The sequence below is a fragment of the Oreochromis aureus genome, linkage group 13 (genome assembly GCF_013358895.1).
Source record: "Oreochromis aureus strain Israel breed Guangdong linkage group 13, ZZ_aureus, whole genome shotgun sequence".
Classification (NCBI taxonomy): domain Eukaryota; kingdom Metazoa; phylum Chordata; class Actinopteri; order Cichliformes; family Cichlidae; genus Oreochromis; species Oreochromis aureus.
The window spans coordinates 20,520,397-20,592,485 of record NC_052954.1 but is presented as its reverse complement, the minus strand read 5'-3'; the positions used below and the strand labels follow the sequence as shown (position 1 = coordinate 20,592,485).

At 38.9% G+C, this 72,089-nt stretch overlaps 2 protein-coding genes across 2 annotated transcripts; one reads left to right on the top strand and one right to left on the bottom strand.

Moving 5' to 3' along the window:
- The first annotated feature begins 18,855 nt into the window (after positions 1-18,855).
- Positions 18,856-28,627, top strand: LOC116333556 (filensin). Its single transcript, XM_039622118.1, has 8 exons — positions 18,856-19,220; positions 20,096-20,156; positions 20,603-20,698; positions 22,355-22,447; positions 24,268-24,381; positions 25,605-25,825; positions 26,782-26,873; positions 27,092-28,627. The coding sequence occupies exons 1-8, from the start codon at positions 18,856-18,858 to the stop codon at positions 28,093-28,095; spliced, it is 2,046 nt and encodes a 681-aa protein (XP_039478052.1). The 3' UTR covers positions 28,096-28,627.
- Positions 28,628-29,896: 1,269 nt separating this feature from the next.
- Positions 29,897-60,252, bottom strand: pcsk2 (proprotein convertase subtilisin/kexin type 2). Its single transcript, XM_031756989.2, has 12 exons — positions 59,748-60,252; positions 57,806-57,910; positions 53,543-53,656; positions 52,997-53,105; positions 52,287-52,324; positions 43,734-43,810; positions 42,701-42,789; positions 41,949-42,124; positions 38,213-38,428; positions 36,463-36,563; positions 34,873-35,100; positions 29,897-30,897 (listed from the first exon to the last, which is right to left on the bottom strand). Exons 1-12 carry the CDS (start codon positions 59,928-59,930, stop codon positions 30,408-30,410), a joined length of 1,926 nt encoding a protein of 641 aa, XP_031612849.1. The 5' UTR covers positions 59,931-60,252; the 3' UTR covers positions 29,897-30,407.
- Positions 60,253-72,089: the final 11,837 nt, after the last annotated feature.

The window sequence follows — 72,089 nt, the reverse complement described above, 5'->3', positions numbered from 1 at the left end:
TTCTTTTCTGGCTGGCAGGGTTTTAGGCACACAAGTCAGTGACACTGCACAGAATAGAGCCATTATATTAAATAAAGAGAGTAGCTATGTGGTTTTCTGCTCAGGGGTTTGGCTTTGACCCTATGCTGACCTTTTGAAAGCGAAGCACACCACCTTTGACACTTATACCCCACAGCAAATTTATATATTTATTTATTTGGTTATGAAAATGCTCCTTCCCAAGTCTCGGGTGTGGTGGCATCATGTCTACTTATCTTCAAATCGCATCACCAATTTATAACATTGTGGCAAGCTGCATTTTAATTTGCTTGTATTGCAATAGAGACGAAGAACAGAGAAAAGAAGGGATTCCAGAAAATAAAATAATGATGCTTCACTTTGCAGAAAGGATTTAAATTCAGCTAACCTAAAGTTTAGCTAAAGACTAGCCTACAGCCTTTTTTTGTCAGTTTTTCAACAACATATTGCAAATTTATGCTGTGCACCACACTCGCTGGGTCTTACTTGCAACAGTGTAAATTTAAAGCTTGATTTAAAGTAGCTGCTTCACTTCTGGTTAACCTTATATTAGTATATTACAATATACTGGTTAATACTAAGTTGCTCCATAAAATGTAATAAGCTGTCATTGTCTGTCTTTCTCAGAATGCTAATGCAATACCTAGTATTCTTCCAGTGTAGAGCTACGCTGTGTTCTCATTTCCATAGTTCTTTCATCCACACAGCTGGTCCAGTATTAATTTTTCTTTTCTGCATTTCAGTAAAAGTAACTTGTTCAAGATTAAATAGCCCATAGTCTATCATAATTAGTTCAATTTTACTTGTGATGGCAGCACAATGCACAAATCATACACAAGCACAAATAAACTCTATGATGCTTCCCATTATGGTGAAGGCTCTGTAGGTATGCAGTGCAGGACCAAAAACTTCCATACAGAATGGAAAAAAAAATAATGTTGCTAATCTCTTAACTCCAAGAATTAGACAACTCTAGTGTGCTGGCAGTTAGTATTGCTCATCAAATGTTCACAAGTCCCACCATTATTCTGATGCATGGTATTGTCTTTGTGATATAGCAGAACCTAGAAAAATTCACTGAAAGCACTTTTGAAATATTCTAATTAGTCTATTTATTAATAACAAGTACACAAATGAGTCAGGGTATCTGTAATAGTAGTACGTTTTGGTTTTGTGTCATTGCTTTGCTGCTTGGGTTAAAGACCATGTAGTGCTGTCAAATTTTTTGAGGGGTCGGGAGAACCTATAAATATGATTCTAACCTTATATAAACAGTCTGATCAGACTGTATGACTTTTCTGATTATTCTATGTATGATCTGCTTTGTAGAATATTAATACCTGAAAACGTTCACTGAACACACTATTCAGCTATCTGATTGATGAAATTCTGGCTTCTTCTGTGCAGTTCTGTGCACACACACACCTACAAACACAATTCATGTTTTGCACTCAATCACATGTTTACTATTGACAATAACGACATGGTACAGTTTAGGAAATTAACGAGCGTCACACAAACAGACAAACAATACTTTGAGCACTGTTTGTCTGTGATCAGCCATCCTGAACTCAGATGAATACACACAGACAGCAGCACTGATGACTTTTAAGGCTCAAGTCTGCTGTTGCTTATAATACCTCTGACAATCATGTTTCAGTAGCCTCAAAATGCCTTTTTGTATCCTCTCCCACTGAACGTAGCCAGTTGGCAAGTACGAGTACATTTTAAACCTAAGAATGGATAACAAAAGACACAAGTGAAACAGCAGACAACTACTCCTGTTATAGACTTTTCTTTTTTTGAACAACACTACATCTACACTCCTGTTCACCTGAGATGAAAGAACTGTCTTTGCATGTTCCTATTAGTTTTTATTACCCTCTAAATATTAGCCACTTGCTCAGCTTGCTGTGTAACCCAGGAGGCTTGACCAGCAGGATAAACACCAAGCTTTCATTTCCAGCTAAGGGCAGCTCTATAATCTCACCCAGGCCCCAGATTTATTGCTTCTTGTAACCAGAGAATATAGATAGAAAAGAGAACAAGGAGAACCTGCTTTTCTCTCCTCAGCCATGAATAATATGCACAAGACCTTTAATCTGTGGTTTTTGCATGTAGGTGGACGGATTGGAATCTTTATTGGTTACAATGTTTTCAGGGAATAGACAGCAAATGAAGCAGAATCCATATAAATATATTTCAGGGGTTTTGAATTGGAACAGTTAAAAATGTTGGTTCTGTCAAGGACAATGTTACACATTTACAAGTCCATTTGTTGGTCTGGCATAGGTAGTTTTCTGTTTCCTTATAAGTCATTCATTATCTCTATGTGTGTAAACAAGTTATTAGATGTCCAGTTGTCTTTCTTTGCTTATGCAGGACACAGGTTGTATTGATCTGCTAGTAGGAGTCCCTCTTACAACGCCGGTTGTAGGAAAGAAACAAACTTTCTAAATGAGGTCTAAATGAGCTTTGTTTAACAGGCAACATGTTAGGGTGCCCTTTAATGTCAGTGAACATTTGTTCCCAGTGCTACAGTTCAGTATGTAGAAAAGGATTTCAAGACAATTTCACAATCAAATCTCAGTGACTTTTGTTTGAAAGAGAAAATATATATATATTTATATATGTTGACATATGCAATGGTCTTTTTTTTACATTATGTAGTGATGTAATGTAAAAAAAATAAATGAAAAGGAAATTGCTTTAAAAAACATTTCTTTGAAACGCTGCCTACAGATAAAGATGGTATATTAAAACAGATCATACATAAAACTGACATACTGTAGTCATGTTTATCATGTCAAATTTTATTTAGTGAAATAAAACCCCTGGAGTCTAAGGGAGTGGCAGATATTGAAATAAGTCACCCTATTGTCAATCATTTGATGCAAACAATAAATCTCTAAGAACACTGCAAGTATCTCTTGCAGCACAAATTGCACAAATTTAACTTCCAAGAGAAATGTGCCAGGCAAAGCTTCTGCTGTCCAAAAGAAAGCCAGAGGAAAACTAATGTGTTCAAGTGAACATAAAAGCAAACACTATGCCTTCAAGAAACATTTATTCTGGACATCTGAATCCTTTTATTGCTTGCTTATAGTAGCAGTAGACATGGTTGACTAAAGACTGCTTCCCAAGAGAACTCACAGCAAGTTTGAAATATGGTGGCTGAAGTTTTCCGACTTTAGTCTTTGGTTGAGGTTACTCTCAGCCTAAACCGCTCAGCTACATGGAAGCTTCCAGAGTGCTTGGCGTATGCTTGTTGTAAATATATGTGTGTTAAGGTTATTACAAGGGACTGGGAAATTTTCTGCATTGTGTTTGACAATAAAATAACACTGTCTTTTTAGCTAGAGTTATACCTTTCAGCAGGATGGTGATCCTAAACACATGGCTGAAATTTATGGGAGACAGATGCCAGCATGCTAGGATGGTGTACTATGAAGCAAAGGTGAAATGGCTAGGCTTTCTTTGTGTTAGTCAGCTTGACAAAACCAAAAAACAACCACTGGTGATAATAGGTATTACAACAGTGATTATCAACTGTCTTTGCTGACCAAAACTTTCTGCTTGAGGCCAAAATGATGAATTTTCTGCTTCATTTGACTTGTTTTTTGGTCAAAATTGATCAGTTGAGTGCCACCTGCTACTGCTAGAGACAATATGAGAAACAGGTGTTAGAGACACATAAAGAATATAAAAAATATAACAAAAGGCAACCATTGTTGTTGCAAATATGGAATGGGAGAACTGCATCACAAAATCATCAGTCTTGTGAATTCATACATTAATATATTGATTTATCCGCTCAGTAAGCTCTTAGCTCTGCCATTCATTTCTAACACGACAGCTGCACATTACTTTAATGACAGATGTGCAAAATGCTTTTTTTCTTTTTGTTCAAATCAAACTGGTGTTATCTTTTGTGTTGCTCTAATTTTACTGCGACGCTTCTCTCACCCATACTAATGAGATCCAGCTCAACGGATTGTATATATTCATGCACTGAGCTGAGACCGTGTATCAAACTTTGAATGGCATCAGAATGTTTAAAGTGGTGCTTACAGGTGATTTTATAACCCCTGAAAAAATGGATAGAACACAATTTTTTTATTAAACCTTTATGAGGAAAGCTATTTAAGTTTTTACTTTTTTAGTAAATAAAAAAACAGATATGACACAAAAACTGTGAAAAGATTTTGTTTATTATTCAAATATGCTTTGCTTGTGATTGTGTAAACTCTGAATGACGATTCACCCTGATAAACATGAAGCCTTGCCTATGCTTATCAAATGCCTGTGAAGACAAGTTCCTGTGTAAAGAAGAACGGAAAATGCCACTTAAGCAGACGTTTAGTATAGTACGGACAGAATGTTTAGTAAGATATGCATTTGTCAGTTAAGCAATCTATATTCTGAGAACAGGCGGAGACTGCCTCCGTCTGCTGTGTAACCTACATGCCTATATAACCTGCAATAAAGAAGAGTACTGGGTGACTGTCTCTTGAGACGCTCACCCCATGTACATGTGATTGATTATATTGTCTCACTGTGTCTCTGTTTTACTTTGGCAGCCTTCTATTTGGGAGATTTCCTCCAACATTTCTTGGTCCTTGAGCCGGATGAGACAGCCTATTTAAAGCAGCTCTCACAGAAAGCACCTCACCAGGTCCCGTCGGTGCGAGAAGCCCACGTTGAAGTCTGCCGGCAGCTCACGCACTAGGTGTGTGATAAAACCCAAGAGCGTGAATTCGGGTCTTGGTCAACGTTTTACAAGTGGTCCGCACCGTCGGGGGCTGATCAGGTGCATCTGAAGAAACCAGCGCCAAGGTAAGACAGACTACTTTGAGATAATAAAGGTTTGCGCAAAAACGAAAACGAAACTTAAGACTCGTCCAAGACAGACTGGAAGCATTAAGCTCGTCTTGAGGACTGGTAGTCAGCTCGCCCGCAGAGGGTTGGAAGCACTAAAATAAATATTGAGCTCGTCATAAGTGATTGGTAGCTCCCCGAAAGGGTAAAATAGGCCTAGCTCGCCCACAGTGGCTGGAAGCACTACGCCGCTTTAAGAGGCTGGTAGCGTGAACGCGTTAAAACTGTCTGTCTTTTATTGTCTTTTTTGGTGGAATAAGTTGATTTCTACAGCACAATAAGGAGGCTGAACTATTCCACTGATTTGTTTACTGTCGGTTGCTGAAGTACTGGTGAATCGAGAGGAAGGTCGTGTTTTATCACATAAAGTTGACACCGCTTTTGAGAATAGCTCAAAAGTAGAGAAGGCGTGTCAGCCACCTCTCTGTTCTCGTGCCAGTGAAAGCGCCCGCAGGTGTGTGTGTGTGTATTACTAAGCGCTAAATACATAAAGAAAGAAATAAAATAAGTAGAAATAAACATATAAAACAAATAAGAAAATGGGAAATAGAGCAACAAAACTCACTGCTGACGAGCAGTGGCTAGAAAAGAAATGTCCAGGTGCCGGACAAATTAGTGCATATAGATGGAGAAATCCAAAGAAAACTAAATGTCCCACGTGGGAGGAAAATGCATTAACTAAATTATAAGAAACCCTCCAAGCAGAAATAAATACTGAAAAGGAAGCTAAAAAGAAATCAAAGCATACACAAGAGTTGTAATATTTTAAAGCATGGAAAGAGGAATGAAGTGGAATAAACAAAAGGTTAAATTAAGGTTAACTTAAATTAAAGCAATGAAACAAAATTGGGAAGACAACCAAGCTGAATGAATAGAATGCGTGAAACCAGATAATTCACACAAAATATATCAAATAAAAAGAGAGATGCATAAGGCATATTAAGGCTGTGTCATTGTTCAGCCAAGGAAAATGTCTCCAGCTTGGGAAGGTGTGAAGCTGCAGGTTCACACAGACCCGTGATGGATACATAATAAAATATAAACTAATATACTATTGTATATTAGTAGTAAAGTAGTGTATTGTGATATACTATTGCTGTTATAAAAAGGAAAAACAATACAATGATAACATTAATAATGACATACTATTAATAGGAAGAGGCACCTCAGTCAGTTATGATGTGAGGTGGAAGATTGTTAAAAGTAGTCTGATTCAAGCTTAAGGTTTGCTCAAAGTCAGTACAATGATATAGGAGATGAAGAAAATAAGGAAATAACTACACTAATCAGGTGCATAGAGACACTTGACCTGCTTGTAAACCTGTCATCTTAGATGAGACTTTGTTAAGGTGAAGAGCAAACCTATACTAACAACTAATAAGCCAAACCCTGTATACAACAGCGAAAGCTACAGGTTTGAGAAGCTGAATAAAATGAATTAAATATGTGGACACTACCAAGCTGATGAGCAAGTTACACATTTTTTTATTTTTATTTGTTTTTAGAGCAGAAGCTGCATATTAAAGGTCACACATGCAGCTGTCTGTGAGCTCAGTTTTTTCCTCACACTTCTGCTCTGTTTCTGGCAGCAGCTTTTTCTTTTTCTTTTTGTGTCCTTGATGATGATAAAGTCCAGCGCCAGCTGAGAGCTGGGTTATCTGTTTTGTTTTATGTGACAAGGCTGAGAAATTAAAACTTAGTTTCTTGTTTTGAAAAAAAAGAAGAAAAAAAAAAGAGGTTTTGTGTTTCTCAGTCAAGAACAACTACAATTTCATTTTCTGTTTTGAGACAGGATAATAATAATAATAATAATAATAATAAAACAAAGAGTGATGTTTTGTTTAAGTGTTGAAGCAGGCTAATACTGCAACATATCGTCTAGTGCATGATCTGCGAGCAATATATGAAATCATCTCATTTATCTTTAAATAAACTCCAATTATGGAGACCTGAAGTCACATGCTTAGGGCACACCCTCAGGTGAAGGCAGAAAGCTACTAAACAAAGAAAAGAAGCCATACAAAATGCGCCACAGCCACAAAACTAAGTATTCACATTCTTTCTGACTCTTTGTGAGCCTGAGTTATGACCTTGGCTCCCTGTTTTTCTGCTTCCACCAAGGGTGGGGTGACGCTCCCGTGGCTCTTTACTATCACAAAAAAAAAAAAAAAAAAAGACAGGCCTCTGCTCTCTGAACACAATACTCTTTTTAACTCAGCGGTATGAAATGTCATGAAACAGTGTAACTCACAGTAAATCAGCAGTATAGGATAATACAAACCTATCTAATAAATCTAATGATTTTCACATTCTTTTAACTAAGAAGTGTGATGCAAACTAAAACTACATACTGATTACACAAGAAGTATGATGTGGCCTACAGCAGTATCATGATTCACTCATTTTGATTACAGGTATAATGTAATATATGACAGCATAATAATCTCACAACTGCTACAAGCACATTTGCCTTTCTTAACACGCGAGTGAAAGGCAACTGTTAAGAAAATGCCCTTTTGGGTGAGACAGGCCCAGAGGCCCTGCATGCAAGCGTACTAACACACATACATGCAATGAAGAGCAGCTTACACTAGAGCACACACTATATGTGCGCCTCTATATCTCACATTGGTGTTAAAACAGGAAAAACTTAATAGTTTTGTTATCAACTGCTGAATTTACCCACTACTGACATTTAACTCTCCAGCTTGCAGGACAATAGGTGAAACGTTTGTGAAAACAGAGAAGGAAAAATAAAGACACAGAGAGAGTCTGGTATGACCAAGCAGTGACCAGACAATAAATTTAGTTGGTAATACAATAAATTGTGAGATGCTTTCTGCTTGATTGATGCAACACAAGTAATTTACATGGGAGGAAACTCCTCATGTGATGCGACATTTAGCAGTTTGCAAGTGTGCAGCACATCAGAAGAATGACTATGAAATTACAAAGGAAACAATTTTACTGACAAAGGATGAACAAAAAGCAGCTCCCACAGCTGAGCAAAGGAAATGGCTGAAATGTGGAGCGCAACTAAGAGATGACTTGATGATTTGTGAAGGAAAACCAATACTTCTAAAATCTCTACACAAAACAGCAGTTTTAGTGACACATGGAGTTACTCTCCATGCGTCAACAGGAGGGATAGGAGATATAATCTCCAAAACACTTTTACACTCTAAATTTCGAAACTTCAGCAAAAGAATTTGTCAGAACATGCATGATTTGTCAAAAACACAATGTACAAGGGAATCTTAGACCAAAGAGAGGTCATTTTCCCACACCACCTCATCCTTTCCACACAATCCACATGGATTTTATTGAACTAAATGAATGCCAAGGCTCAAAATACGCTCTAGTGATCATAGACGTATTCTCAAAATGGCCAGAAATCTATCCAGTAAAGAAAGCAGATGCCATTTCAGTAGCAAAATGCTTATGTAACCATTTTATTCCAACATATGGCATCCCCACTCTGATAAGATCAGATAATGGGACACACTTTGTCAATGAGGTAATCAGCAAAGTCTCTGAAGCACTAGGGTTTAACATCAAATATCACTGTGCATATCATCCTCAAAGTGCCGGCCTAGTAGAAAGGACAAACGGCACAATAAAACAGAGGCTTAGAAAATGTATGGAAGAAACAGGAAGGCCGTGGCCAGAGTGCATAGGCCTAGTAAAAATGTGGATGAGATTAACACAAGGTTCACAAAAACTTACACCTTTTGAAATCATTCATGGCAGACCATTTCCACTGCCAATCACAAGTGAACCTTTAGATAAATCAATCAGAGAAACTACACTAGCAGAATGGATGTCGAAGCTACTAGAAAACAAAGATATTGTTTTGAACAATAAACTGCCTTCTGAATCTTCTCCAGTATCTTGCAGGTTGAAGCCAGGTGATTGGGTCCTGATTCGAGTTCTCCATAGAAAGAATTGGAGCTCGCCCCGTTGGGAAGGCCCATACCAAGTGCTTATCACCACACCAACTGCCTGTAAGATAGCAGAAAGACCATCTTGGATTCACCAAAGCCACTGCAAGAAAGTGAGTGACAGCCCAGACTCATAGGCGCCGGCACCCCTACCTTCAGGTGATCTGACTGGTGAAGGGAGGGCTGATCGGGTATATCCCGCCCTCTGCTTCTTGCCAGTAGTCTACTCACCTGAGGACCTAGGTGTGTTTGGTCGCCATGAAGACTCCTGTTGTCCTCGTGGCTGTCCTCCTACTCTCAGCAGGACTCCTCATGTTTCTAGAGGATGGTACAGAAAACGAACAGCACCATCTACGGACGAGATGGACGCATGACAATTCACACCTCCGTGACATGACACAAGACCACATTCACCCATGGATGAATAACGCATGGTACCGCTACGTACATGACAGGACTAAGGGAGAGCCTAATAACACTGCATGTTACGTCTGCTCCCACATGCCATGCACTTGAACACATCCCACTTTTTATGGAAACTACATGAATAAAACACAAGCCAAGTGCGCTGCCAGCTTCACGGGCATTGGCTATCAACATAAGAAAATCATCATTGATGAGACAAGCTCTGTCATCTATGCGCTTAACCTTCTTTAGTATGTTTCAGGGACCACCCCAATACGAGGTAATCACCGTCGAAAACGCTGGATTTGACAACGGAACGTGTGACCAGCTCTTCTGGATCAACTTCAACGTGACGAATCGGAACACGTCCGTTCACTTCCCAGTGTTCTTGGACCAAACCCCAGGGAAGAACCACTCCATGTGCTACCGACAAGACAACGGTAACAGACCCCTAGGCGACACCACCAACTGTAACCAAACCACAGCCAACGGAGAGGGCGCACCTGTAAACACGTCTGCGCCCAGCAACGGCACCTACTGGGTGCAGGGAATGGCCTGGCTGTGTGGACAACGTGCCTACTTCATACTGCCACCCGGATGGACGGGCACCTGTGCCCCAATCTTCATTTCAGACCACACCTTCAGGATGTCAGCTGTAAATAGCTCTCAGACTACAAGACAACGACGAGACGTCTCCACACTACAACCACATGATCCCATCTATGGCAGTGATGTGCCAGAGGAATTTAAGCTTTGGACCACCGGACAAAAGGTCCTCCACTCACTGTTTCCATGGGTGGGCACCGGAAAGAACATGTTAAGAATTGAAACTTTGGATTACCGCTTTGGACTGTTCCTGAATGCCTCATGCAAAATCAACAATCAACAAAATGAAGAGATTGATGCCCTGCGATAACTGTGATGCAACACCGAGTCGCACTGGACATGATTCTGGCTGAGAAAGGAGGACTCTGTATACTCTTTAACAACACATGCTGTACGTACATTCCAGATAATGTTCACTCTTCCAACATGACCGACGCCTTACGCACGCTGAAACAACTCAGGGACGCTCAGCAACAGGACTATGTCACAAACACTGAGGATTGGCTTACCTGGCTGTTGAGTGGTTCCTGGAAATCTCTTTTAATAAAAGGACTGGTTTTTGTAGGAGTTCTTCTACTCCTACTCTGTTGTTTTACTTCTTGTATTTTGCCATGTGTACAATCAATGATTAATAAAGTTGTTGCAGTTCATGTGCAGGCATACCTGACACTGCCCATGGACAAAGATGATGATAATCCACCTGACACTGAAATGCTGTGATACACCAATGTATGACGTGTTGATTAAAAATGCGCTGCAAGAAATCATGCACAGATAATAAACCAAAGGTGTTTTAACTAGTGTGAAAGTTAAACAACAGGAGGAAATGTGAAAAGATTTTGTTTATTATTCAAATATGCTTTGCTTGTGATTGTGTAAACTCTGAATGACGATTCACCCTGATAAACATGAAGCCTTGCCTATGCTTATCAAATGCCTGTGAAGACAAGTTCCTGTGTAAAGAAGAACGGAAAATGCCACTTAAGCAGACGTTTAGTATAGTACGGACAGAATGTTTAGTAAGATATGCATTTGTCAGTTAAGCAATCTATATTCTGAGAACAGGCGGAGACTGCCTCCGTCTGCTGTGTAACCTACATGCCTATATAACCTGCAATAAAGAAGAGTACTGGGTGACTGTCTCTTGAGACGCTCACCCCATGTACATGTGATTGATTATATTGTCTCACTGTGTCTCTGTTTTACTTTGGCAGCCTTCTATTTGGGAGATTTCCTCCAACAAAAACTAATTCAATTAAACTATTAGTTTTCCAGATTATTTGGGGACAAAACTGAATTACCTTGTAATCTACATCTCCAGAACAAATATTTTGCACAGTCTTTACGAGATTTTGATAATGCTTTAAAAACTCAAATATGCATGAGCAGCTTTTACCCCTGGGACTATTACTGGATGTCGTGTATGGGAAATTAAACATTTCCTCAACATTTTGGTGAAAAATAATTCTGTAATAATAATTTATGTAATTAATATTAATTATTATAAGAGTATGAGTGATTGATATGTTGGTCATTTATTTGGACCATATGTATACACGTATACAATATATATATATATATATGTACATATGTACATATATATATATATAAAATAGACTGGGGCCCACTACTGGGGGCCCACTCCACAAGCAATTTCCATGTTAATTAACGCCAGATCGGTGGCAAATAAGACATTTATTTTGAAGGAATTTTTCTCTTCCCGTGCGCTGGATTTTCTCTGCTTGACTGAAACTTGGATTCCACCCGGTGAGTTAAGTGCCTTCTCTGAATTACTGCCGGCTGGCTGTGCCTTCTTTAGTGTTCCGAGAGTTTCTGGTCGCGGAGGAGGGCTAGCTGTTGTTTTTAAGGCACATCTTGACTTTAAGCAGCTATCCCCATCGACACGCCACACCAGTTTTGAACTCTGTTTCTGCGAACTGGACCACTCGTCTTCGCTGTTGTGTGCGATTGTTTATCAGCCCCCAAAATATAATAAGGACTTTTTATCCGAGTTCGCAGAGTTTCTTGCTGACTGTGCATCACGGTATGACCAGATCCTTTTACTTGGTGATTTTAATATACACGTCTGCTGCCCAGGGAAGCCCCTGGCTAAGGACTTTCTGGACTTAGTGAACTCTTTTAATTTTGTTCAGTCTGTTAAAGGTGCCACTCAAGAACGTGGTCACACACTGGACTTGGTTTTATCAAATGGTTTATCTGTCCATAACGTACTCGTCGAGGATGCGGTGTTCTCTGACCATATGCCTATTTTATGTGACATTGTTCTTTTTAACCCTGTTGTTAAACAGGCTGTACCTGCTCGATGTTATCGTGCTTTTGGCTCAGATACCGCCGAGCGGTTTTCCATATTGTTTGACCAATTTAGTTCTTATCCTCCTGAGTTGTCCACCTCAGATGGATTAGTTTCGTATTTGGATTCTGCTTGTAAATCTGTCCTCGACGTTGTCGCTCCTTTTATATTCAGACAATGCAAGCCTAAGGCTAGTCCTTGGCTAACTGATTTTACCAGAGCCACTAGAAAAGAATGTAGAAGATGTGAAAGACGGTGGAAAAAAGATAGGCTGTGTGTCTCTATGGAAGCTCTTAAGACTAGCTGGAAAGTCTATCAGAGAGCAGTAAAGGCTGCCAAGCACTCCTATTTTTCTCAACTTATTGCTGCCAGCTCGCATAACCCTCGTGTTCTATATAACACTATAAATTCTGTACTTAATACAGAAGGCTATGTTCTTTTGCACTCTTCTGCGGTTATGTGCAATAAGTTTCTTAATTGTTTTGTGGACAAGGTTGCTAGTTTGAGACCTCCGACTCTATCTATTGCTGACCCAGCCACGCATGGTTTTTGTTCAAGTTTGTTCTCTGCTTTTCTACCAATTGTTTTATCTGACTTAGAGAAACTTGTGTTGAAAGCTAAACCGTGTGGCTCTCCTAATGACGTTGTTCCTCCCCGTTTTCTTAAAAAGGTATTTCCTATCATCGGACCACACATTCTGAACATTATTAGTACTAGTCTTTTGTCTGGTCAAGTACCTAGGGAGTTTAAGCATGCAGTCATACATCCTTTACTTAAGAAACCGGGCTTAGACAGTTCAGTCATATCCAATTTTAGACCCATCTCTAAGCTTCCCTTTCTTAATAAGATTCTGGAAAGGATTGTTTATACTCAGTTGATGGACTACTTGAATGACTCTAATTTGTCAGAAATCTTTCAGTCCGGCTTTAAGCCATTTCACAGTACGGAGACAGCCCTCGTAAAAGTTATGAATGATATCCTGATAGCCACAGACCATGGTAAATATGCAGTGCTGGTCTTGTTGGACATGACCGCTGCATTTGACACAGTGGATCATGATTTGTTGATCTCCCGCTTACAGCACTGTGTGGGAATTTCTGGTTCGGCACTTTTGTGGTTGAAGTCCTATCTCTCAAATAGGACCTTTTGTGTTAAGTTGGGGTCGGCTTCATCCTCTGTGGCCCCTCTGCTTTGGGGTGTGCCACAGGGATCTATTCTTGGGCCGTTATTGTTTTCATTGTACCTTTTGCCTCTTGGAGCGATTTTCCGGAAACATGGAGTGCCATTCCATCTATACGCAGATGACTGCCAGCTCTACTTAACTTTTAGTCTTTCTGATAGTCTCCCAACTCGACCTCTGCTTGACTGCCTTACTGATGTCAAAGCATGGATGGCAAAAAACTTTTTAAATTTTAATGATCGGAAGACAGAAGCGATCTTATTTGGCCCAAATCGTTCTTCTCATACTCCGGATGTTGATCTTGCAGCTTTAACTTCCCAACTAAAGAGTTTGATCACAAATCTCGGAGTTAAAATTGATTCTGCACTTACCTTTGATGACCATGTAAACGGGGTGGTAAAATCAGCATTTTATCACCTCAGACGTTTATCAAAGGTTAAGCCCTTTCTTTCCAAGCGTGACTTGGAAAGTGTTATTCATGCCTTTATTACCTCACGTTTAGATTATTGTAATTCTCTTTTAACAGGAGTTGGGCAGGGCATTTTGTCACGCTTGCAATTAGTGCAAAATGCTGCGGCACGATTTTTAACTGGCAGAAGGAAATTTGATCACATCACTCCGATATTGGCCTCTCTACACTGGCTTCCAATTGAATTTAGGATCCGTTTTAAAGTCCTTTTATTGGTTTTAAATCTCTAAATGGTCTGGCACCTGTTTATTTGGCTGACTTGTTGAAGCCCCACGTCCCCACTCGTTCCCTTCGGTCAGCTGAGCAGTTGCTGCTTTCTGTCCCAAAGTCACGGCGGAAACTTAGAGGAGACAGAGCGTTCTCTGTTGCAGCGCCGATGCTTTGGAATAACCTTCCTCTCCATATTAGACAGGCTACATCAGTGCCAGTTTTTAAGTCTTTATTAAAACCTATTTTTATTCCTTGGCTTTTAACTCTGTGGGTAACTGATTTTTATTTTTATTTTTATTCTTTTATTTTTTATTTATTTTATTTTTTATTACAATGTGCATATTAGTATTGTACAGCACTTTGGTCTATCAGGTGTGTTTTTAAAGTGCTATATAAATAAATGATGATGATGATGATGATGATGATGATGATGTACCCAAATCTAAATTCTCCCAGCTTCACAAACTGTTGTGTTCTAGATAAATAACTTCTGATCCAGCTCAGTGCCACTCTAATAATGTCATAACATTGTAGTTTATTTAGTAGTATTGAGTGATTAACTGTATCAAATACTTTCTACAACTGCATATTGTTTTAGGTTCAGTGCAATTCTTATTGCTTCCATTGCTTTAATTATTATCCAGTGAAGTTCTAATTCCATATGACTTTGGTTATTTAAATCATATTTATTTAAGAGTTTCTCTAGTCCACTGCAAAAAGTTTTTTTTCCAAAATGTTTTAAAATTGAGAGAGGAGTGTTACTGACCTATAGTTTGTGAAAATGTGTTTATTCCCTTCCTTAAATAGTGGTATTACCTTCTCAATTTTCATTTTATTTGGAAATGAACCAGTTAAGAAAGATACATTGCAAATATATGTTCAAAGCTTTGAAATACCATCATTTTTTTTTACCAGTGTCATATCACACCCATCACAATCAGTAGATAATTTATTTTTACACATATTAACAATAAATTTTACTTCTAACTCATCTACTGCAAAAATCACTGAAAAAATGAAGATGGATTGTTTTGAAGTAAAGTTTCACTTTAATTCATTTATTGTATATTGTCTCTTTCTTGTTCTGGAATCTTTGCTGCTAAATCTGGTCCAACATTTACATAAAAGTCATTAAATCCATTTACTACCATATATAGAGAGATAGAGACATAAATGTATAAATAGACTGATACTGTGAAGTTTAAATATTTAAATCCTAACTAAATTGTTTATTTAGTAGTTTGAATTTTATACTCCAGCTCAGCTATCACATGGCTGCCTTTAATTTACCAAAATATGCTGAAGCACTGACATGATACTGTTTTACAAACTACTTTCTAGATCTGTCTATAGACACAGTATGACTGACCTTATAGCATAGCTTGGAGGGCAAGAAAAAGAAATCTTCTTTGACTCTTTCTCACACATACTGTGTGACAATATGTGTGAATAGAAGAGTGAAGATACAGCAAAGAGTAATAAACAAGAGACTTTAATATGTATTACTAAAACCATGGAATAATTTTCCTGGAGAGACTTTTCCCCCCCACACAATATACATTTAAAGTAAGATAACCACTAATATGTGGGCCCAGACAAACACACCTCAACAACTTTTCAGTATAGCAATAAAATGACATTTACCTACAACAGAAATATTAACAAAGACAGCCAGCTCAGGTCATAGGAAAAAAAAGGAGGTTGAAAGCTAAAACATCAAACAAAACCCCCTCACTGTGTAGAAAATAAAAACTCAATTTATGGAAACAAATATTACAATTGTGCACTCCAGTTTTCTTTGCCCTAGAAACACAAGCAGGCGAAAAACTGAGTAAAAATAAATGGTAGAGAATTCCTACAAATTTTCCTTAAGTTAACCTAAACAAAATGGCAACACTGAAAACACTGCAAGCCAATGCAAACTCACTAACAGCACTCACTCAACACATAGGGCAGTGGCCATATAGCAAGAGCGACTTGGTCCTTGGGTTTGATATGCACTTCCACTAATGACCAGATGGGTATACTACAAAGGAAGTTTAACACAGCTAGGCTTTCTTTAGGTTAGCTGGTCTGGGAAAACCTAAAACCCAGTCAGAGATATCAGGTATCATAGTTTTCAGCGTTCTCTGTTAAGCCAGGCTTTCTGTGTGTATTCAGATAAAAGGGGGGATTCATGCGTCATATGACTCATCTTGTGCACAAAGTGATGCTTGTGAGCGCCGCCTGCTCCACTAGAGACATTATCACATCACAATGATAAAATGGCGATAAAAGTCTATAAAGAACATTTGCAACACTGTTGCAAATAAGACAGGAAATAATACTGTCGAAAATTATTAATTTGGGGATTTAGCGCACAGAGAGGCAAAATAAACATTTTAATTTGAGTTATTTTATTGCTGAGTGCCTGCTCAGTGCTGCTGTTTATTTCTGCCACAATGGCTGCACATTAGAGCTCTGAAAGTTTAAACTGCATGCATTTAAACATTAAATGTTACCACTTTAGTTTGCCAGCAGATCAAAGTGAAATTATACTGAACGAATAAGTATTCTTGGGGTGTGTTTTTGTAGCTGCAATTCCGGCACTTTAAAACAAACTTAGCAGCAGATTAGAATGAAATATAAAAACAACTGACATTTTCCACATTACCAAATGAACACATGCATGTTTCCGTGACAATGAAATGCACAGTTTGCACTGCTGTAATTTTACAATTGTGGTTCACTGGCGAAGTACAACTTACTGTAACAAGTTGGACATAAAAAATGCATTCACCCAACAGAAAATCTATACTGGCTGTAAAACATGCTATAAATAAAAGAATCAGTAAGAATGTACTGCTTTTAGCCAATATTAAAGCAAAACTCTGAACATAGCCACGTTATGTGTTCAGTCTATATGTTACCATGGCCACATAAAAAGAGGGCCACCAGCTCGACATAGCCCGCAAACTCATTAATCTCATTTCATAGTACATCCCTCTGATGGCATTCAAATGCGGGTGATTAGGGACTCTAGGCAACACACTAGAAGGAACCTCTCTTCCTAGGCCGTCCTTCACTTACACCACTTTCACCACTTTCTCTGAGCTCTGCTAAATATCACAATAAGTGCAAGAGAAAGAATCTAATTTTAAAGCGGACAGGGGCTTTCATTTTATTAAAAGCAAATTGTCATGTTTCTGCTTCAGAGCCACCTTTTCAGCAAAACACAGAGATTCTTCTTTACTTTTCACTTGACTGAGCTCTGCAATTTGATTTGAAGTTAAAACAAATAACACAATGTGCAAGAACAACATTAAAAGAAAAGTTGTATGTGGTTAGGTCAGGACTTATTTCAGTTATGTCATGGTTCTTGTATTTATTGCTTCTATTGGAAATTAATAAAAACCCATTATTAACCAGCTTTTGCGAGGAACCTAGGAGTGATTTTTGACTCTAATCTAACGTTTGACAAACAGATTAATGCTGTAATCAAGACCAGTTTCCTTAACCTTCGGCTACTTGCTAAAGTGAAGCCATTTCTCTATTTTAGAGACTTTGAAAGAGCTATCCATGGCTTCATTTCATCTCGCCTCGACTACTGTAATAGTCTTTACTCTGAAGTTAGTCTGTCATCAGTTAGCCATCTGCAGCTGCTCCAAAACACTGCAGCACGGTTACTAACTGGCACACGCAAGCGAGACCACATATCCCCCATACTGGCATCATTACACTGGCTGCCAGTTAGTTTTAGAATTAATTTTAAGATTTTATTATTTGTTTTTAAGGCGTTGCACGGGTTAGCACCTTCATACCTTTCTGATCTTTTAAATTGGTACACTCCTGCAAGATCACTGAGGTCTGCGGATGAATTGCTCCTGGCTGTCCTGAGGTCCAGATTTAAGCACAGAGGAGATCGGGCCTTTGCTGTGACTGCTCGTAAATTGTGGAAAAGCTGCCCCTTCACATCAGGACCTCACCAACATTGGACACTTTTTAAAACCTGCCTGAAAACCCACTTTTACTCCATGTCTTTTAAATCAGAATCAGTTTGTATTACTTTTATTTATCTTACTTCTTACTCAAATCTTTTATTTTTATGATTCTTTTTCTTAACTTTTATCATGTCTCCCTATGTTTTTATTTCTTTTGATTATCTTAATTGTACAGCACCTTGGTCAACATTTGTTGTTTTAAATGTGCTATATAAATTAATTTGACTTTGACTTTGACTTTGAACAATTGACTATACTGCATATCTCTGTATCTACTCACATGGCTTCTGTAATTGCGTGAATGTTAATACATTTGTTGTGCAATACCTTTGAGGTTATAAACAAAAACAGAATCAATACCAACTTGTAAATATAAATAAAAGCAGAATGAGTGTCAACAAGTAGCCACTTTTGGCAGGAATTGTTCTCCACACCTCCCACAAACTGCACTACATGAAATTTCCCCTGTGTCCTGTGGTGTGCCAATATCCAGGCTGCCAGGGATCTAGAAAGCAGCTGACTAAGAACCAAAACAATGGTGTGTGACATCCCAGTGCTTTCGTGGGCCGGCCATTTGTGTTTTCTTTGTGGTTTTGCTTTGTCATCAACAGTATTGCTTTTCTACTTTCTGCCACAAAGGCAACAATAATCTCTGGAAGCCCCCAGGCTCAGAGCATGCATGGCAACAGCCAGAGGGTGGTTTGGGGGGCTATTTCGCCATCAGCCACTACTGTGCAGCGCTCAGTCTAGCATGAGACAGCCAAGGGTGAGCAACCAAGTTTTCACACATTAAAGGTGCTAAGGTGGACTAAGCACTCCGGGAATACCACCAGCCCACGGGAGAGAAGTGTGCCATCATGTTTAAGACAAGCTACCGGCATGAGGTGCACAAGGAAAAGTATGAGCGCTCAGATATCTTTGAGGACGATGCTGAAGAATCTGCAGGTATCTCAGCCATCCAGGGCTGGGAGAGCCTCCAGGAGCTCAACAGCCGTTTTGCCCGGTACATCAACAGGGCAAGAGTCTTAGAGCAGCGCAATGCCGTGTTCCGCAAGCAGCTGGAGACACTGCAGCGAATGGAAGAGGCCAGCGGCCTGGAGGAGGCCTTCACAGAGCAGATTGAAGTCAACAGGCAGCGCATTCGAGAGCTGTTCTCCGACCATGCCAAGCTGCAGCGGGAGCTGAAGGATGCTTGCCGCATGCTGGATGAATATACCAACAAGTAAGGGAGTGGGTAGTGGCTGGTGTTTTATGTGTGTAAGGAGTCAAACTTCTTCCTCAGATATGGAGTAATGAGAAAAATCTCATTACTATAGAAATATCATTAGAATGCTAATGAACCCAATACTAAGATGATGATGACGATTGTTGCAAGAAGCGTGGCATTTTTAAAAAGTCTTCAAATGATCCTATTCTATAATCAAGAATCAGAATAGGGCAGTCAGGAAAATTTGTTATAAATGTTTTAAATCATATGTGCTATACTGTGGCACTAGTAATTATAAAACACAATGCTAGACATTAAATTGTGATAATGCTGTGAAGTGTATAAAGGAATCAAATTATATACTTTTATATACTTTTTTTTTCTTTTATCCATAACAAAAAAGCAACACAAGCAAACATCCATCCACCCATTTTCTAATTCTTATCCACTCCAGGGTCATAAGGAAAAGTCTCAAATGTTTGTGAAGTATATCCATGGCTCCAGTATACTATTAGGAAAAACAGAGAGAGGGAGAGAGAGAGGTATTTTTTTTGTAAATAAGGTGAATCAGTTGATTAATTGGAACTGTCTAGAAAGGCCTTGTAATCATCTATCTGCAGGCAGTCTTGCTGCATTATTGATCAGTTAAGAATAACATTGACCAGCTTTGGTTGAATTAGCAGATGAAGGCAGGTGGATTTCAGCATGTATAATCTGGATTTCTTTACTCTGACACATTACAAATACAACAGAGTTTGTTCAGCTATCCTTTCTCACTGTGAGCTTACCATGTCAGCAGGGCATTATATATAAATAATGTGCTGGTATATAGTGTAATCACTGCACTCTGGCTTTATATGGACACATAAATGAGTTCTTTTGTCATTCAGATACAGAAATGAATGTGATTATCAGGAGCAGCTTCGAGGCACACTGGAACAGTTAAACAAGGTAATATCTATAGTTAAAGCTATGTTTGTTTAAGCATCCCTACAAAAGGACATTTATGACTGTGTTTTAGTAAATGTGCACTGTTACTCTCTAACATTTAAGCGTGGAGCATGTGTAAGTAAAAATATAAAAAGCTTCGCACATGATATTTTTGAAAAACTAAAGTTTGCCTTTTTTCCAATGCATTCTTAATTGTATTTTAAAAATTGAAGAAAAGCAGTACCACAATGAAAAGATATTTCATCTGAAAAAAAAAAATATCAGTATAAAGGATCAGATATAATTCATTTGGATTGAAAATACCAGAGCGCTACCACTATGACACTTTGTAGGACAGTAGAGAATTGTTATTTGAATGCAGTCTGTCACTTTGATGTTTTTGTTAAAAAAAAATCACATTGTGGCGCTCAGTTATTTTTTCCTCTCTTGGGTCTCTTTACCTGCAGGAGGCTGACAGTGCTCTACTGAGAAACCTGGAGTACCAGATCCAGTCTCAGTTCCTGCAGGATGACATCAGTTCCACCAGAGACAGACACAAGAAGGTCAGTACTCTAACGGGAAATGATCAAAGTTAACCTAAACCAAAAAAAGGAAATTACCTATGGAGCTTTGCTAACTACTAATCCTCTTAATATCTTATTTAATCATACATTAAGTATTCTCAGCAAGAAGGCATTAAGAGCTCACTGAGATCTGACTTCTATTCTGGCAGTGAATAGTATTAACAGCCAACATAGCGACATAGCAACGAAGCATGTTTGCCTAAGTCAACGAGATTACTATATTTTATTTCATATTTATCTCTTTTTTTAAATATATGGCAATATCTTTTCTAGACAGATCTTGATTGAATACTATGATTGCTACTTGAAAAGTTTATAGCACACCAGATTCTCCTGAGACTAAATGTAGTCTGCAAAAGCACTACTTTATTAAACATTACTGGAATAACATGGACTTTTTTCTGCATATTTACATGAGATTATCATTACCTAACTCACATTTAGGGTTCATAATTAGCAATGCTATTACTTTAGTTGCTATCAGCAGATATTATACTGCTGAAAAAAAGAAAATGTAGAAAAAAGGCAAAGTCATTGTCGTGCTTTGTGCATTAAGTTTCCTTCAAAACTCATTTGCACCAACAAATTATGCTAATTTAAAGGGAAAATAAGCAAATGCTGTACTGACATGGATTAGACGTTTCTCTAAAAATGCTCTGCTTGTTTATGCCATGTGTCATTAAAACATCGATTTAAATGGATAAAACTCTATAAAACACAAATTTTTTTTATCAACTACAAACAAAGAACGCTCATATAATACCCCCCTTTCAGTGTTTAATTACGCTGTGGCATCTAGAAATTGTTTCTTGACAACATAAATAAACTCAAGAGAGTTTTTTTTTGGTCTCGATTTATTGCCTATTCCCCACTCAGTCCTGTTCTTTTTGACCAGGCAGCCCACCTCGGGCTGCAACTCTTTGTTGTGACTCAAATCCTTGAAATTATTGCCAGTGGATATATTATGATGTTCCTGGGGATTTGTGAATTTACTGTCGGTGATGTGAGCGCGGAAAGTATTGCTCAGAAAATGCTCATCATATGACTGGAAAGCACATAGAAAAAATAAAAATAGACCCTCTTTTGTGGTGTAGCAATAGCTAGAAGGTCCAAAACAATGGCTGCAAAAACACTAAAACAAAACAAGACAGCATACTTTGCACAGAATTTCATGCCTAAGCATTTTGTCTCCTTTTTACTTTCACCCAGCGGCGTGTCTGGTAATGAATTAATACATGACTCTGCAATACTGAGATCATGAGCAGATCAATGGGCACTACTGTCAGAGTATTATGTTGGAAATAATAGAGTCCTCTCACATGAATATTGGGCTTGTGGTCTCGAGCTTTGAAGTATCCTTGTGGAAAGACGAAATATAGCTTCTCTTTATTAGAATCTGAGCTCAGCCTATTACAAAAGGATTTGTAAAGAAAGTCTCGGCCATGCTCGAAGTAAATGTTGTGCCATTTATAAATACATTTCAATGGATTGTGATAAAGAAAAGAGAAAGGTTTGTTAGCTGAAGATTTTAGTCTACAAAGTGGAAGAGTTACAGATTTATTTTTTTATTTTCATTTTACTTTTGCAGAGTTTTCTTACTAAAACTTTCCTTTTATATTGTCTTTCTCTCCATAGAACCTTGCAGAGATCCAAACCTATGTAAACATTTTAAAGCAAATCAACCAGACGCTCCCCCTTGTTCCCAATGTGTCAGTTGGCATCTCCGAGGTGAGGTCACTAATGCTGTCATTGTTTGTGTGTATGAGTGTGCATGGCCCTCCCTGGGGGAGAAGATGGTGTTTGCATGTGTGCCAGCCCCGGCTACGTGTCTGGGGTTGATGAGGTTACTGGCTTCTCTGTCCAATTGGTTGCCTGTGACTGCATCTGTGTTTTTGTATACGTGTGTGAGTGCATGTGCAGAAAGCACAGGAGAGAGAAAGTCACAATGCCATCCAGACACATTGACAGGCCTGCAGTATGAGAGTGTCAGGGCACATAATGAAGCAAATGCTGTGAAGAACGGCTGTGCATGCTAATTTTCTAGTAGCTGCGCCACAGTGACAAGTGTTTGTGTGGCAAATTGGAGATTTATTTATATAAACATTTCTCAGAGGCATGTCGACTCTAAATGCAGAAATTGTTTAATTGGTTGAATTAAGTCTCTGCGGGTACTAACAAAGAGCCACAACTCTTGGCTCTGCTGTGCTGAGCTGACATCCAGTGGAAAATAAAGTGTAAGCAAGTGGGCATGACTTGTGCATGTATGGCAGTTCCAGATGTTTCCTTAAAGGACACAGGAGGACGCTGATTGCTGATGAATATGGAAACTGTGTGGCCTTTGGAATCAACAGACCACTTTGAATTGATAGATATAATTTTGTTGCACATGTACAATGACAATAAAGGGGTGTTCTATTTTATTCTACACTCTAGTCTAGTCTATTATATTTGACTGGGTTGAAATGGGGTACTCTTTCTTCTTAAAAAGACAAATGAGGGTATTTTTAGAGGTATAGTCACCCTGCAGGGAGGTTTCAAGAACGTCAAATACATGTATACTACAGATTACTGAAACTACCAGTTTGTCCAGTTAGACTTTAATATGTCACATTGTATTAATGTTGTCTTTCATGTCATCTTGAGATCTAGAAACCAAAGCATGTCTTTTCGGAAAAATATTGGCATGTGCAATTTTTTTGAGAAAATTGTGAGACACATCACTTCTCCTCAACAAAACTTTAATAATATTTATTGGTAGCAGTAATTAATTTAAAGTACATGTGAAGTGTTTTGTATGTTTCTTGGTTTCTTTTTAGTTGTTTTGAATAAAAAAAAATGAAATAAACTTATTTGTCTAAACCTTTAAGCTATATAATAACAATTAAGCTGTTTCAGTCTTATAAATGGATGCCTTTTGAAGGACAGAGAAGCACACCAGCTTGGGACTTCAGTGATGCAGATGTGACTGTCTTTATCTTTGAGGCAAGATTAAAAAAACCCCCATTCTGGGCACATTGTGAGCCAAGCTGATCTCTGTATACTGTATTTGACTCACTGACCTGCCAGCAGTTTGAATGCCTTGTCACGAATGTAATGTGAGTAATTATGAACATTTATCGAATCCCAATTTATCTTTATTTCTACTTGCAGCCTTTAGTTTAGGATGACCTGAAAAGTGTAAATTTCAGAAACGTCCTCTGAGTTTAACCTTTTATTTCACAGCAGAACAGCCTTACATATTGGAGATTGTCAGAGCAGTACAGACCTTTACTGCAGTAGCCGGGATGATACGTTTCAAGTATGGATTGGAAAAAAATGTACAAATGTAACAGCAGAAAAGCCAATAAGTACCGAAAATTACAAACTGTTAAGATCTAAAAGGAATGCATTTCAAATTAACATAAAAAGCCACAAAATTCTTTAAAAATTCCTTACTTTAGGAAGACAGACCTTATTGCTGGCTAAGTATGTGTGGTATTACCTTCATGCTGTAGAGACACACTGCATTTGTCTGCATGTGTTCACTGATTTGTGCTCCATGTGTGAAGGAGCAGGAGAAGCTGCTGGCCCAAAAAAAAGTACCAGTGCTACAGAGTCAGCTGGAGGAATACAAGAGTGCCCTCTGCCAGCTGCAGGCCCAGAAACAGCGACTACAGACTGAGGTGGGTCACCATGACAACAGGAGGTTTCGCCTTAATTACATCATGTTTTTTCTTTTTTCTTTTCTTTCCTTCGCTCTTTTTTTTATCGCCAAGCTGATATTTATAGAAGCACACAAAAGGATTTCTCAAAGGAGCCAAGAGTGTTTTTATTAGAAGAAAACTATATTCCACAAAGACCAGCCCAAACTCCCAGTGGCTGCTGTAACTAAGCTCACTTTTTGAGTTAACTGATGATTCATTTGGTCTAATTCTGCAAACATTATTCAGTTGCAAAATACACATCTGAAAGACTACAATATCACACAGCTCATTATTTGATTTTTCTCAGACCAAAATTCCCAAATCAGTATTTATTCTGACATCTTTGCACATTTGAAAAGCTGCATTTTGTGTGCTTTTGTTCAAGATGACTCAAATATGCTGTCTAATTAATCCGACCTTTCCATTCTAATGCATGGAGTGGGCTGTTATACAATTTATTTACAATAGTTTACATTTTTCAGTATATATATCAATCCGCTGCTCTATAAATTGTGTTTCAGTCTTTTGATACAAGTACACCAATGAATGTCGCCACCTGGCGATATCTGTAAGACATCTGTATCAGTGGATATCCTTAGATATACATACAACTCTCACTCTAAGTGCAAAAGCCTGGACTGTGAGGTAAGGATCCTTTAAAGCTATTCTTGTAAAATTCAAAAGTTGAAACACGAAGCTTGAAATGGAGGTAAAAGGTCCCCTTTAAATAGGTTTTCACCTAACAGCCTGGGTTATGTCACAGCAAAAGATGCTCCAAATGTGCCACTAGGTGTCAGCAACAGCCCTGCTATGGAAGATTAATAAGCTAAAAGGTAGAGTTTTGTCAAAGTAGTGTTTCCTTTCATGAAAGAGAAACACAGCAGTGCTTTATTTCAATAGCACAGGTAACTCAAAAATAAATATATTGTCTGCACTGATTTCAAAGCACATGTTCTTTCATTTGGCTGCTATGCTTTTGATATAAAACCTCTGCTATATGCACAAATAACGATCTTCAGTCAGCTTTTGTTATGCACTATACATACCTGTCTATTTGACTCTGCAGATATAATAAAGATGCATACAGTGGCATTTTGTTAATTCAGAATGTTTCTTAGACACGTTGCAATACCGCTAATAACGTGAATTTCTCCTTGAAATCACCATTGTCTATTCTTCTCTGCCTCTTTCTATTCTATCAGACTACAATGTTGGAGCAAGCCATCAAAAACACCCAGGAGAGCTATGACGATGAGATCCAAATGTACAACGAGAAAATCGAATCTCTGCGGAAAGAGATTGAGGAAACCGAGAGGTCCTTGGAGAAGTACACCAATGAATGTCGCCACCTGGCAATGTACCAGACATCCCTTGAGAATGAGCTGGAGAGGTACAAGAGGATCATTGAGAATGAAGATAACAGGTAGGCTAACACCACTTTGCTTCTATTACACATAAAGATACACTCGCACACACCTGAATGAGAACATTAGTTGCTCACTTCACTGAGTGATCACTAACAGGAATGTCACATACTGCTGGCGCTCAGTAAATCTGGTACAGAGCAATAAATTCATTTAAACTAACAAATTATCACATGGCTAAAAAGGTTTAATCACACAGTCAGCGTGAGCACAGTCTTGCAGCAGCTAAAATAAATGTAATTTAAAAAAAAAAAAAAAAAATTAATTAAAAAAATTAATTAAGTTTCTGAGATCAACATAGATTCAGGCAGTGCACACTTCTGTAAATATTATCTCTCTTAACACCCTACAGTAATAGAGAGAAACAATCAGAGAGCCCCCTATGAGAAAGCCTTTGGCAATGGAGCTATTTTTATTAACAGGCTGGGAAGTGATGGGAAAAAGAAAAGAAAAAAATAGAACACGTTCAAAACCAGACAAATTTGATGTACCTCTTGCAAAACATCCTTTTAATTGTGTGTAAAAACTTCAAAATTTAAAACATTAATACTGTCATGGATAATTTGTATTACCCAGTATTTTTTATGTAACACTTTTGTGGCTTTTTTGACACTTAAAGCCAGAACTGCCAGCATAACTTCCAGGATCACTTTCTTGAAAGACCCTTGGTCACTTGGCCTAAGGGGTCTAAGGAGGTTAGATTTGCTCCTTATGACACTCAGTAGGTTTATTTTCTCTGTGCAATCAGCCAACAGATGGCACTGTGTGACAACAAATGTGTCCTTCCTTACCAGCTCAAGGTTTTTTGTTTTCATGTCAGATTGCCTATATTTAGGTTATTTTATGTGTTATGTGTTATTTCATATTTTGAATCATATGAATGATCAGGTTCCCCTGCACAGGAAAACTGTTCAGAACATCACTGTGTAACAATTTACTGCTCTCTTTCCTGTAGGTTGAATTCAGCAATAATTGGCACTCCCATTACCCTGCTTACCCCTAATTACCGCTACACTCCCAGATCTACTGCATCAAGCAGAGGGAGAGGTAAGGTCACCAAGAACATAAAACATAAAACAGCTAGTTTCATTCAGAGTCTCGGTCGTTATAGTTGAGACACCAACATGTGTCCTTAAAGATTATGTCTAACAAAAGCAATGTCCTTATAATATTTAGAATCTACAAAGATTTAATAGTGCTAGTCTATACATTTTTTTTATTTTATTTATTTATATCTAGTTGACCTAAACCTCATTTGTGTCTAGATATCACACAGGCTATTCAGGAGATCACCAGTATCAAGCCACGACAGAAGATAATGGTTAAGAAGGGCCTGAAGAAGAAGGATCTGACCCCAAAAGATGTGATGGACAGTGGCCAGGAGGAAGAAAACGGAGCCAGTGGAGAGGGTCCAAATGAAGAAACAAAGGCGGTCCAGTCTGAGGAGGTGCAAGAGGAGGGGGTGAAGAGAGAAGAGCAGAGACCTGCTCTCAGTGGAGTGTCTCCACAGGATGTTCCAGATGGAGCTCAGATTAGCAAAGCCTTTGACACTCTCTGTAACATCGTCAGAGAAAGAATGAGGAAGTACAAGAAGCCTGAACCCATCGCTGATTTCTACACCAAGGGTCGTTATGTGCTTGTCACCGGTGACGGAAGCTACCTACATCCCTGCTTCTACACCTCCACGCCATCAGCTGGCCACATCTTTGTTACTATCAGAGATGGAATGATGCCTCCCTATGAACCTTATGGTCGTGACACACCATCCCCTCCACCTCCTCAACCCATGGTAGATCCTAGGCCTCTCAGTCCAACCATGCCTCCCTCTGGAGGAGAAGGAAAGGAGGATAAAAAGGGTGGAATACAAAAGGATAACGGAGAAAAAGGTAAAAACAACAATAGAGAGCCTCAACCTCACTCAAAGGAGCCAAGACCAGTATCTCCACCCTCTGGCCCAAGCTCTGCCCCCAAAGATCCCACCTCAGGTGCTAAACATCCCAAGAAAACTAAGGATGACGACGGCCCAAGTGGGCCCACTCCAAAGCCTGCACCTCGTGGTGCCAGCACCAGCTCCAGTTCAAGTTCCAGCACTAGCACCAGCACCAGCACCAGCTCGACTAGCTTTACTCCAGATGCCATGACTTACGAGAAGGTGGAGGTTGTGGAGTCTGTGGAAAAGTTCTCCAGTGGCCGCAAGATGAAAGGTTATGAGGAAACTTCTGTGGTGGTGGAGACCATGATTGAGAAGTCCAGCAAGAAGAAACACTGAAACCATGTCACCTGACATAAAGGGTCAGAAAACCAGGACCCTACATGAGACAGGTCCTCTAACTGGAAGATAATATTGATACACTTGGACTTCATAATCACCACTGTTTCTAAAACTACTGTTTTAACTCTAATGTTCTTGTCTCTTAGGGAGACCATCCACACATAAAGAGCAACTAGACATTCCTGCTTTGATAAACATTGCTCTTCCATTTGCTTGCAGTCTCTGGTCTTGCGTCCAGAATATGTTTTGCTGGTTCCATAAGTACTGCTGTTGTTGTTCGAGATATTCACTCATACTCATGCTGAGTCCTTTACTGTCTGAAAACTTGGAAAAATGAAAAAAACAAAGCGCCACCTATAAAAAGAGAGAAAAAACACAAAAAATTGAAAACAAAAAGCTGGGCCACCCTTTTTGAACTCTGTCTTAGAACTCTGACCTTCCCCTTTTTAGCTCAATTGTTCAATTGGATGCCACTGCCTGCCCTCAGCACAATTTTGCTGTGTATTAATTTGCTTTGATATATTTAATAATAAAAAAGACCCAAACATCAATTGATACATTGTTGTGTTTGCCTTTACATAACCAATATGTAGCAAGCACTTTATATGTTCTATTAATATATGATAAAAGTCTTTTTTTACTGGACATTGTAGGTGCCTTTGAACATTTAGAAATGGCTTAGGAAGTCTTACTGCCAAGGCTCTAGCATCTGCAAAAAGAATAATAATACGATTTTTTTAAATGTGACCTTACCTTGTTCATAATGTAAGACAATTGTAGGAGACAAACGTGATATAGAGTATGTAAAACACTTCAGAGAAGATTTCTAAGACGTATTTGAACAGATTAGTCTGAAATCTTACTTTATAAAAATATATATATTACTTGGATTACTGCTATTAATTGTGCTAACTTATTTGAGTAAAACTGAATAATGGCTGAGATAATTAAAAGTCTTCATGCTAGTAATGGTCTTTTTCCACATTCTCTCCTCATAAATGAACACTGATTTAAATTTCTGCCCAATGGAGGAAGTGGAAGTAAGCTGTAAAAGCAATTTACTGACATTAGATTTTAAGAGCAACAGTTGCTTACTTACATACCGAACTGCACACTGAAATTAGCACAAGCATTAGCATTTGGATTATGAGGCAGCCTGATGAATGTATATCTGACATTCACGTTGCTTTTAGTTCGGGTTGCATCTGGGTAGGTAGTTCAGACAATTGCTAACTTTCTGCTCTTTGCTGCTGCTCGTTTTTGATTCTGAAAGAGTTTGTTTTGTAGGAAAGTAAGTGTTTTAGCTCTCTTTAGACAATCCTTATTTACATCCTGAAACATTTGTCCAGGAAACACTTTATTTACTGAGTGAAGCCTCTATGCTTTAAAGATTTACAGTCAATACGCTGTTAATAATTTATATGACAGTGATTTATTGGTGCTACATTTTGCCTCTATAAATAAAGGAAGTGTCTATAGTACCTAGGCAAGGAGCATTTTAGGGGGGTTATTCTGTTTATTGAACAGCACAGTACAGAATGAAAGAAACCTGGGAAAGATTAGACGATTTTGCTTGTTGATGTGTTTTACAGTAGGGTGACTGCTATCCTGCCTGTGCTCCAGTTTAAGTGGAGCACATGCAGCATCATGTAACAGAGAATGGCCGGTTTTCTACATGCATTCACTGCCTTTGGCGGTGTATTTCAAATCACTCAAGTGCTTTAATAAACAGCTGAATAGATTTATTATAGTCCATCAAAGATTATGAAATATGAATTGATGACTACAGGCTGCAAAATGAATTACACATTCTTTCCATGTTTATATAAACAGTGCATGTCACAAAAATATAAACAGAAAGAAATAGCACTGCTCTGTTTGCAAGATATTAAACTTTAAGTAGAATGGCACAGAAAATCATTTACAGTCACAAACTGTACAACATTTGGCAGAAGAGAGGTTTAGGGCAGTTAAAGCAAGAGCATGAAAGAGTGGCTTGCGTTTGCTTTATGTACAGTTCTGTAGAGTGTAAAAACCCAGGTGATATAGTTTGTTTTCTCTCTATAGAATAGATTATTGAAGGTTACACTTTTATCATGACTGGATTACAAGAAACATTCATCGAAGGGGCTAATTTTAACATCTGATAACAAAAAGCAGAGACAGGAGAGGAACAGAGGTAGACCAAAGGGAGGATAACAAGGGACTTAGGAGAAATTAAGAGATGCAGTGAAATTTTAGAGAAGGACAGAGCGAGACTGCAGAAGGAAGATAGGTGATAGGTGAGCTGGCAACATGCAGATGGGATTCTAGTTGTTTTTACTGAGCAAACTCTTCAGACTTCTCTCTACAGCCTCATCCAGCTCCTCCTCCAGCTCCTCCTTTTTGGACATGGCTAGTTTGGACTGATAATCACGTACTATCTGGTCTATATAAGGGGCACTTTGTGTTCCGTGCAGCATGAGAGTCCACTCCTTCAGGACCCCTCGCTGTGGCTCGTCACCCTGAAAGCCCACCTCAAGGACCCAGGTCCCACGGGGGTCCTCTCCCCAGGTATGCGTGGTCATGAAGGGCCACTTGTCAAAGCCCACCTTGGAGTCATCATCACGGGGCCTTCGGCTCAACAGTATGGATTTTGTGCCCATTGGTGAGGTCATGTTGATGTTGAGGTCACCACGGCGGCTGGCATTGACAGTGACTACAGCCTGAACATGCTCCAGGTAGCGGACAAAGTTGTCCTTTCCCTGACAGGCTTCAGTGGTTATGGCCAGCACCAGCTTGTTACCAGACTGGATTTTACTGGGGAAGAAGAATCAGATTGGAGAAATGAAAACTGCATGTTAGAGAAACATAGCAAAGTAACATAACAGCTATAAAAGAGAATGATGAAACAAGACCATGTAGTATATGTAGTAAGTATTATATGGCATTGGACAATGGCACCGGGAATCCCTGAATGTAATCGTCAGAGAACAGGTGAAAGAACCGTCACCTTTTACCTGCTCTTATTTTAATGTTCCAGTAAATACAGCACCTGACCTACTTTTTTCAACAGAACCAGCCAACCCTGACAAAAAAATGAAGCACCTTTTTTTCTTGTTCCCTTATTGCACAAAAGCAGTCATGACTGTCATGTCTGATTAATTTACTCTGTACTTTTTTTGTTGCGGTGAGAATAATATGCTCTTTGGTCAACATTAAAAGACCACCTACTTGATATTCTAGAAGTAACCAGTTTGCAATGAGTCTAAAGCTTGTTTTCCAAAATTTAGAGCACAGATGTCATAATTTCTTCTTACTCAATGATTTCACAGGTGTTCCCTATTTGTTAAATTGACTGGTAGTTGCATAGCACCTTTTTACTACAAGTCTCACACAGTGCTTTTATTCTAATAGATGTCTATTATTGCATATGATCAAAATTTCTACTGATTTCTAGGCTCATCATGAGATTTGCTGTTTGCTATGATAGCTGGTTTCTCAAGTCTTGTCGCTTTTTGGTCGGTAAGATGTACTTTTATATCTCCCTGGGTGATGGGAAGAAAGAGTGGGAACACAGCAGGGTAGGGGTGGTGGCCAAAGGCTGTGAAGAGGCTTAATAACATTATTAGAGGCTAAGGCCACATCACAGCAGTGGGAAATGGGCCTGGTTTAGGGGGTGAAGAGAGGGAAGCCGAGAAGAAACACAGAAACTGAGTGAGAGAGAGACGCGTGGAACAGTATTCAGTTTGAAAAATGATTAATAGAGCGCTATGCAGAGCACAGCGAGGTGAGTGCAGTGGTGAGCTGATGAAGTAAATTGCTATTCCCAGAAAAACAGAACAGTTCGTAGCGCAGTATTGCACAACAAGTTACACCCTGTGATAAGAAATTTGAAAAAGCCAAATATAAGAGCTTTGTTTTTTCTCCATCAACATTAGAAGTGTTATATGTAAAAAGCCTGTACCTGTAAAGAAGAAACACTTCTTTAAAAACATGTAGTTAATGTCTGAATGTACTACAACAGCTTTTCTTGGCATCTTCATTTTTAAAAGCATTATTCTTGGGGAGTTAACTAGTGATTTATTTTTTTTATTACAGCGTGTACATATGAACCTAAAAAGGGGATCTTGTGTGCAGCAGCTGCATTGTGCCCATCAGTTAACATGCAAGAGTAATTACAGCAGTCAGCTGTGGAGCAGGGACAGGGATGCCTCTGAAGGGCAGGACCAGTGGAGATTAAAAACAAACCTGCCACACAGCGTGGCACTGTGTGCCAGCTCCACTGATAATGAGAAGTTCTCCTCCAGCAAAGTAAGCTGCAGCGAGCCCGAGCAGCTATCAGATCAGTGCTGAGAGTGTGTTTGCTAGAATGGCGATGTTAGTGTTTATTGCTTTTCTCCGCTGATACAATATCATCAGAGGTGGGCTTGTTGTAATTATAGCTCTACCACAATAGAGGCAGCAAAAACCCTGCAGTGCTGCTTTGGAAACAGTGAACTGATGAAAAATATGGCACAGCTGGCAATATAGCTTTTAACACACCCATCAAAAGAAGAGAGAGGTTTCTTTTGGAGCTTCTTAACTATGAACACCACCCCACTACTCATTTTTCCCTGAGATATGCAAACTTTTTTCATGTCAATGTAAAAAAAAAGGTTATTTTTTGTTTTGGGGTTTTGGTTTGGTTTTTGCACTGGAACCTTAAATATCCAGATAATAATGACAGTGTAAAGTCACCAGCACTCTGTATAAGAGAGCAGGTTCTTTCCATCATTTGCATGTGGCCTCCCCAGGGATGCAATAAAAGCTGTACCATGCTCTTTTTTTATCTGTCACTGAACTCAGGGGAGGGACACACAGAAACACACACACGCAGGCACACAAAGGAACATTTTCACACCATGTTGTCGTGACTGAATCGTCTGTGAAGCTCTGATTAGAGACCGAAATAAGGTACTGTGGGTGTTGATGGTGGAAGAAAATACAAAGACGGACTGTATTCACTCAGCTTTTTATCTTCACCCACACACTGACATTTTCACAATACATGTTAAAGCATTACTTTAGGTCACACACATCTACACAAATGTACACCTCCGCCAGGATTGATGGCATTTCCAGGGAACTCCAAGCCTACTTGTGTTGCTCTAATTAGAGCAAATAAGAGGGATGGAGGAAACCACCAGGCATCACACACTCAAGCTCAAAGCCTTACGATATGACAGATGAATGGATAGCAGAACCCTTGTGACGGGTGCAGTGGTGGGGACAGGGGAATCAGAGGAAGAGGTGATGTGAGTGGATAAGAGAGGACGACAGAGATGGAGATTGGAAGCACAGCGAAGTGAAAGCAAGGCTGTAGATGGACAAAATACAGGGAGAGATAATGTACTGATGTAGTGAGGATAAGACGAAAGGGAGGACACATTAACTACAGCTGCATCTGTGAAATATGAGGGCAGAGACTGAAGCTGCCAGAGCTCAAACTGATGTAGTTAACATTATTTCATATGAGAAATGCATCATGCTTAGAATGATATAGTCATTTTAAAGGAATCCCATCCAAAAACTATATTGCCTCCTTCCCGCCAACTCCTGATGTAGCCACAACTTGATTACGCACTCAGACATATGACTCATAAAGGTCACTTGTAACAGGCATGCAGTTTTAAGCATGTTACATATTCCCTTCTGTGCTTTAGTAATTCTGTTGCTAAAGATGCTCTCCAGACATTTTTTAGACATAGATTTGTTCTGAGTGCACACTGGGCAACAACAATAGTAATGGTAACATTAGCAAATTAAAGGAAAATCAACAAAATCTTAAAGATCTCATGAAATCTCCTGGAGACAAGGACCAAAGCTGTTGTTTTAATGGTGGTGGTGTAGAACGTTACCTTAGACATCAGGTCAAAATATCACTTAGGTTGTGATTTAGTTCACTGTGTATTTCACATTATTGCCATACTCAAACATCCAGTGACTGCTTGTATCCTATGATTTGGAGTATTGTCATCCTGGAAGAGACCACTCCCAGCAGAACAGAGGTGTTCCATCATAGGATAAATGTAATTATCATCCATAGCAACTTTCTGGACCCAAACCATGCCAGCAGTTCCCCTACCCCTCACCCTCACGGCTTTAGAGAACCACCATATCACCTTTCTCTGTAGGCGAGTGCAGGCTTTTCCTTTATTTTATCCCCTATCTGTAGTTGTATTGACAGAAAATCCTTCTAGTAAGTGCAGATTTCATGATGTGCACTCAGTCACCTCGCTTCCACAGCTAAATTAGTCATCTGATAAACTGAGCGCATACATCATTCTTCTTGATGAAGGTCAAACATCCCAGGGAAGTAAAATTAGCAAAACTGTCGCTATCAATCAAAACAAGACAAGACTAGACAAAATGCTCAAATCTATATTACCACTTTAGATGTTTCATTTAACTGAAATTTAAAAATGTAATTCAGTCGGTGCCTTGACTCGTGCTCCTCTCCCAGGGTATTCAATGTTGACTTTTTAAAATTTTCAAAACCAGCAGAGAGACTGAGGACCCAATCCAAACATTACAGCATCATGAAGTAGACACTCCCTTTGCAATGTTTTATTGAATTAGCCATACTGGGATTACCCAGTAATTAGTTGATTGTGTCTTTTGCACTCAGCAGGGTTTCCCTTTCAAAATTTTGGAAAAAAAAGCAGTTTGAGATTGTGGACTATACAGTGTACACATGTAATATCCAGCATTTGGGGCACAAGAAACTGCAGAATAAATAGAAATGTGACTCACTGGACTTCCTGAATGGATCCAGCTACACAGTGAAAACGCTCAGGCACAGTTTTCCATTCCTTTGCCATTTTCACCATGCCCCCAGCATCCAGCACGCCGTAGCCAAAAAGGTGATTGAACTCGAGTCCCACGCCATTCCTTCGCCACTGGTGAACTTCGTCATGGAGCTGGTTTCTCTTAGAAGTTAGGACTGACAGGTGCTGCATGTCTCTCCATGTCAGGTTAGGGCTGTGATGGATTGACAGTCACGAGCGCACATATGACAAAGGCAAGGGGGAAAAAAAGAGTGACAGAGAAGAGACGGCATTGTAGGTTAGCTGTGGTAGGGCTAACTAGAAAAACACTGAAAGCTTAGTTACAAGTAGTAAAAGCAAAAGAAAACAAATGTTACAATTGTAAACATTTCTGATTCATGGGTTTGCTGAAATTAAATGCTTTCAATTATCTAAACATCATAGAGTCTATGCTTGGAGGCAGAAGGTTGCTTTTGTCTGTCTCCCTCCATTATATTGGCTGTGTGTAGTGAAAGCTTTGTTCTGGCTGACTCACTGACTCCTGCTGCTGCACGATTCAAGTGTGTTTGGGCAGTAAAAAGGCTTGTGGGTTATTTGCCGCCGGACAGGGTGAGCATCCGCTCCTCCCAACAGCAACATCATTATTGTGTGTGCAAAGCAAACACCGTTTCTTTACTCAACTTCACTATCTGGTGTTAGTTAAAGGCAAGAGAATCTTGTCACCCTTTAACGTGAGAAATGAAGCATCTGAGAAAAGGAAACGTCTCCCCTCAAGGATTATAGAAGCTGTAATTCTCCAGGTTTCATAATAATGTGTGGGTGGGTTTGCTTAAGTGGTAAATGTTTTCAATTACTTTCTGATCCACAAGGATCCTTTTCTTTAGAACTAATGAAACTCATAAAGTGAATTCTATCTTGTAATGGACTGTAAATGGCATGATTAACAGATTTAGTATGACACATCAAGGATGGAATCCGTAGATTGCAAAGATTAGCCTCTAGACAGAAATATTTTCAGCAAGCTAAGATAATAAGTGATTTTTTTTTTTGTATCATCTGGCATATATGGGAAAGTACTGAGACCGCTTAAAAGAAAATAAACTGAATTTCTTTTAGCCTTGCACTAAGGTATAAAGAGCATTGATCCAGGGTTATTTGTGCCGTTGGTACAAACATACATTGAGTCTGTGCTCTGTGGGTGTTAGAGTGAGTGCAGTTTTTCCTTTTCATTCGCCTCACAGTGATAAATAAGCAACTCTGTGAAGAGTGGAGAGATTATTTGTGCTCTCAAGGAGTTTAGATGCACACAGACAGAGGACGTTAAAGACATTACTGCAAAAATACATAAAAGCTCGAGGTTGTACTTAAAAATAAAGAGTAACTCAGAAATAAATGGCATAAAAACAAACTGAAGATTGTCCAGATCTAAAGGTTAAAATGATACCTCGTGATTATCACTTTCTCAAGCAGAGCGAAGTTGAATAAGGAAACCTAATTATGTTTTTATACAGGCAGTCTGTCTAAATCAATAATCACAATTATTATAGCCCTTTGAAAGGGCCAGTAGAGTACATACTTAGCCTCAAGAGCCAGAGCAAAGACACCAGCTGCCTCTGGCGCTGCTGCTGAGGTTCCCGAGTGACGCAGTGTGCAGTTCCCATACAGATCTGTAGTAGCCTAAAATAATCACAAAAAGACAGCTTTATACGTAGAAGATTAACATTTTTTTATCGTTTACGTTTGTTCTTAGAAGGCACTCTTCAAGTACAAGTAAAAAAAAAAAATATATCAAAGTAATTTTAATGTTTATTTTGTGTAGTTGATTTTGCCATTGTTGCAAATATGCAAAAAGATGTAATGTCATAATCAAAATTTCACTTTAATAAGTCAGTAATATGTTATAATAATTGTTGTATTAAATCAGATAACTCAATATACATAAAGCAAATCCAATTTTTCTTCATATATGGTACACAATTTCATTAAAGGACTTTGTGAAATACAAATACATGTTGTGGACATGGGGAACATGGACAAAAAAATTGTATGAAATAACAGTGATTTTGTCTGAAATAGACACAGTTGTGTAGTGGAAATCAGTGCATGTGCTTAGCAAGACGTCCGAAAGCCACAACTCCAGACCTGTTACTGATCCATTATGAAATAATTTAAAAAAAAAAATACAGCAAATGTGGCCCAGAGCTCAAATCAAACATTAGGCCAAAAAGGGGAAAAATTACAATGGCTGGTCTCCTCGGTTCCCGCTTACAGAGTGACGCGTGATGCAAGCCAGTGGCAAACATGCTGTTGTCCTATTTTGAACCATATTGCTGGCATCAAATTAAAAATGAGCACAAATTTTAAAAGAATATATACATCCATGCATTCAGTTTTTTGCACTTGACATGTTGTATTTATACTATTTTCAATGAAATCCTTTATTTAACATATTTTCGTTGTCTTTGCATATATTATCATTATGTTAGTGAGAGTGCACAAGATACAGAACAACCTTTTTATTATGTTTCTGCACAAATATAAAAAGAGATAGAGAGATATGCATGACCAGGGTGCTTTGGCTGAACTGCTGTGCACACACATTGAGAAAATGTATGTTTATGTCTCTGAATAAACATTGTTTTCAATTTTAATTTGTGCTTAATTAGAAATGATAACAGACTGACATTAATTAGAGGGGAAACCCTTGGGAAGATCCATGACTTTGTCAACAGCCAAAGGTGATTTGCATAATCGCTTATGCTGCCTTTGCATGCTTCATTCATAAGCAGGTTATATAGGATGTTGATCAATTTATGTGCATACGAAGACAGAAGAGCAATTATTATTATATATTATTATCCTGGGATTATCCTAAAACAACCCAAGAAGGTCATGCATTTGTTCTTCACGTAAATGTGCAGGTAGCCTTGAGTCAGCTGTACTTACACGCACTCACACAAACACATAGACACCCATCATGCAATTAAATGCTGGGCTGTACGTCACAATGAGGAGCGATTCTTCCATCAGAAACTCTATTTTTCAGAACCAACCCACAATTACAGCTTCATAAGTTACATTCATAGTATCTTCTGACTGCAGGGCAAATTGAAAAGCTATTTACAGTTCCATCTATGAATCAGAAGAGCCATCGTTTAAAGGCATTTAACATCACAAACGAGCCTTGAGTCATCTTTGAATGCTAAAAGATCAGGAACCCTGAACTATCAAAACATTTGATAGACATTATGGCAAACATTTGAGGTTGTTTCTCCTTTCAGAACTGTGTTGCACATTGAGATAAAATAAAACACAAGCACACTCACCACTCCAGCCTCTGGGTTCCTCTTCCGTCCATTACTGAATGTAGATGCCAGGGTGGATGAGCAGCTCTCATCATACAGAGCAGTGCGCCCATCGTTGATGGCAGAGTTGATGGAGATTGTCCACATACTTGAGGCATAACCATCGCAGTTACAGTCATCATAGCTACCACCATCTCCTGAGGCCCAGACATAGATGCTGCCTTTCCCTCCGCGCCCCTAAAACAACATTATCATCATGATCCCAGTGAAATGAAAGTGTGTCACAGTTCTTCTCTTTTTCGCTGGAATTCATTTGGGTGAAATGAAAATTGCAAATCTGAGAGTTTATGATGCATGTCAATGTGCGATACTTTGCTTAGAACTTTAAATCATTCAATAACAGGACTCCTGTGTATATTTCTCAATTACTCACTGACAACAAGCCAGTCAGACCTCCCTTGTCACAGGTGGTGGTTTCCTATTTGGAATCATTTCTTTTAGTCACTTCGGGCGTGCTCTTCAGAAGAAACTGCTTAATCACCCACTGCCCACTGAAAGCTGGCAAGACTGTGCTGTCTTTTGGCAGGTGGGGTTTTTTTTTTATTTGTTTAATCATTTGTCTTCTTTATTATTTCATGAAGTAGAAAGAAGGATCTGGGGAAAACTGGCAGGGAGTAAATGAACAATCTTACATTATTAAAGGACACAGAGGATAGCGTTTAAGCAAAACACATAAACTCCACTGGCCCACGCTGTCCAGCCCACTGGTATTAAAATAAATTGCATTCTAGAGCTAAATAAATTTTATTGTGATATTCTGTGCCTGTAAGCATGCAAAGCAGGCAGATCTCATTAGATAATCATTAGATAATCTCATTAGAAGGTCGTAATATTAAAAAAAGAAACAATGTTATTGATGAAAAATTTTGTGATCGCATGAATGATAGCACCAAGAAAAAAGAAAGCACTCAAAAGAATTCAGTGAAATTTCTATTGTGTACCGGAACTGGCAACTCACACAGGCACACTAGCCTGTTTTATCCTGTCTCTTCCATTACAGCACGTAAATTGGCATTGCTACAGTCAAGGAAGGTAAAATGACAGCATTTTTTTGTCTTTTTTTCTACACCTCATTCTGCAAATTCAAACACAGTAAAATGACATCTTTGTTACCGATAGAGTGCCTTGAAACATGAAACAACTGACTGTGGCTCCACGCAGAGAGCATCCTCCTCACCAAATGCTGCACCTGTTCTACAAAAGGCCGACCATTTCCCCACAGAACAAAGGATCAAGTGGAGGAGGAGTGCCATGTCCTACCTTTCATGATGCTTATTTATCTCTTTTTATTTGAAATGCAAAAAGAGGTTTGAGTATTGTTGAGCACACCTATGTGCTTTAGGCCTTCTGCAATCTGTCTCCTGCACTATCCAAACAAAGTGCTTTCATTTGGAACAGCACCCAGCGTATTTAATTCCATTAAAGCTGTGCTGCCTTATTCAGCTGTTAATATGAAATAATGTGCTTCTTAATTTTAAATGTTTCCCTTTGTGCACAATGCACATCATGTTCGGCCTACACAATAGCTTACATAAGTGATCATTAGAATCTAAGTGGCAGATCGCAGAGTGGCTGCTTGATTAGTTGTGTTTACATGATCAGACATTACAGTGAGCTTTGCTCCCGCTCACCTACCCTGCCTGCAACAGGGTCGTTTCAGACCAACCCACACCTGCTTGCATGATGATTAATCAGGCAAGCAACTGGCAGTGGCACTATTAGCATGATGACTGTGTGAGTGTTTGTGTGTGTGTTTGGTCCAGACATTGCTGATGTTGTCCGGCCCTAAATCTGTTTGCACACTTACATTGTAGTGATGTGTTGAAAAAATATTTATTTTCAAGGTCGAGTAATGGCTAGTAATAGGTTTTAGGTTAGAGTAAGTCTCTAGGAAGTGAAGATGGAGTGTGTTCATGCATGCTCAGTCGTCCAGTAAGGAAATCCCAGAAAGGTGATTATGTTTAACTGGAGAAAGGCATCCTGGACAGGGAGGAATGCTGGTTTGAGTCAAGGAGGCTATTTACAAGGGAAGACCAACCCTTTAGGGGGCCGAAGGGTTCATCTTTCACCATCTTCCAATGCTTTGATTGCAGCCTTTCCCCAGCTTTCTGTGAATGGTACTCATGGCCACTGATCAATGGTCGTTGACAGTTTGTATATTAATAATCAGGAAACTGACCACACAGCCCAATGTTAGTCAGTGGTCTTAGTTTCGGTTACTATGCAAATGTGCTGTTCATCGGGGTTGGGGAAATCTGCAGTCAGCTGAGACTGAAGAAGCCACTTGGATGAGTGAAAAAACATTTCTCCCACTGAAAACAAAACATCCAGATGGACAGAATTACCTTTCTGGGAGTGGTGGGGGGGTTAATTTTGAGTGTGCAGAGGGTAAACTGTTTAATATATAAAATGAAGTGCTATATGAAGGTACAGTTAAAATGTGACTAAAGTGGTAAGACTTGAAAGAGTCCATATAAATGTGACTACATTACATTGCATAATGTCCTCTGAAGTCATGAATGTAATAATAATAACATGATATGTTCTTGGAGTAATGTGGCGTGGAGTGAAAGAAAGGTATTACATTATGGATGCTACGATGGATTGATTGCCTAATTAAATTTTCTGGGTCTACACTGGCTGTAGATCAGTGCAGAAAATTTGATCTACACTGGCTGTAGATCAGCATCAGTGCAGTGTAGAGCGCATTGTACCCTGAGGGTATCACCTTTTCATCTTTGCGTTAGTATAGTAGTTACTTGTGCCTCACCATCCCCAAATAGTAATTTGGCTCATGAGCATCACTCAAGCAAAAAGACTAAACATGACAAAGAGTGTGAGGCCTCTGTGAGTCTGCATTGTAATCTACATGCTTTAAGCTTTGCTAAAATGCTCACAAGTACAATGCTGTCATATTAAAGTTGAGTGATAGATTGCCCACATACAGTTGCACTTGTTTAACTACATTTGCCTACATTTGATAACTGGCACAAAACACAAAGTATGTTTGAGGGTAACTGGGATTGTAACGTACATGCAAATGCTTTGACTTTAACTAAAACTAGATTAAAAACTAAAGCTAAACATTTTAATTAATGGAAATAAAATAAATATTAGACTAAAAAACTAACAGAAATAAGTGCACTCACAAATCTGAGATAAAACAAAAACAAATGATACAGCATTTTGTTGAACAACGCCTTGGTTCGTGTGTACTGAGTCTTTAGATACCTACATGATAGTGAGTCAATTAAAGGTAATTAAATATATTTGTATTCTAATGTCTCTTATGAACATGTAAAACATAAGCACCTGACAAATCACCTCATTCTAGAAGAATAGTAATAAAAAAGAAAATATAATAAAACTAAACAAATAAACACAATAAAAAGAATATAAAATCATACTCTAGAAACTAATTAAAACAATAAATTAAAAACAAAATGAAAAGAAAATCTTATGGTAACCACAACCCATTTACAGTTTTGAACAGGTGACTTTACTCAATTTCTCAAAACCCTGCAGCTGCTGTAATAAAAGACCTTGTGTACTTGTTAGTGCCACTTCAAGGGTGAGTAAAACCTTCACTATGGGTGGCACTGAAAAATGAAGATTTCTTTCAAGAGATTTAAAGATACACCAATAAATTTCCATCACAGGTTAAAGCTCACAGCACGAGGTAAAGGTGCTCCTTTACCTTGTTCACGCCATCTGCCATAGCCTGCAATGTGAGCTCTCTGGGTCCATCCACCGTCTTGCCATCATCAGTTGGTCCCCAGCTAGCACTGTAGATGTCAATAATCTGGGGCATGTGACTGATGGATGATGCCTCAATGATGTCAGTCATAAATGGCTGGTCCAGCATTCTGATACCTGAAAGAGTAAAAGTCTGACTCCAGTTTTGTGGTACAAACGGATGCCGTCAAGTTGATACCAAAAAGTAAGTATAAGTTACTAATTTACTTGCTAATTAAAGAAAGCATAGATTTTGCATATCCATAGGGTGCAAAAAGTATGATGCATTCATACATGTAGACCCTAAACAATGTTTACAGCAAATCTTTATGTTAGCTTTGTAGCAGAACATAAATCAAGCCGTCAGTACTGATTTTCTTATTTCTAATTTGTTACTCCCGAAGCGAAACAAAAATAATAAAGATCAAAATGAAACAAAAACTGGACTCTTGTCCTGTTTTTTTTCTTGAATCTAAATTGGCCTCTTCCCATTTCTATGAATAGAGAAATACTATTTTAACATGTTTCAGCGATGTAACTCTACTCTTCCATAGTGCCCTACAGTATATTTTATAGGAGAAGCATTTAGTATCTCCCTTGCTGAATCACCCTCCCAGCTTTCACCACATCACCATCATCAGGCCTGATGTTTAACATTGCTGTCCCCTCATTGTTATTCCTCTGTTGAAACTGCAAGCTTATTATAACACACACCTGCCACCTTGGAGTTGTAGGCGACTCCCACACCACAGATGTTGTTGTTGGCTGCCGCAGAAACCTCTCCAGCACATCTTGTGCCGTGACTGGTGACAGCGGAAAGCAAAGAAAGCGCTTAAAATGATTTGCATTAATTTACATACATTTGAAAATGATATATTGTGGTTTAGGTCTGAGCTAAGCATTCACATATTCATTGTACCCCTTGTCGTTGTTGCCTTTGTGTGTGTCTTGAATGAGGATAACAGCATGGGTAGATTGAGCCATAAATCTACTATAATTAACAGAGTGGATCTGCTTGAGGAAAAGCAACATTTCCATCCATTTTCAGAGCATTTATATGAGTCTGAGTACGACTGCACATATCAGCGTTTTGTGTTCGTCATGTGATGCGTGTCTGTGTCTCCATCCCGTTACTCCCCACAGGGACACTGCAGAGTCAACCCCTCTTTCCCAGCATGCTTTGCTACAGACAGGCAGCTATTTATAACAACCAGCCGATTAGCCAGCAAGTATTGCCCGACAGTCAGCAACTGCTTCAGTACCAGACCCAAATACCCGCTTCTCTATGTAACAGACACTTGCACATATGTAGATATAGCTGAGCAGATGGAGGTGCAGAAGGAGAGATAGAGAAAGAATATAGTTCCCTTTGCTCCTTTGCTCCATATGTGTTGTAGTGGTAGTGGATCCCCTGATGTGATTGGGAGATGGGAGGCAGATAAGACGTTATCAGACAGAAGGTCACCACCATGAACACTTGTCCCTGAGAGGAGACTAGACTTGTGGTTGTCCTCCTTTATCCACCTTATCTCCTCCAAGTGAGAAGCTAAAAATAGCCATTGTGTTTTCTATTCTCTTGTGTTGGACAACAGCTCTGTTTATACCACACCATTATGTCTTAATGGAACTATGTGGAGAGAAAATCAATAGAGGAGAGCTGCCAGACTCTAGGGAGAGCACACACGTGCACACAAAAACACACTGAGTATGTGTATATAGAAATAGGCAATGTCTGGGCGAGCTTTACCTGTTAAACCAGTCATCTGTGTAGCGCGGAAATGGGAACGGGTCATTGCTGCTGAAGTCATAGCTGGCATCGGCATTCTGAAAGGACCGAATGGATGCATTTACGAAAACAACATAGAGACAGAAAAACAGCAGGAGAGACGACAGGGAGGAGCATTTCACAGTCAAGTGCTGACCTTATCACAGTCTGTTCTGTCATCCTTATGCACCGGTCAGGGGTGATTTTAAATTCTAAGCTTGCTAGGTTGGAAGTTAATCAGGTAAATCTAGCCACCCAACCTTCAGCTCGGGGAAAATTTAGGCATTTTTAGAAATGTTTTCATTCACTTTTTTGCCAAAACTTCAGTATGAAGCAGCAGTGAGGACAGGATACATCTAGTCCGATATTGTTTTTGTTTAACTGTACTGTGCAAAATCTATGAGCCTCCACATTTCTTTATATGTTGCATGGAAAATGGAAAATAGATGAAGCAGTCTTTTGAAGCATGTACATGAAAACAGAATATGTAGACAATATTTGGTCTGACCACCTTTATTTACACAGCCTGAACTCTCTTAGGCTTTCTGGGAATTCTTTAAAGTAGTCTTCAGGAATAACTCTCTGAGTTTCTTGAAGGACATTCAAAGCGTTTCTTTTTGTGTTGGCTGAGTTTTCCTCCATTGTCTGTCAAGATGATCACACTGCTACAATAATGTTGAGGTCCAGGCTCTGGGGAGGCCAGTCCATGAAATAGTGTCCATTATGTGTTTTTCTATCTTTTATGCTTTTATGTTTGACCTCATTGTCTCACATGCTAAACAATGTAGTCATTGCCAATTAGAGTATTTCCAGACATGGTACAGCATGGTGTGTTGGACCAAAATACTTTTCCCTGATCATAATTTCAACAATTGTGAAAAGATCTCCAACATTAGTGCCTGAAATGCCACCTTAAACTATACCAGACCCACCACTATGTTTCACAGATGACTTAAACACTCACTGTTTTACCTGACCTCTTTCTTACATACTGATATTTGAACCAAAGATGGATTTATCATTCAGTTCATACCTGCCAGTTCTTGTGAAATTTGGCATACCTCAACTTTTCCTCCGTGTTTCCCTGCCTGAAGAATGACTCCGTCCTTGACAGCCACACTTTTATTGAGATCATTTCTGTTAAGGCTTCAGAAAACAGTTGATGAATCAACTGAAATGACAGATGTATCTGTCAGGTCTTCTGGCAGGTCTTTTGCTTGTTTTCCTATTTTTGAGTACATGACTTTCAAATACTGTTCAACTGTAGTAGTTTTTTTAAGCATAGTACTTCCTCTTTTGTCCTCCACTTGTCCAGTTTCTTCAATTTTTTTTAGGACACACTGTACACTATGCCAAGACTTGCCTAGGTTTTCATTTAATAGCATTTTGTTTTCACCTCATTGAAAAAAATATATTTCACGCAAGTCAAACTGTGTTATCTTTGACATTTTTCACAGATTCAGCTAAGAAAATTGGAACAAATTGGGTCTTTGCCAAGTTGTCACCATAGAACAAATGTTATCTAGACAATACTGATTCATCCCTTAACATATATGCCTTTTTATGTTTGAAAGATTGATAGGTCAGTGCTAAGTGGCTAAAACAAATAAACAAAAAAAACAATTCCTCTGAAATTTGGCAGGTAAAAAGATAAGACTCAGTAAAGAAGCAGTCAGCGTCCAAAGAAAAACATTGAAAGACCTTTAGAAAGCCTGGAGAATTGTTGGCCTAGATCACTTTAAAAAGTCTGGCCTGGTTCTTTGGAAGCAAAATATAAAGAAATGAGTGGCGGCTCGAGACTTTGGCACAATACTTTAGGTTTTGCACAATACCTTAGAGCAGCATAGAACATTGTTGTCTAACCTTCATAAAGACATGATTTATTGTAGTGCAGAATTGTATTCGAATGTATTAGATTTAGCTAACTCTTCCTAATAAACTTACAGTATGGTTTATACATTAATACTCATTTGAACACCTTCATGCAACACTTAACTACCAATATTTAATCTGCGGCAATACTAAAGTAATGTGTGGTCACAGTGGGGATTTCAAACTGAGAAAGTAATGGCCAAATCACTGCCAACATTTAATTCCACATGGCCAAAAGTAATATGATCAGAGCAAACAGCAACGGAAAAGCAAGAGAAAGAAAATGCAGGAGACAGACACACATCCGCTGCACAGATAGTAACCCAGTCAACAGAATTATCAGAATAACCATGTCTGGAAGATATGCACACACAGTAAGACATCCTCGGGTAAACACTACACTTGTTCTTACTTTAATACAAAATGACCTATTGACCTATTGCAGCAGGTGAAGTCTCTCCTTTACTTGTCACTCTTGTCACTTGGAGTGCATCCTGTTTTGAGCTGTGTATTTAGTCCCTGTAACATGCCACTTTGTGTGGTCACGGAGAAGCCACGGCACTGTTCATTAGCTACAGACCCAAATACATCAGATCATTCTTGGAGGCTGTTTCCATGCTGCAGACTGTGAGCTGTGTAGGCTGGCATTTGGAGGAGATGACTCAGTCAGCAACAATGGAAGAAGAAAAACGACAATAGCTTAGTGACCCAATGGAGAAACACTGTAATTATCACAATGTGGAGCAGACAACTAGAGGACAGTACAAATACTTAGAGCCACTAGGGTTACGTGATGGAGATCACTTCATAACTATGTAATTGTTTAAAGAGAAGGGGTAATAAACAGAAAGGTGAAAGTTACCTAAAGTATTTGTGACATTTGGTTTCCTCTTTTTCCTGCTCTAAGTAGGTATGATGCCACACAAAAATTACATATAACATATTGCTCAACAAAAGCAAAGTTAAAAATCCAAAGTTTTGTCTTTAAATGTTAATACTCAGAGCAGAAACATTTGAAACTAGAACATGCCGTTCCCTAATAGATTTTGAGTCCACATCAGAAGTCGGAGTGTGCCCTTGTTCTCTTTTATTAAATGAAGTGAAAAGTCCTGAGCCCTAGTAATAAATGACACCAGGCATGTCGATGAATCACTTTCTGTGCTTCTCAAGCTCTTCTTCTGCTATCAATCAGGCTCTACTCTTTCTCTGCTGTCCTGTGCGCAGCAACAGTCGGAATAATGGATTCTGCCGAGCCTCAGCCTCGTCACCTTTCCCCAGCAACCACTAGCTGTTCACTGTCACATGAGCTTATGGTACTTAAGTGAACAATGAAGCAAACTTGTCATCCATCCATGCTCACGTGGTAGTGAGGCCAGTATTTTTTTTTCTAGAGTCAGCTATAGTAACAATTAGATCACACGAGTTAACAGCTCATTCGCTCAATTGACAGCTGCAAAGCAAGGTTGTGCATCTGTACAACTTTGCAACCTCACTTTGTTTGCTCCATATGAGCTTTTTGGCTCATCGGCTCACAAGGAGAAGATGTATCTGGACAGGACTCTTGCCACATTTACACTAAGCCTTTTTAAGATATCCTGTCAAAGAGATATTTCACCTTTAAATCTGACTGTGGCTTTATTTAAACACTACTTTTGACTTTTCAAAACCTGAAGTGGTAAAAGTACTGAAAATACAGAAAACATTTAAGAAGAGCTTAAAGATTTTAATCTAACCCTCTCCTTTTTTTTTTTCTTTTTTTTTTTACAAATCTTGTTGTTTTGTCCGGCCCAACATGGGAATGACTGGACCAAGTCAGTGTAATACTACATATTAGTGGGACCCCTGAGGAATTGCTCTAAGTAGTTAAAATTTGTTTTATTTCCTGAGGTATGTTGGGGATGAAGGGGAAAACTCAGACAAAACTTCCTTATGTATCTCTCCCAGAACCATTTATCATGTTATCAGGACAGATTTCAACAGGCCACTAGTGCTGATAAGCAAATTTATAATGTAGGAAAGTTAATGCATGATTTCTAATCTGACATTGCTTGGAAGCCCTTGGCAAAACACTTTAACTATAGTACAAGGTCCCAACCAATTTCAGAGAGTTTACACTGCCTATTCTCAGTTTTAGTGGGCATAATCTTAGGCCACATAATTCTCTTTAAAAAATTTTAAAAAGTCTTGGTGAAGACAATCTCTCCATTAAAGAAAACAACATGACATTCCTCAGAAGGGACCTAAAACTCAATATTACAACCTTTCACAAAGTTCAATTTAAAAGAGAAAAGAAAAATGTTATATTCTGATCAACTGTCACTTAGAAATACTCTAAAGCCAATAACAAATAACACCATTGATCAAGTTGCATGCACTTGTCTCAGAACTATGCCCCCTATAAATGTGCAGTCTCTTTCTTGTGCCATATCGCTCATGCATCGTTTGACTAAAAAAAAAAAAAATTGTTCTGACAACCGTACACAGCAATCTGTAGTCGTCATTGAAGTCAGCCAGTAATTAAATTTTCATTTAATAAAAATCTATAATATGTCCATAAATCAGCACAGTTTGAAATCCCCTCACATTTCAACCCCTATGTCTGAAAATACTATTAGTGTCTTAATCTGTTTACAGTCTTGTGCAGATTTCAACCTTTTTGGTGCTAAGGTCACACTACTAGGGACACCATAATAATTGTAAATAATTAAATTATCCTTAAACTAGGCTTATGACATGACATATAACAGCCATTTAACGTTCTTAATGTTATCAAACACAAAAGTTAGAGATCTCATACATGGCAGTTTGCATATCTGATGATTTAGCGATACATGGAAACATTTGCAAGAGTGTTCACACAAGAGTGTTTGTGTGCCGTTTGATTTGAAGTAGCAAAAGCTAAAGAAACGCATCCATGCCCATATAAGTAACAAACTAAATTAACAAGTGGCATCACTGTGGTATTTTAAAATGCCATCTCATCAACCTGAAACACACTGGCTTCTTCAAAATGCCTTGGTTGTTTCATGGCACGCCACTCATTCGACACACAGAGCAGCAGAGTAATTAACATTATAAAGAAATAATTTACAGGTGGATACAAGTGCCAAAATCAGTATATACACTCTTATGATTACTTTTTTGAGAAAGCCCATTAGCCATTTGAAAACCAAGATGGTGGCCATTTTCAGTATAAAGAATCTAAAAGAATCTAAAATGATCTTACAACCACACACATTCAACAATATAGAAGTTGATTTTAGAAGTCAGAGTCATTAGTTATTTAGACCTTTGGACCCCTATTTGTTTCAGTTACACTCCTTACTGGTTACCTAATAGTCACTTATGGCCTGCAAAACTCTTGTTTATGGTGACTCAGGATTTAGAGGAACTTCTGTGTTATTCAGAAAGTTGGTCAAGCTCTTTCTTCTGTACGCTGAAGTGTCCTTGGGTACAATACTGAACCCCAGGTATCTCCTGAGACATCCATGTGGGCTTGCACGTGTCCGTGAGTGTTGAAATTGTGTCTGTGGATCCAGCTTGCAGTGTAAAAAGGGATTTGAGTGTTATGTGAGAGTAAAAAGGCATTATATAAACCAGGAGAGGATAGAACAAAGAGAATACTAACTGCAAGGCACTACACTATATGTAGTGTAGTTAGATTAGTTATATCAGTATATCAGCACAGTGTTGTGGGTGGCTGTGGCTCAGGTGGTAGAGCAGATCAGCTACTGATCGGAAGGTTGGTGATTCGATCCCTGCTCCTGTCTGCATGCCAAATATCCTTGGGCAAGATACTAACCCTGAGTTGCCCTCCAATGCATTCATCGGAGTATGAATGTAGTTTAGGTTGCACTTGAGTTTAGAAGTGCTTGTATGAGTGGGTGTGGGCATGTTGTATAGAGCACTTTGAGTACTCCGGGAGAGTAGAAAAGCGCTATATAAGAATCAGTCCATTTACCATTTGGTACTGGTCACCTCACAGTAAGAAGGTTCTGTGTTTGAGTCTGTCCAAAGACGGGCTTACCAGGTTAACTGGTGGTTCTAAAGTGGCTGCTGGTGTGATGTAAATGGTTACCTGTCTATCGATGTTAGTGTTACCCTGTTAATAATAATGATAATAATAAATTGATGACAAGACATAGAAGAGCTGAGCCACAAGTAAAGAAGTCTTCATGCATTAAATACATGAATTTCACTGAACTTCAGGGGGATAAATGGGCCATGTTTGAACCAAATTGGTTTTCCTATGGTAGAAGGCAGATAAATCAAAAGTTAAATGCTGAAATTTATCCAGTGGTTGAATTTCTGTAGTAAAACAGTTGTTTCCTAGGAAGGGGATGACTGCCCAACTGCGACATTCTTAAATCTCGAAAATTTCACCCGGCTAATGGGACTTTTCAAACTAATGGCTGCAGAGGGAGAAGCGAGCAAACTCTCATGTATGTATCCACTTTTGAAAAATTGTTTCAGTTATCTGCTGCCTCATGCTGTTTCATTAGAACCATGCTAAATAAAGTGAAGTGTCATTGTGGTATTTTAGCATACTGTTTCATCAGCCTGGAATACGCAGCCTTAAAATACCTGGCAGTTCAGAACAGCTGGTCCAACATACAGTAAAGCTTAGTGCTAAGCTTTCGGCTGAAACAGCTCTGCACTGCAGCTATGGGACTTCACCTTTTGTCACATCTTGTGCATCCTTTTGGACAGGGACCTGTTACTGCTTCACTCTTCTGGCTGTTGTGCTGGTTCATTTTGACTCTAATTCACTGTTTTTAACAACTGCTGATAACTGAACAATTCTTAACCTTCTACGTAACCTATGCTAACCTTTGTTAACAGGCAATGTCCTTTTGTTTGCTTTCTCTCCCTCTTCTTGCTTTCTTTTCTTTGTGGATACAGTGGCTCACAGTTCCCAAGGTAGAATAAATAAAATATTATCAGTGCTGTAAAGGGCAGTCCTGGTATGGGGTGGACCAAACCATTTTGTTTCATTTGTAAGGGGTGAGAGTCGCTATTTTAGGCAATCAAGCTTCAGTCACACAGTCAGTTTATTCAGGCAATTATGTCACTGTTATTTAGAAATTGAAAAAAGCAAAATAAAATGAACTTTTCATTCCAGGCTTGCAAGGGTCACCAACACCATTGGGTCCTGCGTTCAACATATTTCTACAACAACAAGGCCCCTGCAGATTGCCTGCATGCTGAGATACAAAGAAAAATCAACTCCATACTCATCTGTAGGAATTAAATCAGATTCAATGTCTGTTATTTTGCCTGTGATTTTTACTACTATTATTTTATATTCAGTTCTTTAATTTTTTAATGGTAGTAAAAACAATATATAGAACTTGTTAGAATACAGTGAAAGACTTGAATTGTGAGATGTGTGTTTTTGTGCAAGAAAATCTTGTGAAGCACTATTACTCCCGCACTTGCAAATAAATTTGCCATGAAACTGAACTGTCACGTTATATTATTAATATTTTAATATTTATCTTGAGAAAAACACAGTCTCACATTTTATTTGTCATATCAAAATGTATGTTGTAAAGTGTAGCATTATGATCTTGAAAAACAAGCAGCCTAAAAGCCTTGCATGAGCTGACATTTGTCTCCTCAAAGCAGCTCTACCACAATTCAAAGTAACGACTCGAGATCAACTCAAAATGGTTTTTAATGTTTTCTTTGTTTTGTTTTGGGGTTTTTTTCTAGGTATTTCTAGGTCTATAAAAAAGCACAACAACAATAGCACCACAGGATTACATACACAGTGCCACGCACACAGACACACACTTTGGATCTATGCACAGCATGATCCATCAATCCAGCGGAGGATGCTCCCGCATCAGCACAGCTGAGGCTGTGTTATTTTTGGGCCACAGCTCATCTCTGTTCACAGGCAAGACATGCAAAGGCAGGCAAAAATGGATGTAAGTTTCAGGATACATGCATGTGAGAGGGGGGGGGGGGGAACAAGCCACATTTAATGCACAATAGCTACAGCAGACAAGTACAAACAGAAAGCCCTTTGCGTCAGGATAATCTCCTGGAAACAAAACATAAACAAACAGCTGAAAAAAGAGCCAAAACTCTTGGCATTTTTACATAAAAGCCTAAAATACCATAAAGGTCCGTTTTCAAGTAGGAGGATTTTGAAATCAACAAAGCATTAGAGTTTTTCTAGAAGGTTTGCATTTGTTCATCCCTAGATTGAAGAAGACACCACAATGCAGACACACTGATGAAACTGCACAAGTTATAGTGTAATCAGACTGAACCTTCAAGGCCGTGTTCCATTTAGCAATCCCTCTTGTCCTTTAAGGTTTTATCAGTATTCTGGAGATAGAGCATCACATTATGCAGCACCAACTACCCTGGCATTATCTCTGCTTGTGACAGATCGGCCTGCCATTGTGCCTGCTACAGTGCAGTGTGCATTAACATTAAACAGCTTGGCTGGCCGTCTGCCTGCCTCTGCGTCCTCCGGGAACACAAGGAGACTCGGCAGCCATGAAGGCAACTTGGAAAGCACCTGTCACTGGCAATGACAAACCACACGAAGCCCATGAAATCCTCGACCTAAACTCCTGCTTTCTTTATTAACAGCACTTTAAGCAAATGAAAGAAAGTATGACATTAAAAGAAAACGTATGTACTCACATAATTTGATGCCAGGTCTGGATGTAGATAGTCAATACCTGAAATGGGATTTTTTTTAATTAATATTGAGTCATATAACACGCATCACAGGGAATAACAAAATGTCTTGCCGTTTTTATATCAGTTTTGTTTTTGCTTGATTATATTCTGAATGCTTGATAATGATGATAATGATGAATAATATTATTCTGACACAACTTTTCACAAATTAGCAAATGACTCAAATTGCGCAATTCAATTTAGATGATTAATGAACTGGGAAAGAAAAAAATTACATGTTAATAATCTCTAAAATTAATATTCCAGAATCACAGGGTCCAGGTTCTCAAATATAATGAAATAAAATGCAGTTGTATCTTTTGACTTTAAACTGGAAAATTGAGCCTGTCAGCTTGGATTCAACAGTTGTAATGGTAATATTCAATATATACAAAAATGATTAAATGCTTCTTTGTGTGTGTAAAAAAAACCCCCAAAAAACAGCATGCATACTAAAGGAGAAAGACATGCGGCTGTTTGAAAACCTGGTCAGTAAATCATGATTTCATGCTGTGAATCCCCTCAAACAGGGAGACAAATTAATCACAACCAACATACATTCTTTATTAAATTCAACATATACAAATAAATCGGCTCGATGGATATTTGGAGATGTGATTAAGTGCTTCCAGACAGTGCTCCTGGTTATAAATAAAGGATTTTACACTCACCGTCATCCATGATTGCGATGGTAACTCCTTTGCCTGTGTAGCCCAGTTGCCAAGCTTCAGCCACATTAAGATCCAGCCCAGGGGTCCCGTCTGCCTGGCCTGTGTTTATCTAATCACTCAGACAATATGGAGAACATCCATGACTCATGGCACCCAGGTGAGCCACCATTAGGAAATTAGTCAACATGCAGAATGTGTGTATGTGCAGGAACAGGATGTTATGGATAAGGACCGCTTGTGGGTGATTTTGAAAGGAAGGGGAAGTAAATGTCAGCAGATTCATCTGACATGCCAGATGAATGAAAGCGAGCTTGCTACAGCATCAAATTCATGCTCACCGGTTAATGTAAATGAGGGGAACTAGGCAACATGAATGCAGAGATGAGATGGCATGATATTTGCCAGGCTAATTTAACAAAGAATAACAATGTTCATACAGAAGGCGGTAGGGAATATGGTTGGTCTCTGAGTAATTAAGGTGGAAAAAATGTGGGCTGGTGCTAAAGGTCAGGCTTCACGCAGACAGCTAGCTGGCTTATTACTCACCAGATACCACTGCTTGGTGAATAGAGGGTCACTCATGTTAACTTCAATATCGTTGATATTTCTGTAGCCTCGCTTCTGACGACTGAATCCCTCCTGTTCGATGACATTCTTCACCTGCGGGGGAAAGTAAAAAAAGAAAAAAAAAGTCGGGTCAATGTCAGTTTAAAATCAACAATGATCTCACGCACATTTTGAAAAGAATCATACAAAGAGCCAAATGAAACCCAGGTGTGTTTATGCTGGAGCACAGAAGCAATAAGATTCTGCTTGATATGACGCTTGAGATGTTGCCTGGGATTGCTCTGTGCACAGGAAATCACAAAACCCAGCTGTGCTCTACTGTACCGTGAAGGCAGAACATCACCTAAATGAAAGAGGCTATTCTTTTTCTCCTAATAAGAGGGGCTGCAGCTGGAGCCGGGGGCTCCCAAACTCACCTTGTCAGTATGCTCAAAAGCCACAGCAATTACACTCGCAAACACGCTTGTGTTTCTCTGAATCATCAAAGAAATCTCAGCGGATGAACAGCTCTGATTTGGATTACAAATGCTTAAAGAATGCTGCCACAATAACCATTATCGAGCTCAGAAAGATAACATAGGACAGAACAAATAAATGATTGGGATGAAATGTAGTTGCTTGATTAGCTGGTGGTTGGCATCAAAATGACTGGTTGTCTTTGATAGCGATGTTGTATTTAATTTCTGCTCACACTTCAAATCATAGAGCTAAGAAAACACTCCCATTATTCTGCTGCCTTCATCTCTGTCAGCAATTGTGAGGACAGGAGTAATAATAACCTATCAATTTAGTCATTCTAATTGGGAACTGCACCCCATCTCCTGTGACAGTTTAACTTATTTTCTCTCTCTCTCTAAAATACTGTACCCATATTCAGTCACTTGGAAAAGCTGAATAGGTGAAGTAGAGGTAAAGGAACAACAAGCCACTTAATCTTTTAGAGTCTGGCACTGGCTAAACCAAGCCTGAAGAGAAGCTCTCAATTTGAAATTTATTGCCAACACTCTGCTTGTCTTGAAGGTCATATGGACAATGATTTCATTTGAAGGTTTTGGGTCAGTTTCTGATTCTCTCTCTTTCTCTGTGCGGTTGTACGTGAGAAACTAAATGTGTTTTTCACAATTTCAAAGCTTCATTTTGAAAAGAGGTCTCCGGCTAAATGTTCCTCTTATGTTTACCCTTCACAAATTCCCTCTAGTGTGTCACAAAGAAACAGGCATTGTCTGGCGTGTTTACCCGCAAAGATAAGAGAGCGGAGCAGCACTTAAATGTGTCCTTCTAAAATGGCCAAAGCCTATTCAGCTGGCTCTCCTGTTATGGTATACCCTACACAATCATGAGGCAAAGAAACTGTAAATAAGCACACTGATAAATCAGCTAAATAGAAACTAGCCCTGTAAAGTAGGATCTCTTGCTTAAGTAAGATCGCTGTTTTATCCTTATATTACTTTTGTAATCACAAAATTGCATTCATATTCAGAGCGGCTAGCGGCAATATCTATATTATCCTGGCATTTCCCCGTCTTCTTTCCATCCATCAGCAATTTATTCCATTACTTGGCAGGAGAGTTGGTATTTCCCTTGAGACAGCATGTCATACTGCCCACTCACAACATCAAACAGTGCCCATGCACTGCCATCACTCTCCGCCTTTGCCACTGCCTGCTCACAATGCTTCAGTTCACTCCAAATCAAAGAGCAGTGCTGGCTGTCTCCTTTCTCACTGCCCTCATTTCCCTCCTGGCTTTTCCATGCGTGCATCTTTCAGGGTCAGGGGATGCTGCTCACTCACAACATTTTTTTTAATGTTCTACATTCCACCTTTGCTCCAGTCCCACTTTTTAATATAGCCTTTTAATAGAGATTAAAAGGCTATATTATATTATCTATGTCTCATAAAAAAAGTGTATTTCAGGAAGTATGGATGGACGGATCAGTGGATAAACTGGGAAAAAGCAGGGAAGTATTGACAGGTATGCACAAAGAGAAATGCAAAGGAGAGATACAAGTAGCTGATTTTGGTCGGAAGTGGGTCAACACGCTCCACTAATAGAATCTGAGGAATAACAGGGTTCTTGGGACACCACCCAGTTCACTCAATACTGCTACTCAATTAGACTGCATGTTACATGAGTGTTTAATGACTCAGTTACAGGTAAAAAGAGGTTTAACAGAATACAACATCTACTAAATACAATGCTTCTTTATTTAGGGCTGTGGAATACACTTTCCACCAATTGGATCTTTCTTTTATGTTCCCAGAGGTGAGAGATATTGCTGTAGGTTGGGAAATGACAGAAAGATACCTCAAAATTATAAACAGAGAAAATAAAATCAGGCTTGTTGACCTCATAGGTTCTGGAAATCCAAAGAAATCAATAGCCTTGGTGTCACACGTGAGCATGTCAAGCAGCTGATTAAAACCTGGCATCTGGAATGTGGACCTGCCCATGTTCGTGCTGTCTCACTTCCATTTGCAGAATTAGCTCGTCAGAGTGGCTCGCATTTATTTTCATTAGCACCTCTCACAAGCGCAATTAGAGAGGTTAGTTGATTGTCTGCAGCAGGACCTCCACTTTCACTACATCCAACAGTGGACAGAGCTGAACACACACAGCTCAGCACACAACTGTACTGAGCTTCAAGATGCAGCACATACGTGTTTTTATATAAGAAAAAACAGCTGAAACAATTTGTGAGTGAGTCCAGTGTCATGGCTGTCATGAGATTACCATAATTTACACTTGCTTCATAATTGATTGAGTTATTTTTCAAGCAAAAAGGCCAAATATTTACTGCTATAAATGTAGTAGTTGGGGCTTTGCTTCATTACTGTAAACTGATTATATTTTGGGGTATTGGACAGTTGGTCAGACAAAAAATAAATATGCTTGTGAGACATTGTCTTACAGGACAAGTAGCAGTTAATTGAGATTAAAACATCAGTGAAAGTGGGCGACTTGTAGCAGTGACAGGGGAAATAACCACTGGCAACCCAAAGTGGGCGAGTCAGGTCAAAACTAATCTCTACTTTGAGGTTGCCATAGGCCATTAGCTACAAAGCAATCCCCAAGAAAGACATTGCTTTATGTGTGTAAGGCCTTATGAGCTGAAAAATTGTGGTAAATGGGTAGACTTATTAAATATTAACCCAAACAATAAGAAGATTACTTGAAAATGAGAATAATGTTTACTTACAGCTATTGTTTGTCAAGAGGTAACAAACTGTATGTGGAAATCGATCATTGCACAACTTATTACCCAATCCAAACATTTAAGCTCCCAAATTAATGATTAAATACTAAACAACGTGCAACATAAATGTCATCAGACTTTGTAAGAGAGTATATTTTTATTAGAAAAGCACATGTCAGAAGAAAAAAAAAATACACTTTTTCTCATTAATATAGCTTAGCTTTTACTACAGCAAATGCAGAAACACTGAAGCGCCGACAAATACAAGAAATGGCCCTGTTTATTTATGTGTGCTATCAAAATGTTTCTGAGGAAAATGCTAATCGTAAAATACAAAAATGAAATAAAACAAGGAATTAGATTCACTGCAACATTATGAAAAATAAAATCTAAAATAACGTCCAAAAACGAGTGTATTAAGTTTTAGCATGTTATTTGGTGCTGGGTTTGGAGTTGCTTGCATTCTATTTAACTCTGATGGGAAAACAAGTTTTCTTTTTTTTGTTTTTCTGAAAAATAAACAGAAAAAAAGTCAGGACGACGACCAGTTAATCTTAGGCTGAGCCACAGCTTATCATAGTGTTACTGCATAATTACCCTGTAGTTGCGTAAGGACTGCAATTTCTCATTGAGAACTGGTGGTAAAACTGCTATGACTATATACACAATAAAGCACTAAACTAGATGTGGAGCCAAATGATTTTGCTTCAGTAGCTCATTAGAAGTTTCAGTTTGATTAAATGAGGGTGATTGTGTACTAGTTTATTTCATTTGTTAGATTTTCTTTTGCCTGCTGTTTACCAAGTGGTTTGTGAAATCTCGTCCTTGTGGGAGCTTATATCTGTTTACTTATGTTTATTTAGAATGTTTCTTGAACCCTTAAAATAACATTTTGCTTTTTTGTAACGAGCACTGTTTAAGTTAAATCCCTCATTTAGGACTTTTTACATATAGAAAAAAGACTTTCACGTGAAGTGAACGAAAAGCTGTAGTGGTTACAGCACATGTATACACAGTATATTGTTTCATTGTCATATGTATTCTTACCCTTTTGTCTTTTTGGAGCTGCTGTCTCCTACGGGCACTGCGTTTGCTCCGCCTCTTCGAAGTATCCTGAGGGTAGAGGTGAAAGAGCCCTTCTCCGAAGGGAAGCTGGAAAGAAAAGAAAAGAAGTACAAGACAGGGAAATGGATCAGGGGCAGAAATACAAATGGGAGGGTTGAGGCAGCAATCATAAAGTGTGAATGGCAAATCAAAATACAATAGTTCATAAAGGAAAGAGGATAGCAGGTTATCTCCAGATGGAAACAAGGGCACTGATTCCCTGGCTTTCACAGACGGTTAAGCCTGGAGAACAGCATTGGGATCAACCATAATAAGTCACATGGGAAGGGAAATGAGATGCATCATCCAGAGCGTTCCCTCCAGCACTATGCACAGATTAAAGACCCCCTTATGCTTTAGTAACAGTCAGGGCACAGGTCAATCCTCAAAATAAATGGTTTCAGATGCAGCTGTCAGATCTAATGTGAAAATGTAACACTTATCAAAGGATTCTTCTTATCTGCCAGTGCTCTTTTATTTGAACATTTTGGTCAGATTGAAATGTCCTCACAGTATTACAATATGTGTTATTATTATGGTGATGATAATTAAGAGTAGTAGCAGTAGCAGTATCATTATCATTGCTTTACAGATCACAGATCTGTTTTGCTGTCTTTCTTTTGCCACTCTTTAGGCTTACATTTGTATGCGTGTCCCCTGTCTGTATCCCAGTCTAGTTAATTAAACTACAAAAGAAGAGAATTCAAACAACACAGACATTGTTTAATGGCGCATATCCCATTAAGACAAATATAGCTGCAGATTACATAACCTGGGAGGCAGTAGACGGCGGGGATGATCTATTGCCTACAAGAAAGCGAGCAAGCCATAGCAGAAATAGCAATGCTGCACAACTATCACAGGGATGTTATCAGATTATGGTGATGAGATACAAATCAAACACTTTTCTTTATTATTATTATTACTGTGGAGGTGAGAGGAGAAAAAAAACATCCTCATTCAGAGCTGTGCAGACACCCCTCTGTTCACTGCTACGCCTCACTGACTAAGGCTCCAGCCAATTTCACCCACACATTTATTTTGACATGTGACAAGGAACACACACTGCTAGGGAATTATTTCTATCAGTCTGCCATAAACGCCTTGTTAAGTCTTCTGACATGTTGAAAGGCATCCGAAATTTGTCGAGCTATCTGATTTGTCTCAGGTGAGACAAAGGAGGGCCATGTATGTGAATACACTGTGTTCTGCAAAAGACAAATAATAAAGAGATGTTTCATATTTTATTGGAAAATTTGTTTTTTAAAAATGTCAGCCTCTGACAAAGAGGGCATCCAACAAGGTATCCAAGTAAACTTGTTGTTTTTTGATGTGATTTGGCGAATAAGCATTAAAAAAGGGGGAGGGTGGGTGTCCAAAACTGTGAGGATTATATCAAACCAGAACTTCGTGTGATGTTTTGTTCATGAAATGTTTTGTCTCTTCTTCAACAGCATCTTTCACAGATGGCTCCAGGTGCATCTTCCTTTTGCAGGACACTGAAATTTGATGCGTTTTTGAAATAGAATTTAGCCCACGGGCCGGTGGCAAACCTAATAAACAAGGCCTGCGGTTCAGTGAGAATGACGTCATCAAGTTAAGAAAAAGTGCAGTGAAGTCAAACCAGAAGAAAACCAGAAGAAGCTTCTCAATGTCTCCTCTACTGGATAGTTTCACTACGTGCAGTGTGTCTGATTGTTCTAAAAGAGCGAAAATGCCCACAAACGTTACCAAACAACCAGAAATATTTCGCGCTGACATTTTCATTTGATAATATTTATTCGTTTATCAATTGGTCGGTTTACTAAAGAAAGAAAGAAAAGAAAAAGAAAAACAGTTGCTGCCAGGATTGCGTGATGCTTTTTTTTTATCAGAGCATCCCTACCTTTCGGGCACTCTGGAACCCATGTTGTGTTGCAACTTGGTGCGCTTCATCCTGTGCGTCCTCATGCAACTGAACCAGAAAATGGTCCGTTAAGACTCCTTCTGCAGCCTGCGTCGCAAGCAGCAGCGCGTTCAGCAGCACTGTAAATCCCAAGGCTGTCCCATATCGGGGCGATCCAAGCATCGTGTCTGGCTTGTGTCAGTATGCCTTGTCTGCTTGCCCGTCAGAGTAAAATCAGTGTATGGGATGCTCCTCGTCAGAGAAGCGAAGAGGAGGAACAGGAGGAAGAACAGCGGGATGTAAAGGTGTCGAATCAACGCTTTTGCGAACGCATCTCCTCGTCGTCAGCTGATGGTGGCACTGGAAGTTGGATTTCACCGAGGTGTAGCCGCTCTTACCGTGTGCTTCGAGTTGGGGCGGTTGTGTGTTGTGGACCAAACCTGCATCCTCAGCTTTCTAGCTCTCCTCCTCCTCTTCCTCCTCTCATCTGTTATTCATCTACCTTCCTAGCTCGGGTAGTTTCTGCGCGTGACGTTGTACCAATGGCCTCGGCGGGTGTGTCCCGTCGTTTCCTCCCCCGGATGCGCTCGAGGGCACTTTTCAGCACCTTGGAGAATTCCTCCTATCGTGCTCAGAGTTGATGGGAATTCTATTGATGGGTAGGCTATCTGGGGCTGGCCATCCAACTGGGGGAAAAATCCGCTGAAGACTCATGTGACATATAGTGACCTTTAAATACAGCTTTCTATAGAAGTCCTACAGAAAGATTTGTATGACATGATTCTTCAATATATTTCTAAGGCTGAAGTTCTCTTGTTTTACCCTATATATGTGTAATGATCAGCCTGACCCTTTCTCTGCAGTGGAATGAAAGAATAGACCCACTGGACTATAATTGGTCATTTGGAGGTGAGCAGCATGTAGCAGCGAAAGGAGTGCTGGTACAAAGGTAGCTCATTAAAGGACTCCCTGTCCTCCTGCTTTCTTGCTGCTGTAAACTAGAAGGTGGGCATACAGGGCTGCTGGGAGGTGATATGAGGGTGGTCTGCATGAATGAGAAAGTACAGCAAGATGGGGAAATGGTTGCTTGCTGTGATGCTACTAATTTCCTTTACACAGACAACATTTGCCAAAGAGCATCATGAGTGCTTATTGCTGCGCAGTTATCTGTTGTTAATGCTATAGCCTTTTCAGTTCAGCCACAAGGACTCAATAGTGAGAAGCACTCATTGCAATTGCTGAATAAAAATGCCACCACAGCCCCCTTCATTCATGAGCCCATTCCAAATTCAGTAAATTTTCCTTTAATACAACTTTGCATGCATGTTTGAACATGAGCAGCGGATTGAGAGCAGTACCATTTTTGCATTTCTTAGTGTCCAGTAATGAGCAAAATATCATAATTACAAAAATATTCTTGTACAAATCATTTCCTCCCCCACCAAATGTCAGTAAATGTCAAGAGGCAGCGTCATTAAATCAAATATTTGTGGAACATAATTAGAACAGTCATACAAAATATGCATAACCTCATTTTGTATTTAAAATGTTCCTCTCTGTTAACTCTGTATGTACTTGTTTGAAAGATACTAATGCACTTATATAATGGCATACTGTCTGGTATAATGTTCGCATTAAATTAATCTGAAAGGTGTGACGAGGGAGAATGATAGCACGGGGATCCGTTGGATGTCTAGAAAATAATGAAGGTGGATTTTCTATAAGTGGATCTGCTTTACTAATCACTGTTTCCATGCACCATGCGGACATCCTCCCACACTCCTGCTATTCTGTAGCCCAGTGATTATTTATTTAGCTTGGGCAAGTCCTTCTCTTCAGCATCAGTAAAAATTTCTTCCCTGCTGGAGCCACATGACTGATCCACATGTCTGTTTTGACTGCTGACTCACATGGACTGTATCCTGTCCTGCCTGCCTGCCTATGTGCCTGACGTGCTGTAGCATCTTCTGCTTTTAAAGAGCAACCGAGATTTTTTTGGCAACTCACTAACAGTTTTGTGAGAGAAGTGGACATCAGCAGGATGTTGAAAATCTTCTCACTGTATGAAGTGATGCTGACATTACACCTCTGTCTGCAGTTATTACAGAAAGAAAGAAACACATTTTCTTTGAAATGCAAGTAGTACAAACTGCTTTATTTCTCACCTCTCACAATCAATATAAAGTTACAATAATACAACAATAAATGAGGGTTGATTTTTAATTTAATGTTAAAGTTAACAATATATATAATGATACTTTTATAATAATACATACATACAATGCATTTACATCATGCTCTCTATGTGTGATTGCCGGCACTGCTTGCTGTGCAGCTCTGCATCTCCCAAATGATTCTTTTGAATTTCCCTTGAGTTTTATAACAGTTTGTACATAAGAGATCTGTTCGTAGCTTGTGGGTGGATGAATAAAGTCAGATTTTTTGAAGTTTCGAGTAAGTGCATGGAATCCTGAGGAAATGTGAAATAAATTAATGAATCCTTTGAAGAAACGTGTTTTAGCTCATATTAAGGAAGGTATCCTCTTAACTCCAGTTTGTTTGTTAATTCATGAAGTAGAACTTTGTTATCCATTCAATTTTAATTGATCCAATTCTCACTGGCTGTTCTATGAAAACTATAGTAACAATAGCATTTTAAAGTTGAAATATCGCTGTTGTTCAGCAGTGGAAAGTTTTGTTTCCACAAACACGTACTATCGTAACTTAATTAAAGAGCTCAACCTCTGGCAACCTTTGGAAACAGGATATGTTACAGTGGAATTTAATGTACGACTGCACAACCCTCTATTAAAAACTGGCTTTGCAGAGATGGCATTACATAAATGGAGTTGTTAAAAAGGATTGATGTGTATCTGCAGTAGTGTTGGAGGAGGTGCTGAGAATCATGCCTCTTTAATTTTTCATATTTGCCCAAGGCTGTAGAGGAAGCAGGGTGTCTGTCAGAGTTTGGGCAAGAGGTAGAGAGATTAGACTGACAGCTACAAGGTGATAAACGGCAGATAATCAAACACGCACACAAACACATACACACACACACGCGCACACACACACACACAATGAAACCCACTGATTGCTAAACCACGACAAAGCCTCTGCAGCCTTTACCAACCTTTCAACCAGACAAGAAAAAAACACTATTGATATTTCACGCTGAACTTTATATTGTGTTTCCAAAGATTAAATCAAATAAACACTGAAGCAACCAAGACATTTACATCTGATTCCAGTTTCTTAATATATTTTATGCGCAGAAATCATAAATATTTTAAGACTACAGAAAATGCATTTTGCGGGACTCGTTTAACTGTTGAGCCCACTCTCTAAAAATTAAACATTCAGTGAGAGAGCAAGTGTGTCTCCTTTTCTTGGGAAACCTGCAAAGCAAAACATTAATATATTGCAGTTCTCCTCTTTGTTAGTGCCACATATGTTAGGAGCCACATGGAGGGAGAGGCAACGATAGAAATGACAGAAGCTTGTCTTATCTCCCTCAGTAGTTAAGCTGTCATTTCAGAGGCAATCCTCTAATGCTTCGGCAGTGCTGGCTAGTGCTGTGGGATGTCTCTGAGCGAGTTGGGGGTTATGGTTGCTATACTCACAATGATTGCAGATAGTTTCAGCAGCCTCATATTTGATGGTTTCATTCGCTCTCTCTTCTGTCTCTTTCTGTATGTTTCTCTGTTCCACTCTGCCTATGATATAAGCAGCTACTGCATGTCGATCTGCCCCTGTGACATAAGATGACAGCCTTTATCGGTAGACCTGGGTAGGCAGACAAAATTCAGACAACACTGGTCTTTCATGATTTCACCGAGGTTGCAAGTGATCATTACTTTAGTGTCTCTTCCTTTAGATCATTCAGTTTGGCTTTGACTGCAGTTCAGGCATCGTGCAAACCAAATATAAATGATGCATAAGTTGACATATGTAAAATGGGATATTTGGCAGATCTCATTGCTCTAAAAATTGAGAATAATTCATTTTACAGACTAGAGACATGAATACGAGGATGTAAAACTGTATTGAGCAGATCTATTATATTCCATCGGAGCAGCTGGAGAAGAGGTTAACAGGGAGCTGCAAGAAGAGGGATTATATGTTGGTCTTAATGTGCTATGAGGCAGACAGCACATGGCCAGCTCAGGTGCAAACACCAGCCTGATTTGTCATGGACCACCCAGCTCAGCACCGAGGAAGATTAAACTGAAGTCATTACTCTCTCTATTCTTCCTGCAAAACACTGTAACATTTAACATTTCCTCCCCCCATCAAAGCTACTGAACTTGTCATGTTTCATTGTAAGTGCTGTTTACATCCCCCCAGTAGGTCTGAGGGAGTCTCAGGAAAGCCCGTTCTATCCTTTGGGAAACAGGTAATTCAAGTTACCACAGCCCACAGCTTTCATATGAAAAGTCCAAAGCTACACTGCTGTGATGTTTTGATTTTTCTCTCTGTGGGGCGCTAGCTAATATGGTGCTATTGATATTCCTTCCTGTGCTTCTGTTTAGCCTTGAGCTAATAATATAAACCATGAAATACTGTAATACATCTATCAATATAAGTGTAGGTGAGCCACATTCTACTTGTGTTTAATATGCAGCTTAATATGCAGCAAGATGACGTAAACTGACTGGAGTAAAAACTCACTATATCCGTTTTGGTTGTATTGAAAATATACTATGTTGTGCACGTTTTCCACTGCTAAAATATCGGCACTTTTTAGATTGATGTTTCGGCCAGCTGCCGATTGTGATTTCGCGAGCAAATCTATTTTTTTCTCAAGCAGATGAAAAGAATAAGTATGTTTTTTATTCTCCCCATTACACTTAGTGCACAATTTTTCCAAGTATCTCCTGAAACTGTAGTCAATTAAATACCAGGAATACAGGGAAAATGAGAAATTTCAATTATTTCTTAACAAACGTTAAATATACATGGAAATGCAGTATATAAGGCAAAAACAGAGTTTGTAAAGTTTTAATGAGCTTGAAAGTCAATATTTGGTATGACCACGTTTAAGCTTTCTTATTATTTCTTTAAGTCGTAATAGATTTGGGCAGGCTATTGTGTGTTTTGTCTGTCCAGGCACTCTTTTGCTGTATTAGGAGTGTGTTTAAGAACATTACCATGCTGAAAAATGCCAACTAGATGGTAGCTTTCATATGTTGTTGAATGATGAATCAAAATCTGAGTGATTAAAATGATCTCCAACACTAAAATGGCTGAAATGTAGCCGCAAACCATGACACAGATTCCACCATGTTTCACTGAGGTACAGCTGAGATACATTCACTGTTGTACATATTAATGACAATTTCAACCCAAAAATGTCAAATTTGGATTCATCACTCTTTAAGACCTGTTGTCATGTCTCATGTTCTGTGTCAAGTCTTTGCTGGATACTTTTTTTATATTTCTTGAGGACATAGCTTTTAGATACTGTTCATCTGATGTACATAGATTTCTAAGCCTGCCACTTTTACTTTTGCGCTCCACTTGTCCAGTTTTCTTGGATGTTTTAACAAGACTCTGCAGACCATGCTGAAATATGCCAAGTTTTTAGCTAATAGCTCTTTGGAAATCACCTTGTTGATGCACAACATTTATTTTATGCCTGTCAAACTATGTTATCGTTAGCATTTCTCATGGTTTCAACTAAATTAATGGAACACCTTGTGCGTTTTTGTGACAGGCTGCTAGTAGCAAAGTGCGCTAAGATCAGGGGCTGAACAGAATGATTAGGGCACTTTTTGTTAATGAGTAATTAAATCTCATAGGCAGGTTACTGCATATTACTAGTGAACGAGTTCATTTTTCCTGTGCTACAGCCTCCCATCGCTTCCAGTGACAGCAGGGCGATACTAGCTCAGTAATAACAAAATAATGACATCCCACAGCCTGCTTATAGTCTCATCACATAGATTTTTCTTCTCATTTCTGTAATGTGTTCATGGTGCAGATGCAAAGTTGCTAAACACTCAGTAATGACTATTCACAACATGGAATTTAATAGTCTGAAAATTTAAATCTTACATGTAATGTGCTAAATAATTTTAGAGTTTTAAAATCAGATATTGAATCTCTACATTATGTTTTGCTTTTTGTGAAACATCTTGTAAAACTAACTCAAGTAATTACTGAAGCAATTCAAAGATTGCACGAACATATCAAGCAGTGTAATATAGCCTTTACAGTGATGAACTTTGGACCGGTTACACCTCGGGTATTGTTACTAGGTTACATCAAAGGTAGCAGACATCAATTTTTACTTAAGATGATGCAGAATAAATTCACTCACTGACTTCTACCTTTTATACAAGCTTTATATTCACAGTGACAGTACAGCTTGCATAACATCTGCTTAGATCTTGTTGAATTACGTTGGTTAAATCCACAAAGAGCAGTGAATAAATAGCAGAACAGGCCAGCTGATCATATTCCGTACACACACACAAAAAAAAATCTACATTGTTATATGACTTGAAGACACAAATCCCCCAGGTGTAACAGATCAGCCAAATCACAGCTACCTGCTGTAGCATCCTGTGCTGTATTGTGTTCTTCTTCACTCTCTTTTGTGACAAATTTACAAAAACAAAGTTGGAGGCTATTATTGTAATAAATAATGTACAAATGTACAAAGCAAATTAATTTTAATGTATTGTATGTCATTTAGAAGCATACGTTTGAGCTCAATGTCTTTACTTGAAATGACTGATGCTTTATTAAACATCACACAATTTGGTTTTGGTGTCAGGCATCAGTGTAGATTGAATCTACATTGATGCCCGACATCTGAGTGCTCTTTGTGTTTTTCACTATAGGTAACTTTATTACCCAGTCAAAAAAGTGCTGTCTCAAAGTACAATGCATTATGATTAACAGTCCATTAACAAGCATACCATGAAGCTAAAACAATGACAATGATTAAGAGTGTGTAAATATAATAGTAATCGATTGGCCTTAAGTTACATTCATTCATTTAATCTGATTTATGGTCATTATTATATTGTTTTTAGTGACTGTGCCATTGTCTGTCTATCTGTGTTCGTCATACGAAATACCTTGCCTCTATGATTTCTTCTCTTTAGCCAGACTTTTCTGTAAACCCAGAAATAACATGAACTCACTGGGCTTGTACAAAGGCTTGGTATCAAAAGGGGAAAAATGTCCTATATTATCAAAGATGTATTGCTTTCTCAGAAACTGGAAAAACAATACACCATTGTAGCCTGTAGCAATGCGGTTCTCACGCAGCTTTCTTCACAAACAGCAGTGAAGGTGAGGCAAGAGCTGCCACCTGCTATGATATTCAGAGTGTGTTCTGAATATAAATTTAGTTTAATTGGAAAAGAAAAACAACTGTGCGAGCAAAGATTATGCATAATCACAATAATTATTTCCCTCTGTGTATTACTTATTTTGAGGTGTGCTTCCTAATGAAGGCGCCACCTAGGAGGGAATAAAGGACATGCAAATTAGCGTTAGGGATGAATCACTTGGAGAGAGGGCTGATGAAGAAAAAAAAACATTAAATCTGATTTGATTAATTAACAAACTCACTTTTACTCTGAAGGAAATGGCATCTTTTACAATTCGCCTGAAAATATTAAGACAACAGTGTTTTCTTACTTTAAATTACCAAGTTGTGTCCACATTACATAAATTATTTGGGTTGATTTTCTTCTTCTTCATAAACTACTGTGACACATTTGTTACTGGGATATCTGAATTTGATTCAAGCAGTAATTTTCCTGTGTGCTCACACACTCCCTCCAAAGGTCTGGTTCCCTGCTTTGCTGCTATTTGAAAACAAAGTGATGCCTTTAAACTGCAGTCATTTTGGCTGTTGCCACTGCAGTAATGTCAGATCAGCAGTTTTAGGTAGAAAAGTATACTACATTGCTGGCATTGTATTTCATGCCAGTCTCATTTGCGAGAAACTGTTCAGTGTCACATAATGAGATGATTTGTCAAAAGCACAACAGCAATCAGCTAAATGATACCAGTGGGTGCTTTATAGTTTACAGTAAGTTTGAGGATAAGTCATTCTCATCACTGTGACAAGCATTCATGCTCAGCATGTATTCAGAAATTATGTTGATGTTATGACTACAGCAGTTTAATTGCCATTAGTAGTGTATCATGCTGAGTGCCCCCAACATGCCAGATTCAAACACCTCAACACATTTGCTGCTGACGATTTTGATTGGACACTGTGGAAAATATTACCTCAAAGTTAATTTTTCCTAATCAAGCCTTCTGAGCTGGACCTAGTCCTCACCTATTCATAGCACTGCCAACTTTCCCATTTCCTTTCATACGCTCATTAAGTCATCACAGAAGTCAGCCACCTCCAATTGAAGGTGTCAGCAATTATTAGCTTTAGGCGAGCTGTTGTATTTGACAGTGACATTGCATGCCTTTTTAAAAAGCCTGCAGAAACACTATGACCTTTGAACCACCAAAAACATTCATGCCCCGAGTAAACATATGTATCCAAAAACCAATGAGTCTCTAGAAGGTGGTAAAAATATCAAGAGAGGTCAACCTTCCTATCTGTTTCTCTTAGGTTACGGACACTACAGTATATCTGAATGAAGCTAAAAATAGCTAAACAAACCCAGCAAATATTGGAAATGAATGTAAAATGCTCAACATTTCCTAATCAGCTTCTGCAGTATGCCAGTTGCCTCGGTGGCTAATTTCTAATGTGTCTGTGACTACAGGAAGGGAACAGGCCTGGTGACCTTGGCAGGATATCATGACAAAGAGTTGGTATCACTCAAACAACATACACAGCAGTCTCTGTGTGTGGGCTCTGATGCTCTTTCCATTTTAAAAGGACATTAGGGCTAATGGTAATGGTATCTCAGAGGTTTCCAAGCCCCTTTCCAGTACTGTCCTACACGCACAGCCAAAGAGCATAGTCCATTAAGAAAGCAAACAATGTGGATATTTTTCATAGTCCACACAGGGCACAGAGTAAACATAGACACAACCACAAGCAATTAAAGGCTAATCATGTGCTTTAGCTTTTTACCAGTTCTCAAAATTCTGATATTATTCTTTAATAACACAAACGGGTGTTAGAGTAAACATTTCCAGGAATCTGCCCGTAAACTTGCAGGCAACATCCCTTTTACGCATTAGGCACTGAGAGCAAAGTTTATGTGTGGAAAAAAAAAATGTGTTGCTGAGCATTGTGCATGTGAATACAATTTTTTTTTTCCACGTCGCCAAGCTGCAAAGGCTCATTACGATTATGTGCTTTATGTGTAAACAGAGTACACGTTAACTACAGCCGACTCTCACGGAAACATGGGGTTTGACACCTCTTGACAGACTCTTAGCACAAATGTGAGAAGCTGCATTGTTTGATCCAGCCTGGGATTAGCAATGGCCACAGACTCCTTTGTAGTCCAGTAACTCCACTGAGTTTCCAGGAGCTAACCGATAAGGCTGCCATTCTGTGTACTGGCTGTGAAGTCAACACAGCTAATTATCAGTCCTCCTCTGGGCTGATTAACTTATTCAGTGTAGACTAATTTATTTAATCGGGTAAAGGTAATTCATTTGAATGGAGTTTTATTTTCACACTTTCACTTCCCAACTTAAATAACCATAGCCACTTAATATTCTTTATATTATCAAAAGCTGTTTACCTCATTGTAGCCATTCGACTGTGGATGATGTGTATTGCTTCCTTGAACACCTTCTTCACATATCCATCATGTCATTCTAAAAACAGGCTGTGAGCAAAGTGTGTAAATAAACACTGCACTTGCTGCTCCAGGAGGGTCAATAAAACTACAAGCAGAAATGCATTTAGAGATCCTCAATGAGAATCTCATTGTTCATTCCACCCCTGCAATTTGTGAGGATAGCCCAGCAAATCAATACAAGGACCATTAAGCTTAACAAACCTGGTTTGTCTATAAACTGCCTGCAGGCTCTCTAGGACAGCCTGCCTACCTGTAAAGGCTTAAAGGCAGGTGGTTTATATAAAGCAGAAGGAAATTTGTACACACAGTGTATCCTGACATTTGCTTGTCACTTAATACCAAGAACCTTTCAGGTGTCATGTGGTGACGTAGATAACCCCTCAAATAACACCACAAATGTATGCCTTGCACGCGCTTAACCCCCCACCACCACCATCACTGCTTGCTACGATTTGACATCATGAAATGGAGCAGTGCATAACCGTTTCCCCATTATGCAAAGTTATATTACAGCTATTTTTTTTGTAATCTCTGTCAGTCATGTCATTCTGTGGCAACAACCTCTGGGTGGCTGTAACACTGAGATATGGAACTTGAAAGAAACAGGATGAAACCTAATAGATGAACCACAGCCTAATGCAGCATGCAGACACAATGACACATCAAGATTCAGCAATGGAAATGAGAGCTGCTATTAAAAGTCCAACTCTAAATATTTACTCTGAACTGATAGCACAGCTTTTAGCTTGAAAGAATGACATATGCCTCACTGTATATCTGTTTATTGCTATTCATTTCTGTTCATTAGAGCATTCATTTATTTTAATCATTTTAAGTTTTTCATTAATGTTTAGTTAACAATCACTATTAACAGCATACTACTTCTACTTCTGCATAACAAATCATATTCCCTGTAAAACATTACTGTATAATTACATTAATGTTCCCTGTTGTTTAATAAAACAATATTGTTGTGGGATTGTTACTGTGAAAGTAAAATTTTTAAAAAAAGCATTGCATAAGAAAATATTTAGGGTTTTTTTCTTCTGTAAAACTCCACACAAGAATATTTTGCTGCCTTCAGACACTTTTGCAAGCAGAAACACATGCAACAAACAATTTTGTTTCACCACTTAATTGCCTTACTTAGCCTTGCTGCTTTTGTAATGGGTAATTGGTTGTCATGACAGTCTATTCATAGCTCAGAAGCCTGAGCAAAAAAAAAAATCCTTACCAAATATATTTGAAGACATCATGTACAAGATCACTGATGGAAGCTTTCCTCTACTCTAATGTCTAGTAATAAAGGAAATTACAGAGTCTTGCTAATATCATGCAAACATGCTGAACTGGGTTTAGTTGATTCTTTGTGGTGGTGCAAGCAAATGTATTATTTATGTACGAGGTATCTGCGAACACCGCAATTATTTAACAAAATGAAACAGGAAATCTTGTCCGACAGCTTAACTGCTTTTAGCTTGCACATTTAAAGCTTACTAAAACCCATGTTTGCAGGTAACATGATCATACTCACAACCTGGGTAGATTTCATCAGATGATTCTCTGTGTGCAAACACGAGGAAAAGAGGTCAGATCTTAAAATATTCAGTCTTTGAACTGTTACAGAAAAACATGCCAAGCCGGCGTTCACCAAGGTCTGTTCAGAAAAGAAAGCACTATTAATGTAAGCTGCTAATGAGATATATACATTATGCTTAAGTGGACTGCCTTACAACAGATTTCTGCATGCTTCATTCAGTCATGGTGATTATCTGTTATCGCTACTCACAAGAGTTTAAATTAAACTTTTTATCATTGTCGACAATTAAACGCTGCAAAATACTAATTATAGGAGCTGATGTTTGGATGATGTATTTCCACCTTTTGGAACACTACAATTGCTGGTCTTCAATTATGTATGTATCTTCTAGCACATCTACTACTAATTTGTTAGAGCTGTTTCAGAATAATACCTCTCTAATTTGTTAAAAAAAAATTACAGGTTAATGCTGCTAATTTCCTCATGGTCACGTTCATTTCCTGTCTTGACCTTTTGACCTACAAGAACTTCACTGGCCGAACAGTTAAGGTTAACTGCTATATATAACTAATTTCTTGAATCGTGAAGGTCCTGCTGTACACTGCTAACCTTCCAAACACCCGCTGTCATGCACAAACGCACAGTAACCTTTCCCTGTCACTGTGGTAACCTTTCTGGTAACCACAGTGACAGGCAAAATAGAGGGGGGAAGTAATGGAAGGAAGTTAGCCCTCTCGGTTGGAGAAGGTTGACCTGTGGAGTTGGGTTTGTTCAGGTGTGACATAAATGTAGGTGACCAAGGAAAGGAAACTGAAATAACAGAAACTCTTTTGGACAGCTCGCCTTCTCTTTACCAAACTCACACTTCCTATGAGATATTAACCAAGTTCACTGAGGGGCTACAGGTATTAATTTCACTGGAAAAGTGCAACTTATTTCACTCTATATCTCAGCTGCCCCCCTTTATCCCTGAATACAGGTTTTCAAATGCCTACCAGAATATAACAGTAAATATCAAACAGTAGATACAAGCGACTCCTGAGCTATTTGGAGGGT

Coding starts and splice junctions, on each gene's coding strand:
- LOC116333556 (XM_039622118.1), top strand. CDS start 18,856: ATGTTTAAGACAAGCTACCGGCATGAGGTGCACAAGGAAAAGTATGAG. Junction 22,448..24,267: donor TGTCAGTTGGCATCTCCGAG/GTGAGGTCACTA, acceptor CCATGTGTGAAG/GAGCAGGAGAAGCTGCTGGC. Junction 26,874..27,091: donor TGCATCAAGCAGAGGGAGAG/GTAAGGTCACCA, acceptor ATTTGTGTCTAG/ATATCACACAGGCTATTCAG.
- pcsk2 (XM_031756989.2), bottom strand. CDS start 59,930: ATGCTTGGATCGCCCCGATATGGGACAGCCTTGGGATTTACAGTGCTG. Junction 42,125..42,700: donor CTACAACTCCAAGGTGGCAG/GTGTGTGTTATA, acceptor TTACTCTTTCAG/GTATCAGAATGCTGGACCAG. Junction 36,564..38,212: donor GGAACCCAGAGGCTGGAGTG/GTGAGTGTGCTT, acceptor TGATTATTTTAG/GCTACTACAGATCTGTATGG.